Below are 72089 nucleotides of genomic sequence, written 5' to 3'. Positions count from 1 at the left end.
CACTTATATGAATTAAAGTGATTAAGAAAGGCACATGGGAACATCCATAGCTTTAGCAAAAAACATCTGAAGTGAGTGTCCATCATACCCATTTATACTTTCATTTCCCTATTTAGATCTTTTTTTAAAAAAGAACATCAGTTCAACGAGTAAAGACATTAATGCCTCCTGGTTTTTAACGTTGGTGTGTTTATGTGGTGGTGGGGGGGTTCTTTACTTGGTCCTCAGCACATGCTTTCCCCATACAGATGTAATTAAAGCCACTCTTTTCTACAGTTTCATGAGCGATTGGCTTAAGCTGTCATGCTAAAATGTCTATTGCAAGAAATAACGGTCAAAGAAGTGCCCTAAGTCATCTGCAGAACCCAGTAGAAACAGCTCCGCAATGACTATGAGCAGTCAACATGTCTCTGGGAAACCTGCATCTACCATCTACAGCCTCAAGGGCTGAACGTAGCTTTGGCCATTTCATGCATTTCCCTGGCGTCAGTAGGAAGGTGTTTGGGAAAACTGCCAAGGTGCGGGGCTGTGATGTCTCTGAGCTACAAGGACACCTCACTTAGCCGGGGACCCTAAGTAACAGCGCTGCTGGGATCAAGCAATAGTCCCAATAAGTTTAACATGGGGAAGGGTTTGCACCAGAATGCTAATGCCTGCAGCAAGAAACCACAGCACTTACAAACTGCTTGTTTGCCACCTGCCCACGGCTCTGGCCTGCACAAGCGCACATCTTTCTTCGTGCCCAGAACTGCAGCACCGGTGGTATGTTTTTCCCCTCATGATGTGTGGAAGGATCTGCAATACAGTTAATTGTTGCCTAAGATCATGTTTGAACTGCTGTGAGATTTTGCAGCTCTGGGAAGTGACTCATTCGCTCCTAATGCCTCATGATAGTGACCGTTGTGGGCACTTAACACAACTGAACACCAGGAAAAGAAACATTAAACAAAGATGTCTTCAAAGTGGGTGTTCTGGCATAGAGGATTCCCCTGGGCTCTCTGCTGAGGGAGGGGACAGAGTCAGTGGGGAAACACGTGGGGCTTTCAACAGGTGGATTGACTCGAAGGTGTATTTGATTTGGGGGTGGGGTTAGTGCAGGAATCTGCCTCTTCCTGTGGCTCAGATCCGTTCCCTTTTGAGATTTGTTTTCCATTCAAGGCCCTAATCCTGCAAGCAAGCACAAATGTGCTCAACTGTGCGGTGATAGGGAGTCTCCCTGAGACCCACAGGACCGGGAAAGGTCTGCAGGTGTTTGCAGGATGGCCCCGGAGGTGCTGACGATCAGTCACTACTCATGCCCGCTATAAAACATGGATTATAAGGACACGGCCCAGATCAAGTCAAGGGCAGAGCGTACTCACGGTCCCAGGAGCAGGGCAGGAATCAGACAGTGGCTCTAAGAATCACAATTTGCTTCCTGACTTTTCCTCTGCCCACCCACCTGTGCAAGAAGTGGCTTCTCTCCCCACACTGGCTCCCGCGATGCAGGTGACCTGCACTGGTGAACTATGTTCACTTAGTCCTGCTGAGAATCTATTAATAACTTGTGTAACTTGATGGCCACAGTTGCAGATGCGCTGGGCTTCATAAAATCCTCCCTGCTGGTGTGCTACTACCCTGTGCTTTAAGCCTTCAGCAGCTGCCCGCTCGCTTCCATCCTCATTGCAGCTGGGGGGCGGCTTGCTTTGCTTTGGCTGACTTTTCGACGTTGAAAAGCCAGACTCGAGACGCGCCTCGTGCGGGAGCTTTTCTTGGAATGTTATGGGATGATAATAACAGACCAAAGGGGGAGTCACCGTGAGAAGCAGCTGCAATGTGAAAAGCTTCCATTAATCAGAGCCAAGATGTGCATTCCTGGCCCAGGCCAGAGCACCACGTCACCCCACCAAAGGTAGCATTAGCCGGCAGTGCCATCATTCGTACGTACCAATGGGGGTCGGACCCCCAGCTAGGTTAAAGCAGCACAATCAGCTGAGGATGTGGCCCCCTGGATTTCAATCATTAAAAGGATTAAGTTGCACTCCAAGCTCTGCCACTGGTCTGCTCTTCACTCTTGAGTGGGTCAGGAAAAGGCAGAGGAGCTGCATTCATTCCCTGGTGGGCCTCCGTCAGATGTTTGCTTTAGGCCGCATTTGGCTAAATCCCTCAGGCAGCGGCTAGTTTACTGTTAACTTCCTGTTTAACAATCAATCAATATAAAGAAAACAGAAAACCTCTGAGCAAAAATAAACTGGCACTGGCAAGAATTGTGCAATTCTTTAAACAACTCCCACCCCTTCCCCCCCAAACCCCTCTTGTTTTATGTCATGTTGTTGTCATCTGACCAGAAATCTGCTCTGTCCTTCTGCAGAGCTGAGGTCATCAAAGCTGCTACGAGCAGAGTGAGGATCAAAATTTGCTACATCACAATGGCACTGACTCTGCTAGGCTGCTTGGTCATGATCATCTCAGGCAAGCAAGTAAGTGTGTTTGTACTGACTGGTCAGCAAGCGCCCTGTTTGAACGGTGCAGGCAGGTACGCATTTTTCTTAATAAATACAAAGGTGTTTTGAGCAAATACACATTAAACAATATATTAGGGATGATGAGTTACTTACCACATGTTCCTGACTCTAATATGGTCTTGGTCATGTGACTCATTGGACAATGATTCTTTCTGATTGACTTTGCAATAACCCATCGCAATGCAACTTTAAACCCAGTTATTTCTCTGTGGCTCAGTATGGGCCGTCTCCAAGGAGAATGGACATCTCCTACTGACTTCAATGGGCTTTGGCTCAGGCCCTAAGTGAGACACTGTATCCATTTCTTTCAGGCCACTCAGCCCCTTCTTTTCCCAGTGCTGTGGGCTCTCACGCCCCACTGACCAGACCACACAAGCTCAGCTTGCCCCGGAGGAACTGTCATTTGCTGCGGCATCACTCAGTCGCTGCTTGATGTTGCCGCTGCCTTGCTGGTTGTGAGGCAGGCCATCCAGCACCTCGGTCTAATTACACACGCATCAGCTGTGTGCAGTGACTATTCCTTGCTGGGCTGGTGTGACCCTCCTGATGAGGGACAGCAAGGAAAAAACACTGCCTCCAAAAATGTCAGCTCAGCATAGGTGGGAACAGGTGGTCTCCTGGCAGGGATGGGAAACCTAGATGTGGAAACTGGTGGCCTGAAGCCTGTGAGTGAAATAAATTAAACAAACAGTGATGGATGGATGGGTACTGGAACCAAACAAAAACAACTCCAGAGGGTCTCTGCTTCTGGGTCTTTCAGTGATGAAAGCCCCCCCGGTTTGTCCTAGCTGTTCGCATGCCTTTGGAGCAAAGGCAATATGCTTTCTCTGCTAATCAGAGGCTGCAAATGCTGGCAATTAGGTGAAGCAAGGAAATCTAGCTTCAATAACTTCTTTCACTGTAAAAAATCAAAAGAACACTGGGGTGCCAAAGCCAGAGAAGCAAACAAGTGGGATATTTATTGTTGGGGAAATTTTATTGTGCAAATGAGTTTCACCGTTTATATTCAAAGGCTGCTAGAAGAGAGGACACGCTGCTGAGGATGAATACCGAAAAGAAGGCCATGTGGAGGGCTGAAGCAGAGACAGACCTGGAGGCAGCTGCAATGAAAGCTCAGTGATCAAGACGGCATTTATTTTAGCAGCAGGCGATAAGTGATTTATACATGTGGCCTATGCACCTCTGCTCCGCTAACTCTTTGGAGCTTCTTGTCACGGCAAAGATTTCCCGTAGAAAACTGTTTACTTATGAATTTTGAAACCCTACTGGAAATTCCAACAGACTCACTTAGAAGCCTTCTACTGATCTCTGAGCTTTTGCATAGGCCTCAGTTGGAGGGTCAGAAATCAGTAAATCGGCTTTTTTCCAAGCCGACGTTGGCCAGCTTGGAATTACCTGAAAAAGAGGACCAGGGTGGTTCAGCAGATTGGGTGTGAACCTGGGACTCTGGAGACCCGCATCAGCTCCTTGCTTTACCACTGCCTCCTTGCGTGACCTCGATCCGTCCCTGACTCTCTTTATGCCTTAGTGAAATGGGGGAAATGGCATTTGACTGCCTCACAGGGGTGTTGTGAGGATAAACACATCATTGATTGTGAGATGCTCAAATACTGTGGCTAGGGTGAGGACAGAAGCAGTATTCCTAGCCTGCAAGAATTTTTGAGGTTTCAAAAAAATTTTCCTATCCCAGATCAGGATGAAAAGTTGAAATCTCAAAAGGTTTTGCAAACAAAAACAAACAAAACCCACAATATTTGGGGGTCAAGCTAAGTATTTTTTATTTCAATTTTGACCTTTCCCCCCTGTTTTAGAAACCTTTTTTTCAGTCTAAATTTACTAAGATTTTGAAATGAAAAGTCACTGTGACTCAGAACTCTCAAAACGTTCTGGATGGAAGTTGCCGAAATGGGACAATCTGTCAGTTTCAGCTCTTCCTTCCAAAAAGCTTTTGAGTTGGGAGATTCGTAAACATCAACCATGTTTTAGCACAAAAATAGTTCAGTGAAAAATTCCTGACCAGGTCTAACTACATTAGTGGGGGCCATATACATTTCTTAGAAAATGTTCTGGCGTTTCTGGTACCACCCTTCTAAATACCAAGCCAGGCTCTCAGTCTTTGCAAGGACAAAAGCAGGTAGTGCTAAATCAGAGCAACCCAAACGTACCATATTCTAGCAACTTGCTTTAAGGGGGTGGTGGAAAGCTCGGTAAAAGCCTATCTGCTGGGGGGGATAATGGCTGAGCTGAATTTTAAAAATCACTTATGCACAAATCCTGTCTTCACCCCCATCCCAAAAAAGCCCCAACGTCTCCTCTCTGTGGGCACGCTCAGCTTTGATTGGCAGTAGAATGTGTGTACTTCCTTAGCAGCGGGGTGGGGAGCAGGCAAATTGTGGAACAGCCAAGCAGGGAGGTGTCCACGCTCCCTGTGGACCTGTTCTTCATGAGGGAGAATGTGGTGTAGCACCAAGCTTGGGTTGGGTTGGTCCATGGGAGCAGCTGGACCATGGCCAGTGGATGTAATCTCAGGGAAATATCAGCTCAAAGGTGCTGGGGCCAAAGAAGATGCATTCGCTATCAAGCAGGTCTGCTGGTGACCTTGGTGACTGGGTCCCTATGCAATGAGCTTTATCTCAGGATACCTGCCCTTAGGCAGAGCCGCACCACCATGGCAATGCGTTTTGCCTTGTTGCATTGCACTGTGGTTCTAGCCATAGCCTCACATGACCGTTCCTAACCGCTTATTTAGTTTTGATTGTAGTCAGAATTAATTGTTAATAAATTATTTGCTAAACTTGGATTTTCTGGTCACCATAGTTCATTAATTTGTAATAAAACAGCTGTCCAATTCCACCTAAAATAAATGCATCTTCTCACAGCTGCACTGAAAAAGCGTCACCAAAGCCTCTTGGCTGATGTCTAACAGCTGGGAGACTGTGCTAATGAAATATTGAAAGTTACATTTCCACAGAAGTGATTAAACTTTCAGACATGAAAATGCACCAGTTTGGATGTGTGGGGTAATGACCTCAAACACCCTGCATTATTCATGATCTTTTGGGCTTCAAGAGACTTGTACATTGCGTGAGGTGAACAAGGCTATTGGCGGGGAAAAATATACATCTATCTTATTCATAAAAAATGCAACCGGTGTATAACATAGTGAATGCACGGTACTAAACTCATGCCTAATGTAACATCATCAATGTCAATGGGGGTACCCCAGGGATGAGTTGGACTCCCCACTATAGTTAAGCTTATTACTCATATTGAATTCTTTGTATTCGAGTTATATCTAGAGGCTCCCAGTCAAACCTCAGGGCCTTGTTGTGCCAGCCACGGCAGACACATAACAGGAGTTCACAAGCCAGACAGCACCTGTTAAGAGATCCAGGCCCTAGAATGGAGTCCTACCAAACTCACATGGTCCCCAGGGTGTGGAGTGGAGTGGTGGGTGGTGGGGGCCAGGACCACCCAGAGCCACTGGGGTTTGGTAACGCCCAGCCCTGTAGGGAATCTGCCTGAAGCTGCATCAGCTTTTCCCTGTGTCTCCTCCATGCGGTGGAACCAACGCCATGGGCAGCAAGTGACAGATGCACATGGCAGTGCAGAGCCAATGGAGCTGGGCTGTGTAGAAGCCAGGGACGGGGCTGGGCAGGGGTATCAGAGCCAGTGCTGTGGCATAGAGCAGTGGAGTGGGTGGTTCTGGCCCCATAGGGATCTCGGAGCTTGAGGGGGGAGGGTCCCAGAGCTCAGCCTCCGGCTGGAGCCTGAAGGTCGACACAACCATTGTTAGCCCTGCGGTCTGAGCGCCTCGAGCCGGAGTCTGCTGACCCCGGCCAGCCACGGCCGTGTTGTGGGGCTTTTATCCCGTGCAGACGTACTCCCCTCGTTACAGGATTAGCGTCAGAGCTTCGGTGAAGGGAACCAGGCTGAGTTCCCTTCAGGCTTTCTCTTGGGAATGGTAACTGGCGCTGGCCTAAGCGGATTTGGCCCTCTGTACATTTGGCCACGGACAGGGACATTTGTGTATCTCCGTCTATACTCACAGATGGGCTGGTTTGCTATGTGAAGCTGATTCTTTGTGTGTAAGCTGAAGGCTTGAATTCTGCTTAATAAATTCACAGGAGGCGGAACATGCTGTCTTTCTACTGATGGCCAGATAATTGGCAAATCCTCTGTTGAAACAAGGTGTTCAGCATGCTCAGACTTCTACCCCATGGGCCAAGAGCACTAGTTGGCAGTTCAAACACTAACATTTATCAGAACTATAACTTTCCTGGTGCCTATTTTTTAACTGTTACGACTCCTAAGAGAAAAACAGAGGCAGTCTTAAATATACCTATAAGAACCAGCAAATGAATCAATTACTCCACCCACCAACAGCTCCTCATCTCTCTACCTGAGAAGCAAAATAGCCGGGGGGTTCTTGGGTAAGAGAGAATCTTAAATTCTCCTAAATAGATGAGGGCTCTGTTGGCTAATACATGAAGCTCCTGCATTACAAGTGTCAGTAAAGGAGAGACGAAGCAGTCTGGATTCCAATTCCTCGCACCCATTTTTAATAATAGAATTCTGAATATTCAAGCCTGGTTGCTTTTGGGTACTCGTCGATTATAAACAGAGCTGGGTGAAATTTTTCAGACCAATTTTTTTTTTTCGTGACACATGCAGATTCATCTTGCATCTGAAGAAGTGAGGTTCTTACCCACGAAAGCTTATGCTCCCAATACTTCTGTTAGTCTCAAAGGTGCCACAGGACCCTCTGTTGCTTTTTACAGATTCAGACTAACACGGCTACCCCTCTGATGCAGATTCAGTAACACACATATTGTGACTTCATGCCGGATTGGCCAAATCTGTTCACGTCAAAAAAGCAAAACAAAAACAAAAATTCCGAAAAAGTCAAAAGCTTTTGTTCTGACATTTTCAACAGAAATTGTCACTTGTTTGGGTTCAAAATGATTTTTCAATTAGAAATTTCCTTCAATTTCATTTAAAAAAAATCAAGCTTTGTTCTATCTGAAATTATTTTTTTCTTCAACTTCCAATTCACTGAAAAATTTTAAAAAATTAAATTTTGGTTTGACTCAAAACCAATTGTGTTTTCATTTTTTTGTGGAATTGCTAGTAAAATCCAAAAAGTCAGTTATTCGCATAGCTCTAATTATAATGAAATATACATGTGCATAGTCATCTACAAGGTCTGTTTACAGGAGGATTAATTTTTAATGTAAAACATTCTGCAAACAATCATGCTAACCAATGTCTGACTTGACCTCTACCCTGAACGAGAAATTGTTGGCCCAGTATAATGCAGTGTCCTTTGTAGGTCATTGTAGTGTAGTAATTACAGATGCCACTAGAGGATGGTATAGTGCTGACTGCTCAGATAATCTAGGATGGAAACTCTACATATTTAAATTGGTTTCTTTCTGCGTTTGTCAAGTTCTTTGAAATCCCCTGATGAAAAGTCTCTAATTAATGCAGTATCCTGCACGTATAACAAGCAAACTCCATCACATTTCAGGTTTTTCTGTCTATATTGTTTAAACATTATCCTCTAAACCCCTAGTCATTTTTAAAGGTGGTGTAGGAGTTGTTATTAGAGAGGAGTTATTATTATGTTTTTAAGCATTTACCATCTGTATCACCAGTCTCTCCCAGTGGAGAAGAGGAGGAGAAGGCTGGTCTTGTAGCTAAAGCAGAGGACTCTAGAGATCTTGGTTTTGTTACAGGCATTCTGTGGGCAAGTCCCTTAACTTTGCTGTACCTTTGTTTACCCCTCTATACAAGACAGCTAAGAATACTCCCTGCCTTGTGGGGTTTTGAGGCTTAATGCACTCCTATTTATAAATGTTTGGAGATCCTGGAGCGGAAAGCACAGTGGATATGCAAAATATAACGATAAATATTGAGGAGGATTTTCAAAAGTGCTTGGCATTGGGCTAATTCTATTCCCACTGACGTCAATAGTATAATTCCCATTGACACCAGAGTGAGCAGATTAGGCCAAGAACAAGCACTTTTGGAAATCCTAGTGCTGGGTTAATTTTAAAGGAATAAGGAGGCCCCAGAGCCAAAGATCTTAACCTGCCGCTGCCACTGTTAAACATGGGGCAGGGTTTTGAATACAGACACATCCGTTTGCTTAGTTCCATGGCAACAACTATCACTAAAATTCTTTATAAAGAAAAAGAAGGAAAATAGGAACTTGGAGAAGAAATCCCCCCCCCCCTCCCTTGACGGGCTCTAGATGGTTTTAAAGATGGCAATAACTGTCCTTTTAGGGGGGAAAGAGAAAAAGGTAGTTGAGAAAGGCTCAGGTGCTTTTAGGCAACCTTAAGCACCTAAATCCCTTTGTAAATCTGGCCCAAAGTCATTCCATCCTGCTACAGATCCAAGATAAGGAAATTAATTAAGGAACACTCTGTCATACTGTCTGGAGTAGCTCACCTCTGCGAGTGCCAACCCCAGACCAGACTGTCCAGAAGCAGGGCAGAGACCCCATACCGGCTGTGTGTGCTATAATTAGATTTCACCAACCCAGGAACAAAAGTGAATTCCTACAGCACTATACCAGCCTTATCATGGAGTCACTTTGGGCATTCCAGTCTATCTCCCACCCAGGCAAGCTGGACTTAGTGATAGACGGTCACTTAGACCAAAGATCACAACAACATTCAAGTTACTCCAGTCCCAAAGGCCCAGTCACTTACCCTCAATCAATTTGTTCCTTAGATTTCACACCAAAGACATCGCTTGTAGCCAATCCTACAGTAAACTACCTAAGGATTTATTAACGAAGAAAGAAATGAGAGAGTTATTACAAGGTTAAAGCCGGCAGGTATATATACACAGATGAGTTAGTCTGTGGTTCCAAAAGGTAACAGAGCTGTAGCAATCTGTCAGCTCTGAAGGTCTTTTTAGGGCTAACCCAGGTTGACCCTGGGATCTCTGCTTCTGTTTCATAGCTCTGGCTCTGTGAGACCCTAAACAGCAAAGATGAAAAAATTTCTGTTCTGCTATTTTTTCCCCTTTTTCCAGAATTCAAGCTGATGGGATGAGCCCTTTTGCATGTAGCCTCTTCGGGGATCTAAGGGGGCAATTAACAAAGTCTTCGTATTGTGATGTCCCACAATGGCCCATTTAGTTTTGATAGGCCTTCTTGATGGGCAGGAGAGGATCCCTCCTGACTGGGTTCACAGTTCCAGAGCAAATATTTGTTATGGTTACAAAGCAAAACCATAACTATTACCTTATAGCATTTGGTAGAGATATTATAAGTGAGATTAATGCATGCAGCAATTTACAAGCCTTTCATAAAGTCTAAACATTAAACACATTGTTATATGTCCAACCCCCATTCTAACCATACTCTCACACAAGTGAAACAGACTGGTTTCCAGCAATGAATTTGTCAGTGCTCAGCTGAAGCCTAAAGCCTTGGCAAGAGGTGGCACCTGGCCTGCCAGCATCACACACTCATTCAATGAACTGACGTAACTTTACTGCGATTTCATTTGATAAAATAGTCTAATGCCCATTGACTCTCAGTGTGGTCTGATTCAATGGGTGTCAGATCAGGGTTAGGCCATGCCCAGCTTGTGAGTGGGGATATTCACTGTGAAAGGGGCTCAAGGCCAGGCTAAAATGTTTTGTTTGCTTGTGCTTTGTGGGACCTGAACACCCAACACCTGAAGTTTAGTTGGTTTGGCCAACTCCACCTCTGGTCTGGGCCCTCTCATGGCTTGTCAACATGAATAATTAGCATGCAGCAAGCGGGGCTGTAAATCTACCTCATACGAGCCTGCCAGACATTGTCTGTCTGTGTGGACCCTGCTACTGCCCACCAACAGTTCCCCAGCATGCTTTGATCTACTCCTGTTCAAAGCAGGTAGAGCAAGCACACTGTGAAACGTATATGTGCGGCAATAGGGCCCCCACAAACCATTAGCACACGGCAGGCTAGTGCAAGGTAGATTGACACCCCCGTTAGCCATGAACTAAGTGTTTGTCTAGACAAGCCCTCAGAAAGAAGCCCATCTCCTCACGTAAAGACAAAGGCCTAAAGGGACATCGTAGGGCCAAATTCTGACTCGCCTCACATGTTGAGTAGCACCTCACTCAGTGAACTGTCACTTTGACCTGGATTCTAAGGCCCAGATCCTCACAGATTGGTAGGTGAGTAACTCCCACTGGTTTCATCTCCCTGGTCATTGCTTGTACAACACCTAGTAGAAGGGGGTCCTGGACAATGACCTGGTCTGCAGGGCAATACAAATAATAATAAAAGGTCTCACGCATGGAGTGACATTCTAGTCAGCGTAAGTACAGAATCTGGCCCAGCCTGATAGGAATAGAAGTACAGGATTTATAGCCACGGCTGTGGTATATGGCTCACTCATATAGACTAGGAGTAATTCTGAGACGTTATATATAACCAAATGAAGGCAGAAATGGCCCTATGAATTAGTCACATACTACATACAATCATTTCCAGAAGTGCATATTGCTGGTTCCACACTCCATGTTACACAAACATGTCTCACCTGGTGTGCTGTGAATTGCACTAATCGTTATCCATAACTCATAACTGTTGGCTATTTTATCATTGTCTAATAATTGTCCTGCAGCAAATCCTATAGCAGTGATTCTGAGGCCTGTCAAGCGGTCATTAACTCAGTGTGGTTGCAAAGGAAGTGAAACCATAGAATACTATTTAAAATTACATTAAGGCACTAGTACAAACCTTCAAAGCCAGGAAATTCAGGGTCTCTGTATAGTACTGCAGTTCACTCTATGTGTGCAGGAGTCCCCAGTCAGTAGGTAATTTTACGTCAAATGAACCTTAATAACAAAGCAAAACAGGCTGAGGTAAGAATGGCTTAAGTCCGATTCCTAAATGTAATTTGAAGTTACTGGTTAGCAATTCTCTTTCTTATGGTTGTGGAGAGGTTGCTAACCTGAAATCAAGAAACGCTTAGCAGGTTTAGAGTTGCCCAGCGAAACTACTACAGTGTATATTGTGCAAGAAGATGTAAGTCAGTATTAGTTATCACTCGAACAGCTCCTTTCTCGCCGGCAGTACTTAGTGATGAGGCTCTTTATTAAAAACGAGACATTTACTTACCTCTTCTTGCCTTTTTCTGAGTGTCTGAGTGAAATTCTGATCTTATCTAAAGTGCTGTCGGTGGAGTTCCTCTGGATTTACAGCAGGGTGAGTTATGTCAGACTCTGGCCCAGAGAGCACTGCAGCCCTCTCGTCATTAACCCGTGCTGGGCGAGGAATACAGCCACCACCATTGCGCAGGGCTTTGCAATCACCGAAAGGAAAAATAAAAATTAACCCAAAAGAACGCAGGTGACAAATGGAGCTCCCCAACTTGGAGAGACCTGCTATGTACAAATGGGCTTTGGGAGATCCGCCGTCGACTCTTCTTAGTCAGGGCCAAATCCCCAGCCCTGAGTAAACAGGCTTGGCATAGGGTGCAGATGGAATCATCCCCCATCATCCCCAAAGTTGCAGCCATCAGCAGTGCAATAATAACTGTGCCTCACCCACCCCGGGCCTGGTAAAGCCTCCTTAATTGTGGAGCGACAGGCCTTTTGCCCACCCACCCAATACTGGACCTCCTACTGTGAGTGGAGCACAGCCCTGGGCGAGGCAGGGTGGAGAGCTCCAAACCCGCTGCATGGGTTTCTCGCTGCACTGGGAAACTGCAGTGGTTTTATTGCCTTTCAGCCCCCCTGTGACTGTGGCAGGAGCAGGATTCCTCCCTGCAATGCACAGATGGGGAGGGGGGGGTGTACAGAAATGGAGCAAGCAGGGGTGGGACGGGGCAGGGCCTCAGCAAGGGTGTTTGATTTTGTGTGACTAATATATGGAGATATACCTATCTCATAGAGCTGGAAGGGACCCTGAAAGGTCATCAAGTCCAGCCCCCTGCCTTCACTATCAGGACCAAGTACTGATTTTGCCCCAGATCCCTAAGTGGCCCCCTCAAGGATTGAACTCACAACACTGGATTTAGCAGGCCAATGCTCAAACCACTGAGCTGTCCCTCCCTCCTACAACCCTATAATAACACAATATGAATAACATAACACTGTGTGCTTACATAGCACTTTTCAAAGCCCTTTCCAAGGCACAGAGAGGGGAAGTAACTTGCCCAAAATCACTCAAGAGCAGAGCGAGGCCTAGAACCTAAGTCTCCTGGTTCAGGGCTTTACCCACTAGACTAGCCTGCCTCAAGCTGCCTGGGATAAGGGGCAACATCTTGTTGTGGTACCCTCGGAAGAGCCTGGGAAGGAGACTGCAAATCAGGGAACCCCTAATTACCTCCCTCTCTGTTTCCTGCGGCTCAGGAGAGGGAGTGATCTGCATTGCCTCTACTGTCATGCTGGTGCAGGTATGCTGCTGGAGCACAGAGCTGCCTTTGCCCATTCCCCTCTCCCCAATACCCGGCTACGCAGAGGGTGACGTCATGGCTCTGTGGAGGCCGCTCCCCTTCCTGTGCTCTGAATGGTGGGATCAGTAGTTTACCTGGCCACAGACTGACCTATTGTAAGGGGCAAGATGAGATAAATGCATCATCCTCTCTGGTGGCACATCACTCAGTGGCTTTTACCCAGGTTCTGGATGGAGCAGGAGCTGCAGGCTATGACCTGCGAGATGGAGCCATTCTCCTCATAGCTGGCAAAAGCCGGTTGTGATGTTTTTTGAACCATATTGATGGAGATTGTTACTGCTTTTTGTCACAGGCAGGGATGGCTCTCTGAAAAAAAATTCTCCCCGTTCATTTTTGCCATGGTCCTGCTTTCCACCCAGAACAGAGGGATTCTGGGAGTGGTAGTTCCTAGGACTGATGGGAGTTGTAGGCTTGGCAGGAATGCATGCTGGGAAAATGGGCAGCAATATAAAGAGCTCCATTTTTCCTAGTACAAGAGAGAACAGGGAAGAGGTGAAGTGTATTGTGGTGTCTCTCTGTGGAGGTGATAAGAGCTGGAAGGAGTCCTCAGAGGTAGATGGAGAGAAAAGTAAGACATTCTGAATTTTAGCAACAAGAGGGTGTTGGATTATCTGGGGTGTTAGGCTAGAGAGTCAGCCACAGACTTCTCCTGGGAGAGGGAAGTTAAGTGGCTAACAGAGGGAATGCAGAGGCCTTAGGCAAAGAAAGAACAGAGGGTTGGGGGCATGAACTGAGTGCTAGCTTCCTGGTTGGGGGCTGGTGGCTGGGACCTCTTCTGAGAGAGGTTGGGCGGGGAAACCCCTTTCATCTCTCCTACATCAAAATGGAAGATGGTCCAGACCCTGGAGGGAAAGGAATGTAGAATGGCTTGCTGGAGCCATTGTTTGACTGGGGTTTTACACTGGAAGTAGAAGAGAGTTGGGATTGACCAGAGGCTAAATTACTGAACCAAATAAAGGGAAACTGAGGTGGTGGCTGCAGTCCCTGGTGGAGAAGCAAGCCCCACTGATTCAGCTGTCACCAGCCTTTGTGAGCAGGTAACTCTCTTTGCTATGAGTCTGACATGGGAACATATTGAGATCAGAAAGCTTATTGACAGTTACTAATGATATTATCATTTTAACTTAAATACTGGGGAGGGATAGCTCAGTGGTTTGAGCATTGGCCTGCTAAACCCAGGCTTATGAGTTCAATCCTTGAGGGGGCCATTTAAGGAACTGGGGTAAAAATCTGTCTGGGAATTGGTCCTGCTTGGAGCAGGGGGTTGGACTAGATACCTCCTGAGGTCCCTTCCAACTCTGGTATTCTATGATTCTGGTATGTGCCGGAGCCCAGCGTGGGGGAAAATCAGAGCAAAGGCAAAGGAAGGTGGGGAACAAGAGAGTGAAAGGAGGTAAGACAGAGATAAAGGCTCAGCTCTTCCCCCTGATTTCTCTTCTCTTTCATTCTGTCAGCTCTGCCTCACCAAGACCAACACCACTGGGGAACGCTTCTGCAAATCAAGCAAAGAATGTGAGCTGGGGGGGGAAATAAGTTTCCATACCCCGTCCTTACAAAGCCCATCCACGTGTAAATAGGAGGACAACTGATCATGAGGGTAAAACACTTCATGTTCTGCATAATCAAAGGTATACTCACATAGGTGCTGGGACTGGCGTTTGGGGGGGCTGCTGCACCCCCTGGCGTGAAGTGGTTTCTATCATGTGTAGGGTTTACAGTTTGGTTCAATGGCTCTCAGCGCCCCCCCTATACAAATTGTTCAAGCGTCCCTGGATACTCATTATATAAACAGTAATTAAACTACATATGTAACCAGAACAACAGGCGTACAAAAGCTAACTTACATGCACCCAAGCTGAGCTGACCTTGCTTTTCCAAGTTCAATCTTTGCATATCCTCCCTCTTGTTCTGGGCTGTTGTGTTTTTATTTGACAACCATAATGCTCCACTGGTATTTTTTTCTTTTTGCTTTTAATATGCTTCAGTGTACACCGTGGAACATAACAAATGCTTAATGTTAAGCACGAGTAGCCTCCTTGACTTCAGCAGGAATGCTGGCACTTGAAATCGCTTAGGTGAATCAGGGTCTTAATCAGCCTTTGTGTGCGGTAGGAGACCACCCAGAGGACTCATGTACAAAAAGCTGGCCTAGTCCCCCGAGCTCATGAGCCGCCTCGATAACCTCAATGGACATTGACGGTGCTCAACACTTTTCCGTACTGGACTGGACATTTGTAAGATTTTTTTTTTTGCTCTGTTTGCTGGGTCCTTTGTTTCTGCTGTGTGTGGTATGTGCTGGTTTGGTTGTTTCTCTTTGCAGTTTCATGGAGATAAAGGGCACATCCGAAAGTGTGGTGCAGAAGTGATGGTATCGTATAACTAATCTGCAGATTGTCAATCACATAGAGTAGTCTCAGGTCTCTGCTAACCACCATACTTGTAAGTTTTACTGACCTATTTGTGTTCCGTCTCATAGAGCACAATTGCTACAGGGAAACCTGCCTGGCTAATATAAAATGGTATTTTATTAAAACCACTGCATGGCTGTTTTTTAAAATCTGGCTTCATAGAACATAAAGCAGTTTTACTGCAGTTGTCCACTAGAAAAATACGGGTTTTGGGCAGGAGGTGGAGACAGTAGATAAAAGCCTCCTCTGGGAGACAAGCTATTGAGAAAAGCAAGTTTACTTGTGACCCATATTGGCTCTCAGCGCCAGTTGATGGGTTTTGCGTGTCCTGAGCTCACTCTAACAAGTGAGTAGTTGCGAGCATCTCAGGGCTTGTCTATACTCAAAATACTACAGCTGCACCACTGTAATGCGTCAGTAGCGACACTACTGACGGACGGGTCCTCCCATTGGGGTGGGTAACCCACCTCCCCGAGAGGTGGCAGCTAGGCTGATGGAAGAATTGTTCCATTGACCTAGCCCTGTCTACATGGGGTCTTAGGTCAGCTTAATGGTGCTGCTCAGGGGTGCGGATTTGTCACACCCCTGACCGACGTAGCTAAACCGATTTCGTTCTGTAGTGTAGAGCAGGCCTTAGAAACGGGAAGAGCATTGTGGGACTCCTGCTGATGTTAGTCAGAAAAGCCCAACTGCCTTCTCATCCCAAAGCTGCTCTGGTACCAGCTCACTCTGGGGTGCATGTCACCGCTCCTCATGGAAGCGTGCAGGGGGTGCTTGTGTGCCCGCACGGACATGTGAGGAGTCTAGCTGACTTGCACAAGGGCTGGGAATAACTGCAATACCTCCATTCGGGGAGCACAGGAGCTGTTCACGCTGTGTACCCCACAGATGTAAATCACCCCCATGGACAGAGACCAGCTGGCATCAATCCACATAGCTACACCGACTTCCATGGAACAATAATGCTACTTTGTACCTGCAGAGGATCTCGCGCTGGGCTGGGTAGCCTCCTTGCGGAAGAAGTGAATAAACAGCCCTACATATCACCCTTGTATTCCAAAGCTTTCTAGAAGCTTGATCCCTTAGAGTCTCAACTTACGTCTGCAACACTCACGGTATTTGGTGGCAAACACACGCTAGTCTCTTACAAAAGATCGGATTCTGCTTTCTCCTGCACCAGCCTCATTCTACTGACCTTTGATTCCCTCAGCTGTGAGAGAAGAACTAGGCTCCTCCTCTCTATTTCTCGCTTTCTATATTGCTAACTCACTGGCAGGATGACGCAATCTCTGGAAAGTTAACTTAGTCCAAACATTACCTCAGTGTCTATAATAACTTTAACAGACTGCAGGATGATTTTAACCCAGGGTGATGCTAAAGGCAGGTTTGCATAATGATTGATATAAAAGCTAAAACACCTCCTACATTGCAACCCGAATAGGAAAATTTATTCATGCTAGATTTTATATTAAAGTACTTGTAACAATGGAGAAATTCAGTGGTTTTTCAAAGGGTAATTTGCAGGTCCTACAACCATTGCCTACTGCAGAAAAAGCTCCCTCCAGACATTTCAGCAGAGCTAAAAAGCATATTTCTAAAGCTCTTGTATTGAGACCAGGGCATATTTTAGTGAGAGCTTGAAATTAGGGTCTTGTCAACTTTCTTCCCTTCCTTTGCCTCACCACGATACTTGTTTCTTAAGGTTTAAATCATTCAGGAATACTGGATTCTATTTTTTCCTATCTGCCAAAAAGCCTTTAAATGTAGATTTAACTTCATGAACACTAGTTTCCTAGCTTTTTATTAAGGCCGTGGCTGTGATGAGGGAAAACTCGAACCTGTCAGCTCTAAATGCAGGAAAACTCCTGATGCTGCGCTCTGGTTGCATAATAAAAAAGAATAAGAAATTTCACATCAACATATCCGTGAAAAGCCCCTGAAAGGGAGAGCAGGCCGCACAGTATATTGTTTATATACTGCTTCAGTAAAACTGTGAGAGCTGTCAGCTGGGGAGGCAGAAAATGGGGAGACAGGGCAGCCTACTCGATCTGCTCGTTCAGGATCCAGCCATTTGGCTCTGTTTACACCTCTCCTAATATTGTGTAGGAAATAACAATCCCTCTTCTTGCTTAGATTTACCCCCACTCCTGACTAATCTTGTTTCTCCTGTGAGTCACTAGTGACACCATGGTCCAGTAGCTCCCAAACTCTAATCCAGTGGGGGCGGGAGGGGGAATAACCACTTGGCAGAGCTGCGGCTGGTGTGAGATGGCTGGATGAGGAGAGGGTGGCGATTCCTCACAAGTTTTGTAGCCACCGGTGTAGGTGCTGGAGGGGGGGCTGCCGCACCCCCTGGCTTGAAGTGGTTTCCCTCATATGCAGGGTTTACAGGTTTTTTGTTCAATGGCTCTCAGCACCCGCACGGTACACATGGCTCCAGTGCCCCTGGCCACCAGATTCTGGTGCTGATCTTTGCTGGCTTGGACCCCTGGCTGCTGTAACATACGGGCAGCCCCCCCAGCCCACGGGGCCATCCCAGCAGCCATAGGGGGTGCCCTAGACATGCCCTCTTCCCCAGAACATGGGGTGGGGAGGGATGGAAGAGCTGCTACTGCTGCTCTCTACCACCTAAAGATTTCCACATTCAGGAAAGTCCTCCGGGGCAGCGTAAGCTGTTTAACTGCGGCCATGTGCCCCCTCGCAGAGCAAAGGCGCGATCTGTCCTAGGGTTTGTGCCGCTGCCCATGACCTCAGCATCTGAGCGCTTTCCGCATAACAGAGCAAGAGGGACGCTCCAGCGGGTTTCACGGCGTTTCTAGCACTTTCCCTTTTTGGAATCCGAATTCTGCTTGAGGGAGGGGCTGGGTTTTTGGCAAAGCGGGAGGGGCCTGGGATTAGAAGCGGGTGTTTCTTTTTTGAGAAAGCATTTCCACTATAAGTGACTTGCAATAGAATGTGTTTTGGGGTTTGTTTGTTTGGTTTCTCCCCCTCCCCCAATGTTTCCTAAAGGCCGTCAGGCTCTGGGCTGGCCCGATTTCCTTTGGAAGAATGTTCCACAGCAGGGTCTCCTGGACAGGGAATGGTTTGCGTCAGTGCTCAAAGGTTTCACCCAGGGCATTGTGATCTGCATTGTCCCAGAGAAGCGGCGCTATTGCAGTGGGTCAGAGGCCAAAATTTCAGCATTGCTGTAGCTGGGGCGTGACCCCCCAATTGCTTTGACCATTAGAACCAAGACCTTAATCTGGTCCTTGCCCAAGAGGAAGGGACAAAGTTTCCTAGCGAGCTGGAGGGGGAAAGAAAGCAGAAACCGATGCTACCTGCTCGCTGAGCGATGTGTCGAACAGGACCCCGATGCTTCACACAACTCTGAACGCCAGCTGCAATGCGTGCCTTTGATGGAAGGCAGAGACAATGTCTTGGCCAGCTCTTGGAAGTGTTTCTCCTTTCTAGCATCACTCTTTGGTCTTGCCTGGAGCTGGGTCAAGAATCTGGCCTGTAACAGCAGAAACCTGCCCAAATGTATTGCCCACTTAGCCTTCCTGAGGGTCATTAAGAAGAACTTTCGTTAAGCAGCTGGACAAATCCAAGCTCAGGCCTTGGATTGAGGCAGTCCCTGGCAGAACTGCACCTTGGTCCCTCTCAGAAGCAGCTATTTCCATCACCAGAAGCCCAGCATTTTACTAAAGTAAATCTCTAGTTGTTATGGTTACGAAGAGCACCTCACACATGAGAACAGAGAATTGCCAACGCAGAGATGGCTAGGTGAGTCGGCAGAGCGCTTGGAGCAGGAGCTCCGAGATGTGTGAATTGCCTTATTCACCTCAGTGAGGGGTTAACTCCAATGACTAGCGATGACAATATTGTTAACGATTTCATTCCTCATGTGACAGAGGAAGGGTCATCACCTGCGCCAGTCACTGTGTGCCAGGGCTCATCTCGGTGCCACAAGTAGGTGGCATTTGGGAGATTTCCCAGTCAAGAAACAGCCAAGGCCAAGGAGCCTGGCAGTCCCTGGGCGTATTGAAACCGCACCGAAGGGCAGTCGTGCAGCAGTACTGCTGTATTTTGAGTAACTGCACAATCTGTGGTGAACAGTGTGGTTTTGGTAGCTCTTGTGGGTGGAGCATGGATGATACCAACTTCCCCGCCCAAAATTGACCCCTAGGAAAACGTTAAATGAAGTCGAAGCTTCATGGATTTTTATTCTCTCCTCATTCATACCAACACAGCTCCACCCTCACTCCTGTGTTGCCTGCTGTACATGGGGAGTGGGCCCAACGGAGTTCTGGAACACACATGGTGATTTCCAGCAACATCCTGGACAAACCTTATTGAATCAAGTGACTTAAGAGTTCATTGTATAACATGCGAGTGTTTATTTTATTGTAGGAGGGTATGTAACCTCGCTAGCGGGAGACACGACCAGTGTGAATACTGGGAAGTGAGGCTATTTGAAATAGGGGGATACAGGTGCAGTTGCCGTGAACAGTGACAAGTTCCTCCACTGTAAAACTTGTGCAGTGAGATCAAAATCTGGCCCCATCTGTGAAATGTTCAGATGAAAGGTGAGTTCATTTTGTCCTCTAAAGCTCCATTTTCTTGGGTCTGGAACTTGGTTTGAAAAGTCCTTCTAGACTAGGACTCTGCCCACAAGTTATCAGCCAAGAGACACTTATTCCGGCCAATGTTTTCAGGTAGCAAGCACTTGGTTTCTCAACACTGCACTTTGCTGAGTGCCTCGCTCGACAATGGCATCTGCAGCTGTTCCAGGATATATGCTGTTGTCTCAAAGGCTCATATTTGCCAACTTTACACCTGTTGGATGAAACGCTGCAGCTCTTGTCACATGTTACCAAATACTTAATTGGTTCCATTTCATAGGCAGGTACAGGCTGATCCTTAGTGCGCTGATCTACTCTTCCTTTAACTCTTTTAACTACATAAAATTACATTTGTGGAAGCACCAGACTCACTACAACTCTTGTAGTGAGTTCAACAGCTTTGAATGTGCATAATCAGTGCAACATGGTTGACACCCCAGAAACCTTCAAAGTGCGTTTTCTAACTTCCTAGACCCCATCATCTTCCTGACACGTGATTGGATAAAGCAGAGCCTGGCCAGTTTAATATAAAGCAAAGTCAAGGTACACTGTATGGGCTCACAGGTGAGCAAGATCCCTACCTAAATGTAAACATGTCTTCGTGTGCACAGAGTTAAACATGTATGCCACATGGTTCCTGCATTCTGACCCTTTCCCCTTGATATTATTCCTGTTAGTCTCTTTGGCTAACAATAGAATGAATTATCTTTCCACTGCTCTAATCTCTTCACTGCAAGTTTTAGTTCTTTTTGCCATTATAGACTACCACGGCTGCTACTCTGAAATCTGTATATCCTGATTTCTTTCCCTATCTCCATTCCAGGCTGGGACTGCTAGAAAGGTGAAGATGGAGGGAAAAGTATGATGGATCACTTGATGATTCCCTGTTCTGTTCATTCCTTCTGGGGCACCTGGCATTGGCCATTGTCGGAAGACAGGATACTGGGCTAGATGGACCATTGGTCTGACCCAGTATGGCCGTTCTTATGTTATGTCCCAATACCCAAATTCTGCATTAAAATTTCTATACCAGGAATGAGTGGGTGTTTAACATTGAAAAATGTATAATGGCAGTAGGCTCTTAAGCACAAGGGAAGCAACCGTCTACCCAAAGACTTGGAGAAAGGCTGCTCACTTCTGTGTGACTCCCATTTGTCTACTGCGCCCTCCGTCCAGATGGGGACCCAGGAACTGCCCGACTGGATCAGTTTTTAGCCGTCCAGTATCCCGTGTCTGGCGGTGGCCGCCACCAGATCCTTGAGAGGAAGGTGCAAGGACCCTGCAGTAGGTGGAGGTGGGAAGAGTAGCATGGAACAAATATGGGGATACAATCGACAAGAGAAATAAAACAAAATAGAATTTGCATCTTCCCTCTTTCCCCACCACAAGTAAACCTTGGAGCATCAAAGCCAGATTCTTTAAACAGTTAAGCAAATGTTTGTTTATATGGTTGGAATGTTTCTTCCCAGTGTGGGGAAAGCTGAGTCAAATCATTCGTTCCTGCAATATTAGATACTCCTTAACCCCAGGAGCGGTCCGAAGAGAAGAAATAGAGCAGGGAGGGGGGCAATCCCCCAGCAGTAGGTCACTTAACTTGGTAAAGAAGAGAGGTGAGCTTTGCACAACTTTCAAATGGCTGACTGAAGGTCCAATTTATTTCTTGTCAGTCTCGCATGCTTCGGTAGTGAGGTGATATCTGCTCTGTGATCACTAATCAATGTCTTGTTAACAGCTGGCATTCCTTGTATGCCATTCGTGCAGTATGTGCTGGAGTATGTACTTCGCTGGCCTCCCAGCTTATCTTCCTTACGCTGTCTCTTGGCGCATTGTTTCACGTGCACTAGCTCTGTTCATTGAGCATCCCATTCGAGCAGAGTTTGTACTAGGCTAAGCAGCAGGGACAGCTCTCTTCTAAAACCCCTCCTTGGGGCTTCCCACCACTCCTGGCAGGCAATGTGGTGGGAATCGCCTTTTTCAATGGTCTCTCCCTTTAAATGCTTCCAGCCTGGTTGGCAGACACTGTGGCACCTTCATGGCATCTCCATTGCTGGAATGGTGCTGCAGAGAATCCCAAACTCACTCCCACGGGCTTCTGCTGGTTCAGGGCATTTCCTCAGGTACGAGGGCCAGCAGAATAGCCTCTCCATCCCTGCCATGGGGATGTGCCAGAGTGGGAGGGGCACAGGGGGGAGGGTTCTTGCCACTCTTGGATGGCAGAGTACCACGTAGGAGGCCAATCAAAGGCACTGTCAAACAGCCTCTCGGGTTGCTCTCAGTTGCATTAGGGGCCAGGCATGCTCTTGGCTGGACCCCAAATTCCAGCGTGCAGCCACCTTTGACCCTGTCCACCCCGTGGACGCCGTCTCCTGTGCCGTGCAGCCTGAGATGTGCCGCGCAGAGCTGGGGCACTGCCAGCTCCTAGAGACTTGAGTCACCCTCGGAGAGCTCTGGTCCCTGCAGACTCGCACAGACGCTGTCTGGAACCCACCGGCCCTCCTTGCAGGGCCGCGCCGCGAGTGAGGCCCAGCAAAGGAGCGCAGCGTGAGGCTCCACACACTTGGAGTGATGCCGGGTTCATCCCAGACCCATCAGCAGAATGGCAATCTCCGGAAGGGGGTAGGGCCTGGCCCCCTGAAGTGCTGGCATTCCTGGGGGCACCTCCCCCTCACATTCCTCCTATTGCCTCCAGCCGAATCTCTTGCAAAGTGACTTGAGTTCCTCTTGTCTCGAATGGGAACCAAAGGTTCTCGCACCCAGCAGGAAGGAATAAGCCGTGACACAAAGGAAAAACAATGGACAAATCCCGTATTGTGGAGACACCCCACCATGGCCAGCACACCTGGCAGCAGGCATCTCCTCCGCTTCCCCGGCTACTGCCGCTTGCATATCCTCCAGGCTGTGCACCGAGGTGCTCAGACACCTGGATGTGTGTGCTGCTGTGTTAAAGTGGGTGGGGGAGCTGACCGAACACGGAGTGATTCTGTCATGCGTGCCATTGATGCTAAGGAGAATAAAATCCTGCTCGTCTGTACGAAAAACAAACTAATGAATAATTGCCGTTGCTGCAGCAAAGCTCTCTGGGTGTTAGGAGACTTTTAAACTCTCCCCACCTCATTAGCAGTCTAGCCTGAAGAGAGAAATCCATTATGCATGTAGACTGACAAAGCGAGCAATGAAGTATCAAGTTTATTAGCCTCAGCCAGAGAATAGCGAGCTCAGCTTGTCAGGCTCGCCTCGGCTGGCCCAAAAAGCCCTGGCAAGGGCAGTGTGCTGGAAGGGCTCCCCACAGTTCCCCGTCCCTTGTTAGAACACCCCCACCGGCCTGCAGGGCTGGGTTCCTGGCACAGAGCTCATGCCCTTCCTGTGACTACTATTAAGCTGCTAGAGACAGCTCGTCCCCAGGGCTCCTGGGTAGCTAGGAGCCAACACTTGCTTGCCTACTGGAAGGCACATGGTTGCCCCAGGTGTTTTGGAGAGATTATACCCCCACATAGGTCTCTTCCCAGCTCCCCATCATGTGCTAGGAACTCAACACTCAGTATATTCAGCATCTTCAGGGACATGGTGCCCTTGTGGCTAGTGGGTGCAGCAGGATCGCTCGTCTGCCAAGCGGGCTAGGGGTTATGGGGAACACACATGTCTCTCCTCTCTGCAGCCTGTGCACCCCGGGACAGTGTCTCTTCTAGGCTTAGGGGGCACTTTGTTACAGTAGTGAAAGCACGTCACTGCCCTGCAGGTAGGTAAAGTACAGATCTGCCTAGGGCTTGTCTGTGGCTCTCCCCTGCATGGGGACATGAGCAGGGAGGGTGCAAGGACCTTCCACTTCCTTTCCTCCCCCATGTCAGGGCTGGCCACAGCCATGAGGGGAGTGGGTGCTGGCTCCCTGGAAGGGATGTAGCACCAGCGTGCTCCCCTGGGCATGTCAGCAGGGCCGGGAGGCCTTGTGCTTGCAGACTGCTCCCAGGGCGGGGGTGGATAAAAGCCAATAGCCAGGAGAATGCAACTCTCAGCAACCCGAGGGATCGATGTTCTAAACGGCTTCTTGGAAAACTGGTAACTGCCTGTGTGCCATATGTCAGAGGAGGAGAAGTTAATCGAGACAGCCAGAATGAACAGCGGTCACCCCTAAGTGCTGGGCAGGTTTGCCCCGTTGGATTAACGAGCACTGCTTCACCAGCACAGCACTGCCTGGGCGCTCCTCCAAAGCATGCAGGCAAAGGAAGATGTACCAGAGACTCCTGCAGGAATGCTGGGCCGCAGCCCAGCTCCAGGAGTGGCTCACAGAGCCTCTCGTGTGCAGCCGGCGTTTCATAGGGGTCACGGAGACCATCGTAAACTGCAATGGGGCTGTTTCAGCAGACAAAACTCAGCCTTCTTCAAAACCAAGAACAGGGAAAGTGAACCAGGGGAGAGGTGACTGGAGACAAGACTTGCTTGCCACAGATCAAAGTTTATGGAAAGTATTTTCAGGACTTCATTTATGTAACTTCTGGGGTTGCATTTGCTCTTGTCCCTGTTCCTTACAACTGATAGTTTTGGGGGGTGGGTAGGTGGGGGTCTGGTTATCCAGGCTGATGGTGTTAGCAAGTGCCCATTGATCTGGTGTTTGGAAATAGTGTTCCTTAGTCCTGGTCTACATTAGTATCAAACATTAGACTCTTAAACTATGTAGGTCCCTCTCCTGCTCTCAGATTTGTTTCATGCACCTCCACAAAAGCACCTATAGCTAGGGTTACCATATTCAAACATTTAAAAAAGAGGACACTCCATGGGGCCCTGCCCTCACCCCCCCGGCCTTGCTCCAACTCCGCCTCTTCCCCACCCCCATTCCAACCCCTTCCCCAAAGTCCCTGCCCCAACTCTGCCCCCTCCTCTGAGCACCCCACATTCTCCCTCCTCCCTCCCGCTTTGATCTTGGTTGGGGGTTGCTAAGTGCTTCCCTGCTCCCCACTCGCCCTGCAGCCTTGCACCCCCCGTCCCTGCAGCCTCTGCGCCCCCCGCCTGCCCTGCCCCTGCGCCCCCCTACCCCTGCAGCCTCTATGCCCCTGCCTGCCCTGCTCCTCCTCACCCTGCAGCCTCTGCATTTCCCCCCCCCCCCCCCCCGCCTGCCCCGCTCCCCCAGCAGCCTCTGCCTGGCGGGGGCTTCGGATGCTCAGCGGCGACCAGGGCAGCGCGGGTCCCTGCAGCCCCGGCACACGCCACACTCCTGCCCCGCGCCGCAGCCTTCTTCCTGCCACGCAGGGTGACGGGGCCGCAGGAAGGGTCCCCCAGTGGCTGGGGAGTCCCGGCCCGTGAGGGAAACCCGAGCTGCTGGCTGGGCCCGGCCTCCCCGTGGTCCTGCGGGCTTGGCTGGGGCGCGCGGTCCGCCCGGCCTCCGGGGGCAGCAGCCCCTCCGCCACCTTCTGTGGCCGGGCGGACCCTGACTTATGCTGCCTCCCTATTTCCCCGGACATGTCCGGTTTTTTGGCAGTTCCCCCCCGGACGGGGATTTGAGCACCAAAAAGCTGGACATGTCCGGGGAAATCCGGACGTATGGTAACCCTACAATAGCACATGTCTTGGTGCAAAGTCCTGCCATTAGAGATGGGCCTCAACTGGACCCCCACAGCCACAAACCTGGGGATGATCAGATCTGGACCTCAGACTGCGTCTGTACAGTGCCTAGCAGAACGGGGTCCTGGTCCCCCGCAGGAGCTCCCCGTGCTGCAGTAATACAAGTAATAAATGAAAGTTCTGTCTCTTGAGTCATCTCTGCAACTGAAGGTCTCTGAACACCCCCACCTGATACAAAGGCACTTAAGTCCTCATCCACTGCTATTTCAGAGACGTTAGTGGAATCAGGCTCCTACAGAGGCTATGAGCAAAACTGAGTACAAAATCCAAACACCCAGAAAAGAATGGTGGATCCAGGCCCATCTGGACATAAAACATCAGTCAATTTAGTGTAGAAGACATTTGTATCCCTTTTTTTTTTTTTTTTTTTTAATGTTGCTTCCCTCCCCCACCCCCCCAAAAAAGACCAGCTCATCTCCTAGATCTGAGAGTTTGGCCGTGGAACACTTAAAATAGCTGTGCAGAAATGTTTGTGAAGTTTCTCTTCCATCTGCTGGTAAAAAAATCTTTGTGCCGCACAGTGGCATGGCCATAATATTGGGCGCAGAAGAGAGCCTTGTGACATTGTGGGGTTTTTTGTCTTCTCCTTTGATTCGGAAAGCTTGCTACCAATGGTGTGGTTAAACAGATATTATGCAGCATAGTGATAACCAGTTTGAAGTCATTATACAAACAGTTTAATTTGATGTTGCTCTATAAATAAACTTAGATTATTTGCGTGCATATTTTGTTGAGAGAGAGAAAAGCTATAATTCCTAGCAACAACATAATTTTTGTTACTGTCATCATAACATCATTATGTCTGCCATTCAATGCTTAACTTCTCATTCATTTAAAAAATATAAAAACTTTATCACATACCCAGTAAAAACAAAATGAAAACAGGTTAGCGATCTATCTACCAGCTACTTTCTAGAGGAGCAGCTGAAAGACAATCAACTATAAAACATAGGGGATGTATATCTTACTATAAGACTGCAATTGACTTCCATGGGCTTTGGAGCAGATCCCTTTATCTTTGTAGATAATGGTAAGGCTTGTTACATTTGATTTGCATGTTTGTTTCTCTAGCTGGCTTTCTCTGGAAGTATCACTTGCTGAAAACATAGTTTCGTAGTTCAGTTAAGATGAAGTTTCCCTTTTAAAACAGATTTTTGTTCTAAGGCAATACTCAAACCTAAGAACCCATTACTGTAACTTGCAAAGCTCAAGGAGTCTCTTGGCTCCAGTTAAGATGTAGGGAGTGGGCTAAGAACTGCTGTCAGAGCGGGCAAGCAAAGAGAGAAAATGCTTCGCTGTGGAGGTCAGTCGAGGTTTTGTAGAGTAATGGAAATAACTCAATGGAGTTTTTACCGGTGGCAGATGGGAATGTTTTTGTTTGGTTAAAAATCATGTAACCTTTTTTTTATAAACTAGTGTCCATACTCCGGACAGCTCAAAACATAATGGTCGTGGTGCCTATAACTCAGCTCCGTGGCCTGTTTGACTGCTTGGTTCTCTGTTTCATGGCTAGCCCACAGAAGTAAAGGTTTAGTCGGGTGTTCAGAACGGGAGCTGCAGTGAGTGTGCATCCTTGTGACTGGTGGGGGGAGATGGATGAACAACCTCCATGCCCGTCACAGGAAGTTCTGACCCTTTCTCTTGGTCCAGACCGGATGTTTCTTGCTCAGGTGTGGGCTGTCTAATATATATATATATATATATATATATATATATATATATATATATATATATATATATATATATATATATATGCACAGCTGGTCTCTGGATCTGGCCCTTCAGGCCTAGTCTGAATCTACAAGCATGCTGTGGCTGTCAGCTAGTAGCAATATACTCTTGTTGAGCTCCTCCATTTACGTCTCCTGTTCACTGGATGAACACCACCACAGCCACCACTTTAGCAATTGACCCATGTCCTATCCGCAGAAGGCATTTCTGCTAAGTGAGTGGAGGGAAAGCTACACTGAAGCTCTTCTCATCTGGAAGTCACCTCATGCACAGAAATTGGATCGCTGATGTCACCGTGTTTTGAAAAGAAAGGAACACTCCGCTTTCTCTGACTGTGTTTGCTTACTTTGAGCTCCTTTTGAATGAAACATTTAAGGCTCACAGCGGGGGCTGCAGTTTGGAACTGGGCACGCTGCTTGTAGTGCTGGTATCTATTCCAGGAGAGCTGCGATACTTTCATTATTTATTACTCCATAAAACCGCGCTTGAACTTAGCAAGAGATTGCATCTAGCTGCAAAAATAAATATCCCATTTTGCAAAGAAGGCAAAGACACATCTGCCAATTTTGTGCTGCCACTTTCTGGAGTGATGGCCTCAACAAAGCAAGCTGTTGTATCTCTCTAGAGGAAACACTTCCACAGTGGGCAAGCCTTGATTAATCAAGTTCTCTTTCTTAAAAGATGCCTATGGTTGAAATAATAAGCAGAGGAATATTCGTTATCTTGTAATTTAGCAACTGTTCTTCGTGCTGCATCTGATAACGCCAACCATTTTGCATGCAGCACTCTTTTGACTTTAGTTTTCCCTTTTGTTTTAGCCACAACTATTAAAGGACAAATCAGTCTTTTCACTTGGCCAAAACATCCATTGACTGACTTGTGTTGCAACAACTGATAACTGTCTCCATTTACACTTTCTTAAATCGGCATGATCACAAGTCCCAATGCAGAATAAATCCATAGAGAGCACAAGGAATTGAACAGGGATCTCAAAAAATCCACTCCATCAATGGGAGTTTTACCTGAGTAAAGGCTGCAAGACAGGGCCTGAAATAACTAGTAAATGAACTAGGAATTTGCTCAGTGTTTACAAACACTGTGAAATTACTAAGAATTAATCCAAATGCAAACGTGTGTTCTAGCCAATTCAGCACTGGTGCTGGAAAAAAACATTACTTCTCATTACAAGGCATGTGTGACTTCCACAGGGGAAGAGATACCATGCCCAATTTACTGGTACGTAGAGGTCTAGACTTGCAGAAACGATCACTATAAGGCAGCAGGTAGCGTTCTGACAAGGGCCTGACACATCCCATTAGAGTCCATCGGGTAGAATGTGTATGACATTGATTAAACTAGAACTTCCAAAGAATAACACGCCAGAATGTTGTCAACCATTTTCCCCCCTGAATCAAAAGGGCAGCCTCCCAAACTGAAACAATTACATTGTCCCTGTGCTTCTATGAACACATCTGGATACAGAATCTTTAAACAAGTGCCCCTTGATGGACTTGTAAAGAGCTCCTTAGGATTAAGGATGGCACATGAGAGGAGAAACAGGAAGCATTTATTGTACGTCAGGGCTAAATTGGTTCCAAGTCTGGAATAAAGTAATGAGCACAATATGAAAACACAATCTTAGTCCGGTGCTTATGATCTCCTAACCTCAGGGACATGAAGAATTGTGGGAAACTGTCAGCCATCCACATCAACCCAGGAATCAATCAGTGACCCATAATGCCCGAGAGGTGTCCAGATTGACTCTGCATTTGAGAAAATGGACAATTGATGAGTGAGTTGTAAATCACATTTTCTTGGTTGATTGGATACCCGGCGAAATGCTTCTTAAGTGAACACCACAGGGACTGACAAACCATGGCTGGTTGCTTAATAGAGGTGGACTTCAAGGACTGGTGGAGCAAAATTATACTTAATGTCCTCAGAGATACTTTGAGAAGGAATCCCAATATGCGTGGCCTCTTGTACAGATTTCATTGAACTAGCGAGATCAGGCACTTTTTGCAGCAGGAACACAGAGGGGGAAACGATCCTAAATCCTTAACAGGTGCAGAACACAGTCCAGCCAGCTGTTGCACCTTTCTTGACCTTCACTGCAGCAGCTCTTCATCTGTCAGGTGTTCTGTCTGTTGCTCGTTGGAACCTACTTTGTTGGTACTTCTCTTCCATCCCTTCTGAGCTGCTTCTCGTAGGTCGTTTTTCCATTGGATTGTGATGTTAGAATTTGCTCTCCTTTTGGCTCACGCAACAATTCCCCCTCTGGCCATCTGCCATTCACTGTCCTACCCACAGCAGTAAGTGCGCCTTAGGGTTATTTTGATACATGGCAGTTCTTGTAAGTGCAATGATAAGGCAAATAGAAACAGACCTTTTAAGGGGAAGGGGGTCGTTCTCTTGTTCCACCCTGTTAGCTAGTGCGGAACCCTGCAAGGAGATACCATCTGCCTCTTGGTGACCTGCTGGCTATTGTCTCATTAACCCCGTGCGTGATGTCAGGGCCGTGGACTGGCTTTTCAGGCAGTCTTGGAGGGTGCTGTCTCTGCAAGGAAACCCATGGGGGTGAAGCGTAGGCAGAGGTGTTAATACCAACCTCGGAAGGGGGTGTGCACACTATAAAGAGTAACTAAGATCAAAGGGGACTTGCAAGGTTTCTTTGGGTCCTGTTACTTAGCTGAGGGAAATCAATAAGGACTTCTTCAGAATTTTAATGACAACAAGATGGGAAAAGGTCCAGCAGTGGTGCTGTGACCTTACTGAAAACTTCTGGTACTCCAGAGTGCTGATATTTGGTAAAACTTTGTATTTGGTTTCTACATCCTTTTTATCACCCAGGGACATAGCATTATTCTCTTCATGGCTACTAGAAATGTCAGGATTGCTCCAATTTTTGTTCTAATTCCATTTATGGTCTTTGGAGTATTTTGTCAGCCATTTCATACATGTATGTATTTAAACACGGATCAGTCTTCTGTGAGGCAACTCGGATGGAATCCTTTAAGCATGAATTTCTCCTCCTAGAAGCTTGCTGACCTGTCAGTCAGTGACAGGTTCCCGTTGTGCACCAGCTCAAAGTACCTTTCTTGCTTCCTGCTTCGAATGCCTTCGTCAGTTTCCATGATGCTCTTTACTCCAGTCAGATTCAGATACCTTTTGACATCTGGGTGTGATTACTTATAATATTTAAATGCATCTTTCAGTCCTTTAAAATGTATCCCTTTGCAAAGACTGTAATATAAGCCAAGTTTTCTCTCTTGCGCTTTAAGGAAACTCTGTCTTAGGATCACAAACTCAGCTGACAGCGTGGGACTTTCTCTTCAGAGAGTCACATCTGTTTGGAGCTGCCATCGCTGGACTTTTTTCTTGTCAAGCCAAAGTAAGGTCCCTAAACTCTAGTCAGGGTCAGCTCAGACTCTGTTCATTGAGATTTGTTGGCTGTTGAAGCCTGAGCCCCAATAGAAACAATGGGCCAAATCTACTCCAGGTGTAACCAGAAATCACCAGAATTAAGCTGTGCACCAGGGTGGAATTACCCAATGTCCCGTTAAAACTGATCAGCAAAATCATAACCAGCAAGCTAATGAAAGTGGAAGAGGAGACTCAGTGGTCATGTCTAACAGCAGCAAAATTTCCCATTTTAATGAAAGGAATCAAATTTCTCTGTGTGTGAATGAATGAATGAACATGAAACCTTTCATTAAGTTTCCAATTGGTGTATTTAGTTCTTGGGGTTTTTTTCTTTTCCGTATGTACCACGCAAATGGTGTACATTGTGTCCGGGAAGAGGAAGAAAGCCTTTTGAAACATTAGCACTCGACAAGGGACATTGTTATCCTAGTCTCTGAAGTCCGTGGAAACACTTTTGAGTTAGTTTTTTAAAGACTCCTTTCCTTCTGAAATAATTCTTCTGGGATCCATTCTGATGCAGCAAGAAGCCAGTCCAATTCCGAGCATCTTTTTCCCCTGCTCTTATAAAAACACAGAACCATTCCAGGCTGAATTCTGCCTGCTCTGACTCCCCTCAGCTTCATGACTTGACTGGAGCCACAGGGGGTGCAAAGCAGTGTCACTCCCTCCAAGGGACTGCAGTGTTCTTTCTTTTCAGAGGGGTTTCCTTCATCCAAGAGTAACATTTTGCTCAGCAAACTAATTATTTTGGCTAAACTGGCTAGACTGTGATGGGGATAGCTATCCAGCTGGTGCTTCAGGGAAGGTTCCTGGTAAAGGGACATTAGTTTTTATAGATGCTAAGCTTTTACTTCATAATTTTAGCTACATTAGGATAGTCCTGGATGTGAAGAGCTAATTGAAACTATCTGTCTTGTTTTGCTTAGGCGGACATTGGCTCTGATTTTTGTTCTTTTCCAAGAGCTGAACATGATTAAAAGGTTTCTCTTGTCTTCTATTTTGCTTAGTATTTACACTCGGTGTCTCATTGTTTATCTGATTGCTCCAGATATTGACTTGTCTTCTTGGAAGTGGTTTCTCCTTGATTAGCTTCAGCTACCGTGTGGGGGGCAGGTTCACTTCACTGTCTCCTATCACAACAGAATTACTACGCTTGGTAAATGCATCCTCTCTCAGAATGACTACAAAGGTTCCTATCAAGTTTTTCCTGCAGTGGTTACTTAGCAACAGTATCACCCTCTCATGTCGCCAAGGTGATCTAGCTAACTTGCTGCTGCTGGAAGGCGATCACTTTAGCAGCATCGAGAAGGTTAAAAGAAGATAACAAACATGCAAATTACCCACGTCAGCAGCATTAGTCCATTGCACAAATTCTGCACCCAAATCTGAGTGAGGATTTACAACCCTCATCACCTACCTCCCATGTGGGAACGGCTGGTGCCAGGAGACATGAGAAACCCACAACTATGGAAAGGCGAGTAGAGGGGTAAAGAGAGCAAAGCCAGGGAAAACTGAATTGTGCTGGTCTCCTGGACTCCCTTTGGGTTTGTCTTGACCAGGATAAAAGGTGTTCTAATGAATACCTTCTAACTATCTTCTGTGGACAAAGTGATGTATGCTTTAAGATATGGTAAACGAGTCACGCTCAGACCTAGGCGTGAGCCTAAACGTCATCTTGACCAGCTTAATATGTGTCAAAGTCCACACTGCTTCCCAAGCTGCACTACTGAGAGCCAGTGCATCTCATGGTTAGAGCAAAGGATTAGGTGTTAGGAGAACCTACTTCTCCTATTCCTGACTCTCCCACTGATCTGCCAGTGACTTTGAGCAAATCTCTCCCTGTCTGCTTCCCCAGGGATGAACTGTTGCTCACAAAGCACTCTGCACTTTAAATCTTCCTTCCCCACGAGGATCTTGGAGCAACAGCAAGGTTGGGGTTTTTACTATGTAAATACAGCTGGTGGCCTTAGTCCAGTGTTCAGTGTATTGCACAAACTTCCTCCATAGTAACTGACACCAATGGACATGCTTGCTGGCAATTTCAACACAGGGATTGAATGAACTTCTCACCTTTAGAGATGGCCTCCGGGTCAGCATGGCCTGTTCTATAGGGTAAATAAAGGACTTCATTCTCCAGGGTTGTACCCTGGGACCTTCCAGGAGCACCGTAGACTCTCTAGAAACTAACTCAAGACCTCTGTGATACGGTTCTTGATAATCTTGAATCGTTCTCCTTTTATTTCTGTCCCAGTGGGGACTATCATTGGTGAGAATCTCCCAGCATTCCCACGAATAAGAGATTTACCATTGCACCATTTATCTGGGCCACAGATCTCCCAGTCCAAGTTCCTCACTGTGGCATTCCTGATCAGGATTCCCTGATGCTGCTTTGTTTGTTCTCATGTCTGTCTCTGTTTCTCTTTGACTGGCTCATGGTCAATAAGGTGGCTGACTCATCCTCCTCTGTCTTGTAGTGGGGCATGGACCAGTGTTAAAAGGCTGCACATCTGTGTCCCTTTGTTCTCCTCCAGGATTTAATGCTCCCTGGTTTCTTAGCTCCAGGATGGAACTGAGAGAGAGAGACACCATGGAATAGCCAATATCTCAGTGGTTAGGTCTCTGTGATATACCCACACCTTGAACACTGCATGTTGTTCTTGTTGCCCCATCTCAAAATAGATCTCTTAGAAATGGAAAAAGTACAGAGAAGGGCAACAAAAATGATTAGGGGAATGGAACAGTTTCCATATGAAGAGAGATTAAAAAGACTGGGACTTTTCAGCTTGGAAAAGGGATGATTTGGGGGCGGGGAGGGGGAGAGAGATGACCGAGGTCTATAAAATCATGAATGGGGTGAAGAAAGTGAATAGGGAAGTGTGTTATCTACACCTTCATGTAACGCAAGAACCAGGAGCCACTCAATTAAATTAATAGGCAGCAGGTTTAAAACTAATATAAGGAAGTACTTCTGCACACAACGCACAGTCAGCCTGTGGAACTCATTGCCAGGGGATGTTGTGAAGGTCCAAAAGTACAAATGGATTCAAAACAAGAATTTGATAAGTTCCTGGAAGACCTGACCATCCATGGCTATTAGTCAAGATGGTCAGAGATGTAACCCCACGCTCTGGGTGTCCCTAAACCTTTGACTGCCAGAAGCTTGGAGTGGACAACAGGGGATGGATCACTCGGTAGTTGTCCTGTTCTGTCCATTCCCTCTGAAGCATCTGGCACCAGCCACTGCTAGAAGACAGGATACTGAGCTAGAGGGACCATTGGTCTGACTCAGTCTGGCGATTTGTATGTTCTGTCTAACTTGGAGCAGGTGCTTGAATCTGGGTCTTCCATATCCCAAACCTAATCCCTAACCACTGGGCTACTGGCTATGCTAGCCAGGTCATGATCTCATTTTTTCACAAGTCTTTGATGAAAGGTCTTGTTTTTTTGGTTTTCATGGAAATGAAAACAAATTCCCCAAATATCAGGTTACAAGGAACAGAATTTTTGTTTTCTGGCCAGTCCAGTCTTCCCTGTCCAATTGATGCACTGTCTGGTGTCCGTCTTTGTCGATTTTGGTTTAGTAGATACCATTTTTAGTTTTATTCATACGCTTTTTTTGGATTCTTTTATAATAAAGCTGATTCTGTGCCAGCCATGGAATGACGGATTATTTTCAATTCCATGTGGAATGGGACTGAACAAATGATCAATGGGCCCTGAGATGGCCCCTCTCTCCTGCTCTTAAGAATTGATAAAACAGAAATTATTCCTGAGCCATCCTTCTGTTGCTGATTGATCCACTTTCCAACGAGGCATACCATCAAAAATTCTCTTGGGAATGTTGCTATGGCTCTATTAAATGTACCCGCTAATGCTTCTACAGTAAGTGAGTGATATAGATGGCATTTCATATGGCTATGGATTTATTTTACAATGGCCATTAGTGCCTGACATGCAAGTTCTACTGGCCTTGTACTGAAATATCATTTTGTTCTCTAACTTTCCCTGCTAGATACAGGGCAATCTCTCTCCACGCAGTCAATAGGCCTAATGAAAATATGACCGCTCTATGTTAGCCAACTGAAAGGGCCTAATCTTGCACTGAGAGAGCCACTAATATGGCCCCATGAGCCCATGCAGTGCCTTATTAAAGGCAAAAAGAACAGGAGTACTTGTGGCACCTTAGAGACTAACAAATTTATTAGAGCATAAGCTTTCGTGGACTACAGCCCACTTCTGTAGGCTGAGGGGACATGATATGCATCCGAAGAAGTGGGCTGTAGTCCACGAAAGCTTATGCTCTAATAAATTTGTTAGTCTCTAAGGTGCCACAAGTACTCCTGTTCTTTTTACGGATACAGACTAACACGGCTTCTACTCTGAAACCTCTATTAAAGGCAGTGCGATTTCATGCAGACATGGGGCTCTGAATTAGTGAGTCACAATGTAGGATCTAAACCAGGTGCTAAGTGTCTGCAAACTCAGGCCTTAAGCTGGCAAACCTGGAGCTCCAGAACACTGCGGGAGGGAAAGAGCTTTACAATTGTTTAAAACCAGGGTTGCGTTAACAGGGTATGAAATGGGCTTACCCTGCTTTTTTCACACCCTTCTTGCCACTCTGCTCCTCGACCCTTTTTCTCTGAAAGGCTGCTCATCAAAATAATGTATCACAATCTGCCTGTTTCCCTCCTCGCTCTAGGGACTTGTGTATGCCATATAACATAAAAAGAATTCGAGTGGCGTGTCCATGTTTAATGTAAACCTTCCGGGCATGCTGCAGAGCTCCACACACGCACAGCCCCTGGCAATCGACGTTCAGGTGGAGGAGAAGTGATGGAGGGGGAGGGTCACTGAGTTTTCCAGTAGCCTGGTTTGCTGGCGATGAGTGAAATGGGGTTGCTGCACCCTCCCTCATGCTTGGGGTATGTATTTTGTACACAGCCCTCATGAGGCACTGCGCATCCTTTCCAAACAGAAGCTCTTTCGGATTTTCCTTTCCGTTTTTGTGAAAGGCTGAAACATTCCCTGGGAACGTTTCTTTCACACTTCTTGGAAAACCAACTTTCCCCTGCAACAGCTGTGCTAGAGAGGTGTTTTTTTTCCCCGCCAGCTCCAATGTAATAGGCAGTTGGGTTGGGGGCTGGGCAGCTGGTTAACTCTCTCACTGCTGGCTTGTTCTCGCTGTGTCTGGTGAATCCCTGCTGTGTCTCTGGGGCAGGGACAGAGTGAGGCCTCATCCCTGACTGCTGACTCCTGAAGTGAAGTGACTCCTCCATATTGATCCTGGAGAATTACAGATGAATCGTACTAATGGGATAGGTGGGGTAGGTCTGGTAGCTGCAAGTGGTCTGTGAATGATGGTACCTTAGAACCTGCATGGTCCCTCTGTACAGCATGTGTATTCGTACTAGAATACATGATATAGGATTAAACGAGAACCAGGAAAGTCTGGGACCTCCTATGGTTTGGTTTGCTGGATCTTTGCTCTCCATCAGCTGAGGATCTGGCCTTTAGTATTTAGGATGTTTGCTGTAAAGTTCAAACTGGTCTAGTCATATTTGATGGGTATCAGCAAAAACCCTGTAAATCTAGCAGAGCAGGGTTCAGAGTGGAAATACTGCAATGTGAAACATTAAGTTACATGCATATTGTGACAGACCCAGACCAGTGGGGTACAGGAGTCTGGTAGAGGGCAAATATACTGGATGAGTAGTTTTCTGTTCCCTGAGTGACCAGAGCAGGGGCTGCACTAGAGTAATCAGGAACCTGCTAGAACCAGTTAAGGCAGGCAGGCTAACTAGGACACCTGGAGCCAATTAAGAAGAAGCTGCTAGAATCAATTAAGGCAGGCTAATCAGGGCACCTGGGTTTTAAAAGGAGCTCACTTCAGTTTGTGGTGTGAGTGTGAGGAGCTGGGAGCAAGAGGTGCAAGGAGCTGAGAGTGAGAGGGTGTGCGGCTGGAGGACTGAGGAGCACAAGCGTTATCAGACACCAGGAGGAAGGTCCTGTGGTGAGAATAAGGAAGGTGTTTGGAGGAGGCCATGGGGAAGTAGCCCAGGGAGTTGTAGCTGTCATGCAGCTGTTACAGGAGGCACTATAGACAGCTGCAGTCTACAGGGCCCTGGGCTGGAACCCGGAGTAGAGGGCGGGCCCAGGTTCCCCCCAAACTTCCCAATTGACCTGGACTGTGGGTTCTTCCAGAGGGGAAGGTCTCTGGGCTATTCCCCAACCCACATGGTGAATCTCTGAGGCAATAAAATCCGCCAAAAAGCGCAGGACCCACCAAGATAGAGGAGGAACTTTGTCACAGTAACTATTGCAAAATAACTTCAATTCACTCAGCAGGTGGGGAAGGTGTAAGGAAGTTGGCAAAACCATGCAAAGCATCGGAACTGCCCTAGAAACCGTCCTTAGGTTTCTCTTCTGAGCCTGACGTTCATGTCCCTTTTATTTTTGAATATATTACGTAATGCTAGATGTGTGCCTATATTACATGTAGGCTATGCAAATTAAGATCCTTCACACACCACCTGTACCCTAATATAGCTTACGACATTTTGGATCATCAGATTAATACCATTTTGGCTAGTTCACTTCATGATCTTTTCACGTCTAATATAGAGATTCATTTCTCATTGGATTACTGGACAACTCTTCAATTATGTTAAAATAAGAACAGAAGAATGGCCGTACTGGGTCAGGCCGTACTTGGGGAGGAGGGATAGCTCAGTGGTTTGAGCATTTGGCCTGCTAAACCCAGGGTTGTGAGTTCAATCCTTGAGGGGGCCACTTGGGGATCTGGGGCAAAATCAGTACTTGGTTCTGCTAGTGAAGGCAGGGGGCTGTACTCGATGACCTTTCAAGGTCCCTTCCAGTTCTAGGAGATGGGATATCTCCATTCATTTCATTTCATTTCAGACCAAAGGTCCATCTAGCCCACTATCCTGTCTATTGACAGTAGCCAATGCCAGGTGCCTGAGAGGGAGTGAACCTAACAGGCAATGATCAAGTGATCTCTCTCCTGCCATCCATCTCCACCCTCTGACAAACAGAGGCTAGGGACACCATTCCCTACCCAATATGGGTAAAGGCTTCTCCAAAGGAACTGTTGCCAATACAGTCTGCACAAAGCTCTGCTCTGGACTATTGTCTTGATGATCAAATTCCAAACAGTACTTTGCATATCCACACTTACCCCTCACACGCACAGTTTCTTGCCTTGTTTAATTCTCAGATGATCTGGGTTTTTCCTGGTTTTGGAGTCTGTATTTGTCAAGTACAATTCAAGCACACAGGCCAAAGGAATTCTACTTAGAAGTAGCTTTGCTTGTTTCTGCACTAACAACTAGTAGTTTCACTTCAGAAGCTCACAAACATTTTATATAGGTTTGATCCACATGGCTTCACACCCCATAGGTTTCTCTTTCAAAGAACTCAAAGCCAAGCTCTGTCAAGGGCACTGAATTTCACCTGACAAAGACTCAGAAGAAGAGAAACTGTCTGCTCTGCCTTCGTGCAAAACCATCAAGAATGAGGATGACCTTATGATTAGTGCTAGACTGTGACTTGAGATCTGGGTTCAGATCCCAGTCTGCCACAGACTCGGTCACTTGGGCAAATCACTTAATCTCGGTGTGTCTGTTCCCTCTAGGTGAAATGATCTTTAGTTCTTCGGGACGGGGACAGTCTGACCAATGTTTTCTACAGTGCCTAGGTCAGTGGGGCTCAGATACCAGCTGGGGCATCGAAATGCTACTTTCATACAGACAAAATAATATAAACTGGGCCCAGATTTGCTCAGATATTAACCAGACTTAGGATACTTAGTCTGTGTCATTTCTGGGCGCCATCAGGTGCTATCACAGATGTCCTTCAAAGCTCTGTTTTTTAACTAGGTGTCCAGGCAGCTGGATCTTGGAGAAATGTGGGTTGTGATACAGCTCTTCTCTGAAGCTGAGCACATCAGAACTGAAGTTTAGTCTCTGACAGAAACTTTCTAGGTGAGAGCACTTCTGCCTGCCAGCAAAGAAAGCTAAAATATTAAGTGCTGCCAGATGTGTTACCATCTGACTCTCAGATCTGTGATGAAACTCCTCTCCAGGTGAGTTTCATGTGGTCTGGGGTTTCGCTGTGAACACATCATCCAGCTCTAAAAGTAGGAAAGAAACATGGTTTCTCTTGAGGTTGGAATCTTTTCTGAGCAATACAAAGGTATTTGTGGGCCAGCTCTGAGGTGATCAGCACTTCTGACAAGCAAGCTTCTCACTTAGCTGCTGCGGGGGCCTGGGGAAGAAGGGCAGATTTTCTAAAGCTCTGGTGGGGCTTAGGAGTACGAATCCAGCTGGCTTTTAGTGAGTGATGCTCCTAATTCTTTCAGACGCTTTCAAAACTCTTCCCCTAAACCTGGATTTAGGAGCTGAACTTTAAGTATCTGCAAATCCTGGCATAATACACAACTCTACGGACCTGCTGTGCTGAGGGGTGACCAGCACAAAGTGGTCACCTTCGTTTCTTGGTTTGCCTTCCCCACTGGGAGTCTGCAGCTCCATCCTGCTTGGAGTTGCTGGGGCTTTCCTGACAGTTTCCAAACCCAGGTGCCCCATGCAGACAGTCTGGTTGTCCTGGCTATCTGCTTTGTCACCACCATTAGGGAGGTGGGGAGAAGGAGGGGGGCTCATAGTGGCCTTGGGTGGCCAGAGGAAGAGAGGGTCCCGTTGCCACCACTCTCGGCACACTTCCCACTGCTGAGGCTGGCCCGGGGTGTCTGGAAGAGGTGCAGGCTGCTGAAAATGTTCCTGCATCTTGGGAGCTGGAGCCATCTCTCTCCTGCCCATGACTCAGGGAGGATAAAGTTATCCCCGTGTTCCAGCTGGAAGCTCGGGGTGGTTTTGGCCTGGATATGCCACTAAGCTTCATTTTCTCTTGAAGTCAGATTAAGACACAGCTTTTGATAGGTCACCCAAAAGTGAACCCTCCTGGTTTTCCCCTCGAATGTTCTCTGCTGACAGTTACTCTGACATCTTCAGAACATTGGGAGCATTGTCTGTTGACAGGAAGTGACATGTCAACACTGCATTGCAGCGGAGGGAAATGGGAAGAATCTCTTGAAGATGATCCGTCATTTTAAAATCAGCCTGTCAATTTGTTCATGTCCTCATCATCCCTTTCCCGAATCCTGCCACTTGCTTTTACGGCAGCGTCTATCCCTGATTGACCAGGACAAATTCTTTAGAAGCAATTAATTTCCCCCTCATTTATGCAGCTGGACTGTTCTGCAGCATCTGCATTGGAGGTCACAGAGCGATTTCAGACAGGTAGCGGGTTCCCAGAGAGAGGCGAGGTAGATTGCTGCACTCCCTGTCGAACACGTACATTCTCTGTCCCAAGCCAGCTTGCCCCAGCTCCTTGTTAATTAGAAACCTCGAGGGACCAGGAAAAGGGGAATCAGCGGGCGCATTTTTTCCTCCAACTCAGGGCCCATTCTCTGTACTTCCTCCTGTCCTTGTGGCTCTCTCCTTCTGGCCGTCTATTAGAAATAGATTGAAAAAGAAAATCCTGCAAATATCCTGCTTATTTGGTATGATGCCAAATTTGGGTGCTTTTGTCCTTCCTACGAGTACCATGCCCAGAAATCCGTATTCGTGGTGACAACATCAGACTCTGAGGATTGGCCCAAGATGACTGGCTAGATTATTCAAATGAGCAACCCCTCCTCCGTGCACGCACACACGCACACCCCATATGGTGCAGTGCCTCTTTCACAGTGAACAAAGCGCCGGCCTGGTAACATGTCTGCACAGCTCGGCATGTGCCCAGCTCACTGCCCAAGGGGCAGATTCTGGATTATGACCATCTGGCTGCATGTAGGAGGAGATTGTAACATTTGCACAGTGGACGGTCTGCAGAGACCGGTAACTGCCCACATGGAGTGACTCAAGTATTGACTGTTTAAAATAAATTATTACTGTTCTTCCCATTAGCATGAAATCTCATCACTTCTGTTGATACCAGTAGGGTGGCTGGCAAGCCCTTGATTATTTTTAGTAAACTTGTGTTCCTTATATAGAACATAAGAACGGCCACACTGGGTCAGACCAAAGGTCCATCTAGCCCAGTATCCTGTCTTCCGACAGTGGCCAGTGCCAGGTGCCCCAGAGGGAATGAACAGAACAGGGAATCATCAAGTGATCCATCCCCTGTCGCCCATTCCCAGCTTCTGGCAAACAGAGACTAGGGACACCATCCCTGCCCAGCCTGGCTAATAGCTATCGATGACCCTATCCTCCATGAACTTATCTAGTTCTTTTTTGAACCCTGTTATAGTCTTGGCCTTCACAACATCCTCTGGCAAAGAGTTTCCTAGGTTGACTGTGCCTTCTGTGAAGAAATACTTCCTTTTGTTTGTTTTAAACCTGCTGCCTATTAATTTCATACCCAACTCTTTTTTTTTCTCTTCCCTGACACTAAAAATGGAAGCTGAGTGGGTTCTTTTTGGTTATTGAATAGGAAGAATGTAATTAACCAGTCTGTCATAACTATATCAGGACTTTACATTAGCTGTAATGACCCCAATCTATCCGTGTAATAAGCAGCCATTTTATCAGCTAGACAGATGCCTTTTGAGTTGCTCCCTACAAAAGTGCTGTGTTTGCTGAAATAAGTTTCAGTAGTTGTGATTTATTTTTTACATAAGGGAGTTTTTATTTATATAGTGAAAATTTATGACCCTAATTATGCAACTACTCATCAATAACACCACACTTGCTTGCAGTTTCTTAATTTTTTCTTTGGTTCTGATCTCCTTTTGCGTTCTGTAGCTGCACAAATAGTTTATTCAGTGCAATGTCATCACTCCTAAATTATAATATTAAAGATACCTTTAAATGTGTCACCACAAAGATAAATGTCCTCTAATTAGAAGATACTGGAGCTGCTTGGTCTTTCTTCTTGGTAGAGGCTGTCTGGAATTGAAGTGAGAGCCAAACAATAGGAATTGGAAGGATTCATTAAGCTTTATGCTTCACTTCGGTCCAGATAAAACTTTATTGTGTAACTTGCCTGAAGCTCTTGTGTAAGCATCTTTCTTAGCTGCTATTGCTTTAAAAACTAACTCTTTAAACTTAAGAGCTTAAGAGTTTGTCTTCTCCACTCAAGGCCATGTTCATAAAAGTGCTTAATACCAGGGTGTCTGTCCCAGGAATTCAATGGCCCACCCCATCCTACCTCCATCTGTATTGGATGCTGGACAACACTTGGAAAGAAATACAATTAAATATAGTGAAACAACAATACTGAAAATCTGCTGAGTGTCTGGGAACCTGCCCATAGATTGTTGTGCAGAGAACTTGACCACTTGCGATGGCAGCGTCCTAGGCAAGGAGTATGTTCTGTGGGACTCAAAGGAGGGATCCATTGTAAGTGAATGTCTCCTCTCTTTAATTACGGATTCCCTTCTAGTTTCAGGAGTTGGAATATGTACTTTTGCAGAGTTAATCTACAAAAGAGAATAAAATGTAAAAATGATGGCTTGTTTTCCTCATCAGTCCTACCTTCGTATAAGTAGGGTCGCACATTTGGTATTTAACATGCTAGGATGCCGAATTCCATAGTTAGCAGGAGAATCATGAGTATCATTGACTCATCAGAAATTGTGGCTTCTATGAAAGAGAGAAATGTTTTTCAAACAGCTCCAATTGTAAGATTCTTCTTGTGAGATTTACCACCCGGTGAACTGAAAGAACGTCCATTTGCCCCATCAAACAAACCAAAACAATAATGTCTCTGCTGTTGTTCACCACAGAATATTGTCTGTGGGACTAGTGCCTGGCTCAGTATAGTGCAAGATGTAACTGAAGATGCAGAGGGTAAAAGTGACAGCCTTCCACATCTACAGCATACAGAAATATCCCCGCCCCGTCAATGCCCACATCACACTTGCAATGCTTATTTGCATGTTACCCAGAATGCTCTTTGAGCCGCTTTACAGCCATGCAATTGTCTGAGCTCTGGGAACAATAGCAGGATCTGGGCTGGGCTTGTAGGACCTTAACATTGAATAGAAAATGACTCACTTACCATACAGCTGATAAGGTGAAGAAATAGTGTGTCTGGTTTCTTAAATTCTGAGTATTCAAGCCCTGTCAGCCTTACTGCTGTCACTGTGCATATATAAAGGGACTGTAAATGCTTCTGACACTTGTCGACAGCGATTTCCACATATATTGGCAGATACTAAGCCGCGGTGTGAACAGCATCATGCGTCCTATGAGCAGCACAGCCAGCACCCAGAACATTTCTTCTGGTTGCACTGCCCCTTATTCTGTAGTTCTGAGAATCCTGTGGTGCTATTAACTTAAAAGGCATCAATAGTCAACTCAAACATCCATTGACTGTACATCAGAGAAGCTAAGGCGGGAAAAGACCTAATCTAATCTGTCCTCCAGCTGGAGAGAGTACATGTATTGGCACCTATAATGACCTGACTTTTTTTTTTTTTTTATTGATGTTGAGTATTCTCATCTTCAGTGGGAGTGGCAGACAGTTGGCACCTCTGAAAATTAGTTATTTCTATTTAGGTGCAGAGTCATTTTGATGTTACAATGTAGGCTGAAGGCAGATTTTGGAGGGCCCAGAAGGTGGCGTTTGGGGCTAAAGAAATCAATCCATTGCTTTGCACAACCACCCCAACTTAATTAAAAGCAAATTAAGGAGTGTTCCTGTTTCCCACTGGCTAAGCAAGACATGACATGACATCCTGCTTACCAGAAATAAGTGAAAACTTTTAAAAACCTATTGCTACTGTATTCCCCTTCCACTGGTAGGTTGGTATGAAAAGAATATGTGGGACAGATTAAGCTAAGTATATAACTGCATAAAGACACAATTCTTTCTATCCTTTTAAAAATGGAAATCAATCAATAAAAATCCAATACACCGGTGTTTTCCAAACTTGGGACGCCGCAGGAAGTGGCGTGGGCCAAGGGAGGTACTGGCTGCCGCTTCCCGCAGCCCCCATTGGCCTGCAGCGGCGAACCGCGGCCCGTGGGAGCCGCGATCGGCCGAACCTGCGGACGCGGCAGGTAAACAAACCGGCCCGACCCACCAGGGGCTTTCCCTGAACAAGCAGCGGCCCTAGTTTGGGAAACACTGCAATATTACATTAATCATTACATGATTTTTTTCCCCCTCAATGTTTATAAATTTGTATCAATTCCCCTTGCCCATCCCTGATCCATGCTCTTGGCATCAGGTAAAAATTGCCTTTTCTGAAAGCTGCACAGCAGCTGTATTTCTGTTCTGCAAACTGGCTTAAATACAGTGACAAGCAAGCATCGCAAAGACCAGCAAAAACGAGACACCTGGTAGAGGTGATCTTTACAGCGGAGACACCATCATTATACAGGAAATCTAGGGAAAGCTTTAAAGTAGTTGCTGGAAGCAAGAGGCTCACTATTTTAGACTAGCCTAATACAGGTTCTGTTGTAATATCTCGGAGTAATTGACTACAGTATTGGCCTGTCTTTCAATTCCCATCGGAGCAAACTGCTTTTGTGTTGTCCGAAGTAAAGCAAACATAAGACACACACATAATTTGAAACATCTCGGTTGGTTTGTTTGTTTGTTGGTAAATTGATTTTTACCCAGACAGCAGCTGCTTAAACACAAAATGGAAGCAGATGCAGGCACCTAAGGATGATCTTGAAAGTTACACAGGAAGTCCAAAGGATGAAGGGAAAACCCTCATTAGCTGTCCCTGCAGTCAGCCATGTGAATTTCTGCTGTGAGCAACTAAGTGCAAAGAAGTCTCCCTGATGTGCATTACAGGTTTGCAAAGATTTGTAGACTCATTAGTCAGATTAACATGCAGGAGTAAAAGATTACAAAGGGAAATGAGAGTTAGAGATGAGAAATTTATTTGATGGATGCAGCCAAATAAGTTTAGGCTTCTATGAAGTAGGACACCAGTATAGCTGAGTGAATAATTCAATGAATTCCCTCTTAAGGATATCCAGGAACCAGGGGTGCTGGAATAATTTGCATAGTGGGGGTGCTGAGAACTATTGAAACCAACTGTAAACACTGTCTATGATGGAAATCACTTCAAGCCAGTGGGTGAAGCTGTACCTCCCACATCCCAGCACCTGTGCCAGGAACTTCCATGATTCTTTTAAAATTTATCCATTGCTGACAATTAGTTGCTGAATATTTTTTCCAGATTTTTTTATAATGTTATGGCTCATTTGAAATCCAGGCTGTGTTGCGTAGCTGTGATTAGGTAGGTAAGTTATGCAGTATTTTCCAGTCACTGGCTGGATGAACGCTACTCTTGTAAGCAAACTCTGATGCGTGAGCGCTCCAGGGAAGCACATTGACTCACGCATGCATTCTGAAAATTCACCTTCTGCAAATGTGTTGTGCTTGTAAAATACAGTCACACGAAAAGAAGGCAAATGCGAAAGGGGCATAAATGTCTCAGAAGTGAATTTGCTGTGAAATTCAAGTTCATGCAAGTGGAAAGCTCTCTACGCCTTGCCTAGCTCTGATCACCAAACCTATTCCCCAGGTCCTGACACAATATGCAGACAAAACAAAATAGTCAAGCACTGTACTTGGCGGCTGCTTAACTTGCTCCTCTCGCCAGCCACTTCCACAGCTCTGCGGGGTCAAGCCCACCTGCGGGCCGTCTACGGGGTTCTGGGAAGCAAGTTGAGCGGTGTGACTTGCACCTCCTGCAGACCAGGGAGAATGCTGTCCCCTACCTGCGAGTGTCTGCGCCCCAGCTGCAGGCGCACAAGCAGGGACAGGCCTGGCCAGTCCTCCAGCATGCCTGGTTGTGTCCCCTTTGGAGCAAGGAATGCCACTTGGAACACTGCCCAGCCAAAATAGCGTAAGGCTTGCTTTAAGCCCAGTGAAGCTGATGGGAATCTTCCCACTGATTTCAGTGGGCTTTGGATCAGGCCCCTAGGGCCCAAAATGAACCCTGGGCCTGGATTGTCTCTGCCCCCTTCATGGCCATGGGGGAGAGACACAGCCCTCCCCCGCCCCAATTTAGCTCTTAAAGAATTGGATCGTGCATTTACACAAGGCAGAACGAGGGAACAAGGTCTTCCTGGCGCCCTGTGCAGCTGACCCAGAACTTGCTCCGTGCTGTGCCTAAAGTCACCACCCAACCCTAAGGAATTAACAAAATCTTTGTTAAAGCGAATAGGCGGCTTCGCGCAGCCTCCCAAGCTGGTCTCCTCTGTAAACATAAAAAGAACAGGAGTACTTGTGGCACCTGAGAGACTAACAAATTTGTTAGTCTCTCAGGTGCCACAAGTACTCCTGTTCTTTTTGCGGATACAGACTAACACGGCTGCTACTCTGAAATCTGTAAACGTAGGTCGACAAGTTACATTTTTAACAAGAGTGCTTCAAAGCAGTTCAGAAAAGTGCCTTTGACATGAGCACAGTCTCTGCTATTATTTAATTCTGCCTTTTTGGTCTCCGGAGCGACGCCATGGGCCAGATCTTGCTTTGCGCCTCATTACTTTAGAACATTGCAGCAATGAGCCAAAATAATGGGTGTGATGCTCCGTTGAGATGATGGCTGAGATCCATGAAGATACAGAAAGATGTGATGCCTCAGAAAGAGAAATTGAAATACCCTTTTTACACGGCATTTTTCCTAGAGGGATTTTAAAAAGTTATGTCAAAACCGGCTAAGGGCTGAGAGAGGCAGAAAAGGAGTGAAAATGTTACAGAAAGCCCAGAGACCAAATGTGTGGAGTGGCTCTCTGAAATGTGTCAATTATTTCAGGCCTAATTGCCCTTTCTGGGAGGAAGTCTTTTGCTGGTCTTCAAGTCCCCCACCCTTAGATAAACAAGATATTTGCCCTAGATGGTTTATCTCTGGTCCAAATCATTAAAATAATCAACGTAGTGAACAAAGCAAAATGAAAAGCAAATTGAACAAATCATTTTTTTAAAGTTAGGTTTCATGGCTTCCTCCATCTTTTATTCCCCCCCCCCTCCCTCCAAGACACAGGAGCGTCTCCTGAGAGTAAGAACAAGAACCATTCCGGCTCTGTATGGACTCCGGGTTGCTTCTGCTCCTATGTAACTAGGTAAAAGGAAACCCTAGTGAGCCTTGCCTGTTGTATCTCTTTTGGTTCTTACTTGTTTCACCTTTTTCAGAACACCAGTTTTTTCTGTCACTTATTTCTTTAAAAAATCTGTATTTTGTTTCTCTTCTGGATAAAGAACAGATATTTTCCCCCCCTTAGGTTCTGTTTCATAACTGACTGCTGTTAACAGCATCTCCGCCTAGCTTTGTAGGATTTTTCTCAAAGTGACAGGAAGAAAAGCTAAACTGTATCCTACATGTCTTCTGTGAAACTCTCTTCTCACTGGTGCATTTAACATATTTTTGTCCCTTCAGAACTAATCCAGGCTCTTTCAAAACCTTATCTGATTATCAGTTCATACCCTGTAACTGGTATGATTTCTAACTTCCCTCTTCTATAATTCCCACAAAATAGTTGATTAACTTCTGACATATTCTGCATAATATTATCCCATGCCTGGTTACATAGTCTCAGAATTTCTTTAGTAAGCCCTGTTGCCTTGACAAAATTAATGTTCTAGTGATGTTGCATTCTGATGATAAACCTTCTTTTAAAGAAAAACCCTCAACACTGAGCATACATTTCCATCAGGCTAACACTGATCTTCCATGTATTAATATGAATGAGTAGGATTAGCATGAGAAACTTTGTAGTGGCTATAAGCTCTGGAAGTCTTGCCAGAGTTAGTGTTAAAAGTTCACCTCAGTTTGCTCATCCTTGAAGTATTTATTAAGCTACAATCAAGGATGCCAGCACAATACCTGAGTGCAAACATGAAATGTACTTAAAAAAATTGGAGATATCATTGACGCAGGCGATTTGGAAGCCAGCAGGAATTTCTGAACTTGGGCTTCCTTTTTTTCCCTGTAAAATATATTCCTGACACCTTTCTTACTTACCTCAGGGTAACAAACGTGTTGTCTTGTGGTTCAAGATGACCCCTAAAATCATACACAAGTCTAATTAATCTATACTTTGTTAAATTAATAAGTTAATTGAAGAGACTGGACCTCCATAACCTCTTTGTACGAGGGGGCAATGCAAAGGAGGGCAAGAATTGCCTTTTTTGGGGTGTGTTTGGACAGAGCCATGTACAACGGGGCCTGCATCGCAATAGTGCGCGGCCATAATAAAAATGTTACTAACCTTTTCCAGGCCGTGGCTCCATGTTAAAACCATTTCAAGATGCCATTCCCATGGTCTTAGGACAGGCCTGCCCCATCTCTCTGGCAGGTCATAATCATAAAGGTCCCTTCTGGCCTTTAAAGTTGATGAATGAAACAGAGGATGTCTCTGCCAACTTTCGAAGGCACTGGCCCTGTCTGTGATTCCTGAGTTCAGAACCTAGTTTACTGCCATACCGGGGTGTCATGAATAGGGGGAAGGGTAGCAATCTTTATGTATCCTTGGCAACTGTACTAGATTGCCTTACCTGTAAGGGGTTAAGCAGTTCAAATAACCTAGTTGGCACCTGACCAGAAGGACCAATGAGAAAAGAAGATACTTTCAAATCAGTGGGGGAAGGACTTGTTTGTTGTTCTGTGGGTTGTTCCCTCTCCGAATGGAGGAAGAAGCCAAGGAGGTGCAACATCTCCTGAAAACATACCTGAGATGATCCATCTAAGATTACAAAAATTGTAAGTAAGGCAAGGAAATGCGTTAGGTTATCTTTTGTTTTAGCTTGTGAATATTCTCTATGCTAAGAGGTAGTTTTATTCCTATTTTTGTAACTGTGAAGCTGAGCCGAGAGGGGAATCCTCTGTGTTTTAAATTTTTTTATTACCCTGTAAAGTTACCTTCCATTCTGATTTTACAGGTGTGAGTCTTTTACTTTTTCCTTTATAAATAAAGTTCTTCTTTTAAGAACCTGATTGATTTCAGTGTCCTGGAGACAAAGGGTCTGCTCTGTGCTCACTTTGCTAAGGCAACTGGTTGGTAGTTTATTCTCAAGCCTCCCCAGGAAAGAGAGTGAAGGGACTTGGGGGGAATATTTTGGGGGAATAGGGATTCCAAGTGACCCTTCCCTGAATATTTTGTGTAAATCACTTAGTGGTGGCAGCAATATCAGACTAAGGAATTAGTGCCTTAGAGGAGTTTTAACCTACGCTGGTAAAATATAAACTTAGCAGGTCTTTCATGCAGGTCCCCACATCTGTACCCCAGAGTTCGGGGCGGGGGGGGAACCCTGACATGGGGTGAAGTAGCAGGAAAATGTTACACAAATACTGTATGTATAATTGCAAACTATGAAAGAAAGACCCAAATCAAAATAACTGAGCTAAACGTATCTGAACTGCGGGGAACCATCAGACCTAGGTGTGGATCTGCAATTTGACAGGCCGCCTTCTCTCTCTGATGGGTTGTCTTTAAACCTTGGATCTTAACGACTCAATTTGTGCAAATTCAGACCTAGAACCACTATTGGCAGCCTGGGCCTATTGGTACAAATCACAAATACATAGGGGCCCAGTTCTCCTGATTTACGCCAGCGTCAGTGAGAGAAGTAACTCCATTAAAGTCAGTGCAATTATGGCTGAGTGAAATAAGCGTCAGCAAGGGTAGACTCAGACCTATGTGTTGCAAAAATTGGGCCTCTTACCAACTGCCAAACATTTTTCTGTCCCAAGAAGCAATCAGAGTGACTCTGGTGTCTCCGTAACTCACTGCAGCACTATCTAGTGAGCCATAGGAGACTTGCAGATTAGTTCCCCCTCTCTACGTGGCTTGGAAATGTGACTTTAAACACAAGGGCTTTCCTGGGTCAGCTTTCTTTCACAGCCAGCATGGCCAGGGACAACTGTTACAGCATTTCTATCGGATGGAAACATCAAGGAGGTTTCTCGAAATTGCACTGGTGAAGAGTGGGTTTTTTTCTTGACAACATCCTCCTCTACAATTCTTAGCAGCTGTGGATTCCACTCTAAGGCATTTTAATTGCAAACCCTCTGCTGCACTGAACATTTCTCTTCAGCCCATGACAAGAAAACCCATCACCAGGAGCACCATGTGTTGGGAGTGAATGCAATGTTACTGACAGCTCATAAACAAAACCAGGTTTGCTAATGCAGTCTGCTCACTTCCTAATACACTGAAATGTATTTACTGGGCTGTAGAAAGGACTCCCTGTCCTAAAATGCATTAGTTAGTAGGTATGGCCCCTGAATGTAGGTGGGGTTGGAGCAGATAAAAAGACAAGTTTTCGAATTTATTTGGTTGCTGGAACCCATCTTCCTGTGATCAGTGCCTATTCTTTGTGTACATGCTTTACATTTTGTTATCACATATAGATCAAAGTATTGTGTAGTGAGACCAGCCATAAATATTCGCTAACATTATTAAACAGACTAACTCCCATCATTCTACAGAGTTAGTCTGTGTGCTGAACAGAAAAATGAAGAGGATAAATCTCTTTTTGCCATTTGTTTCCTAGGGCAGGCACAGTGGCTAAGTAGGACATGGATTTTGTTTTCATTACCATGCATCACAGACTCCATTGACAGGAAGCGCACATGTCCCGAAGGGGCTGTGAAGAGAGAATTCAAAGCTTGGTGGAGCTGCAGCTGAGAAGAGATTGATGCTGGGGAAGTGTTTGCCCTCTGCTGCATTCAGTGCCCTTATCTCTGCTTAAGTGAATGCTTAGCCAGGTCTGGGTCAGCATTATCTTCCTCTCTTCACCCCCCTTCCCTCCACTGTACGGAAACCTACTGCACCCTGAGGGTCATCCTTGAGAAGGCTGCATCTAGCAGCATTGCCTACCATGGAGCCAGAGAAGAGACACAGGTCCTCCATGTGACTGAACCTTGCTTCTGGTGGCTTTCCTGGTATCTGCAGACTTAGGAGCAATGCACCCGCTGGTCATTCTGCAAGGAGCTGACATAATTCCCCACCGTCCCTCAGGTCCTGCAGGATCTGGGGTAAATTCTGCAAGGCTTTGTCAGATTTCCACGCACAGTGGACAATTGGAACAACTTTCCAAGGGTCCTGGTGAACTCTTCATCTGGGGCAATTTTAAAATCAAGAGCAGAGGTTTTTCTCAAAGTTCTGGGCTCATTCCACCTCGAATGAATTCAGGGAAGTTGCAGGGTGTGTATGTTCTGCAGGAGGTCAGACTAGATGAGCATAGTGGTCTCTTTTGGCCCCGAATCGGTGAATTTGCCCAAGCTCACCTGGGGCATTGGAAGCAGTCAGAGCCCTGTTCCCTGAGTCCCAGTTCTGAGGTTTTTTTATCTGTAAGCACAGTTTTCAGCCCTACTTCTAGCCATTGTCCTCAACTTGCCTCTTAGCAGCTGTAATACCCAATACCTCATTGGTTTTCTAGCTGAGCACTATCTGAATTGTCTGGATATAGATTTCATCTTCATTTCACCACTCTCTGCCCTTCTCATAAAGTTGCCTATCCCTCACATAAACTAACTAAGAAGGTCATGAACATATATCTTTTGATTGGATTTTCAAGTCATTCCAGGGTATACTGAACATGCTTTTCATGTAACAGCAAGCACCCCATGCCTCAGAGACCATGCTAACCTTGCCTTAAATTAACAAACTACAGTATCACAACCATGTCCTTTTGACTTTTCACACGATTTTGGAGAGTCTCAGACAAGGGAATAGACTCCTCTCCACAGGCTGCGGCCAGAGGCTTAAGCTACTAGAAAATCCTATTTTCAGTACGAAACATGCTAAAGAGAAAATGCAGACACTATGGAATCTTCCTAAGAACCACCTGAGCTATATCGCATCAGACGCAATCTCCCATCTTGGTGGGAGGAGGTGACACGGCCTGCCAATAATTGCAGACCAAGCAGGCATAGCCAGCTCATTCAAATACTGAGACTAGTTAGAGCAAGGAGTGATTCACAGAGACAGGGGACAGGATCACTTTCCTCTTTGTCTGGCAAATAGTTGTCAGGGTTTAAGGCCGGCGCCGATCACCAGATCCCTTAGTCTGACCTCCTGTGCACCACAGGCCACCCACACCACCTACCTCACTAAACCCAACAACTGAAATTAGACCAAAGTAGCACTGCCCACAGGAGACTACATTGTTATGGGCCACAGGCAGAGAATAAGAGGGACCAAGGTTCACCAGAGCCTGGGGCTCCCCAAAATGGCTGGTAAATTATTAAGTGAAAGGTACACAGATATTCCTGGCAAATGACCCACACCTCATGCTGCAGAGGAAAGTGGAACCTCCCCCCTTCCCCCATAATGAGATTACTTGTTTGGTTGATGAAGGTAATAGTATTGATGTAATATACTTAGACTTCTGTAAGGTGTTTGACTTGGTACCTCATGACATTTTGATTAAGAAAACTAGAGCAATATAAAATTAACATGGTACTCATTAAATGTATTAAAAACTGGCTAACTGATTGGTCTCAAAATGTAATTGTAAATGGGGAATTGTCATTGAGCAGATGCATTCATCGTGGGGTTCTTAGCCCTATGCTATTTATCATTTTTAAATCAATGACCTGGAAGAAAACATAAAGTTTATAGATGACATAAGAATAGGCAGAGTGATAACTAATTAAGAGGACAGGTCATGGACTCAGAATGATCTGGATTGCTTGGTAAACGGTGCACGCAAACAATATGCATTTTAACACTGGTAAATGTATATATACAGGAACAAAGACTGTAGGCCATACTTAAGGATGAGGGACTTGATCCTAGGAAGCAGTGACTCTGAAAAAGGTTTGGGCATCGTGGAGAATCAACTGAACATATGTGGCCAATGTGACACTCTGGCCAAAAGAGCTAATGTGATCCCTATGGTGCATAAACGGGGGAATCTCGAGTAGGAGTACAGAGGTTGTTCTAGTCTGTATTTGGCACGGGCGTGACCACTGCTGGAATACTGTGTTCAGTTCTGGTGCCCACGTTTCAAGAAGGATGTTGATAAATTGGAGAGAGTTCAGAGAAGAGCCCCGAGAATGATTAAAGGATTAGAAAACATGCCTCATGGAGATTGTGCTCTTTCAGCCTAACAAAGAAAAGGTTAAGAGGTGACTTGTTTATGTTTCTATGGGAAAAAAATATTTAACGGTGGCCTCTTCAATTGAGCAGAGAAAGGTGTAACACAATCCAACATCTAGAAGTTGGAGCTAGACAAATTCAGAGTGGAAATAAGGTGTGAATTTTTGCCAGTGGGGGTAATTAACCATTGGAACAATTTACCAAGCCACCCAGTTTTGTGAGATCCTTTTGTAGTTCTTCGCAATCTGCCTGGGATTTAACTATCTTGAGTAGTTTTCTATCATCTGCAAATTTTGCCACCTCACTGTTTACCCCTTTTTCCAGATCATTTATGAATATGTTGAACAGCATTTGGCCCAGTACAGACCCCTGGGGGACATCACTGTTTACCTCTCTCCATTCTGAAAACTGACCATTTTTTCCTACCCTTTGTTTCCTGTCTTTTAATCAGTTACTGATCCATTAGAGAACCTTCCCTTTTATCCCATGACAGCTTACTTTGCTTAAGAGCCTTTGGTGAGGGACCTCGTCAAAGGCTTTCTGAAAATCTGAGTACACTATATCCACTGGATCCCCCTTGTCCACATGCTTGTTGACCCCTCAAAGAATTCTAGTAGATTGGTGAGGCATGATTTCCCTTTACAAAAAACATGTTGACTCTTCCTCAACAAATTATGTTCATCTGTATGTTCATCAATTTTGTTCTTTATTATAGTTTCAACTAGTTTGCCCAGTACTGAAGTCAGGCTTACCAGCTTGAAATTGCTGGGGTCGCCTCTGGAGCCCTTTTAAAATATTGGCGTTACATTAGCTATTCTCCAGTCATTTGGTACAGAAGCTGATTTAAATGATAGGTTACAGACGACAGTTAGTAGTCCTGCAATTTCACATGTGAGTTCCTTCAGAACTCTTGGGTGATACCATCTGGTCCTGGTGACTTATTTCTGTTCAGTTTATCAATTTGTTCCAAAACCTCCTCTAATGGCACTCCTCAATCTGTGACAGTTCCTCAGATTTGTCACCTAAAAAGAAGGGCTCAGGTTTGGGAATCTCCCTCACATCCTCAGTCATGAAGACCGATGCAAAGAATTCATTTAATTTCTCTGCAATGTTCTTATCGTCCTTGAATGCCCCTCCCCTGTCGACATTTGGTCAGCTTCCTGGTGGAGGAGGAGGAGCGTATTAGTGACTTCATGTGCAGGGTCTTCAGCTTTTGCCTGTGGTGGAGACCAAATCCATGCGGGCTCGACCCATACCCCGTGCACCTGGGTTTGCAGGACAGGGGAGAGGCTATCCAGGGGAGAGGAAAGACCCGTGGATCTATCGGCCTCAAGTGTCACCCCTGGGGATCCCTTGCACTATGTTTGTCTTACCCTGGCTTGCTCAGGAGCAGGGCCGGCTCTAGGATTTTTGCCGCCCCAAGCAAAAACAATTTTGCCCCCCCCCCCCGTTTTTTTCTTACCCCACCCCCGGCCCTGCCTCAACTCTGCCCCTTCCCCAAATCCCCAGCCCTGCCTCCCCCCCCAGGCTCTCAAGCTAGGGAGGAAGGGAGAGAAGCAGCGCACGCACCACGGCCACTCGGAGTCTCCCCCTCCCTCCCTCCCAGGCTCTCAAACCTGGGAGGGAGGGTGAACAGCGGCGCGCAAATCAGCTGTTTCACGCACCACGGCCGCTTAGGATCTCCCCCTCCCTCCCAGGTTTGAGAGCCCAGGAGGGAGGGCGAGCAGCGGTGCACGAGTGGCAGCAGCGGAGGTGAGCTAGGGCAGCCGGGGCACATTTTTAGGGGTGGCATGGCCGGCGCCAGAATGCCGCCCCTAAAAATGTGCCACCCCAAGCACCAGCTTGTTTTGCTGGTGCCTAGAGCCGGCCCTCTTAGGAGGGGCTGTTAATGCTAATGAGTATTGCCAGGAAAGCCTCCAAGTACAAACTGCACTAGGCCTTCAGGATTTGGCCATATGATTAGTGTGAGTGTCATTCAAACTCAACAATGAGTTTCATAAAAGCTTGAATGTAGTTCCACCTTTTTCCAGTGTCAGAACAGCTCTAATTCTGCGTTCCCATTCAAGGGAAGTGTGTTGCCTGCGTGTGCGTAGAATTTGTATCAAGAAAATAACACTTACACTTTATTGAAACAGCACGGTACGAATCCAGGAAATGCTACAATGCAGCAAGGGGCAGAGGGGAATGCCATCCTAGGAAAGAGTGGAAGATGATAATGAGACCGTGTTATTTCCTGGCTCTGAAGCCTTGCTGAAGAAGCAGGGTAGGCAGAGTGCAAAGCTAGCGTAACTAGGTGAAAAAGAGAATCTCACTCTTCTGGGCTCCTCAGGAAATAGCCAGCCATGTGTAGTGATGGTGAGAGATGGAGAACTCAGTCTGCTTTGCAACAATTGCTGACGCCGACCAAATGGAACTTTCTTCTGGACTTAATTTTCACCTACTCAGATCTCAGTAAATACATTTGAAGTTAGGATGGCAAACTTTTTAAGCAGGGAACTTACAAATAACAAATGATGAATAATGAATAGCAAATACCTAATGCACAACTGGTATGAATTTTCAGGTAAATAATCATGAATCTTAGCTCCATGACCACTTCTTTGTACGCTTGGAATACTCAAGAACATCTGATGATACGCTCCCAGAAATAGCAACAAATCAAACTAACCGTTTTTATAGCACAAATTATTGGACCAGCTCAAAGAGCAGAAGTTGCATCAGATATTCTAGAATAATGAAATAGGATGAAGTGAAAGAGTGCAGGGATCTCATACCATAATGTCGGTAGAACAAGAAACACAGCACAGGCAATCGATATCAGACGATTCCAAGAACGTCTCTCTGTGTGAGGCTCTGAAACCTAAAATGTCTGAGTCAGAGTGAAGTGATGGAAACAGCGAGCAGCATGGCTGACAACTCTTTTGGTTCAGAATCTCACCAGGGTGAATCATCACTGAGTTCTGCAGTCCAATTGAAGTTCTCACCCCTTTTGCATCTACAGATTATACCCAGGCAGTGTACTGCCGTGGTATTGCATGTTTCTAGGCCATGCCATGTGAGATCAGAGAGATCTCCGTCAATCACCACCCTTACTCCACAGCTAATGTCCACTCAACAGTTTCATTGGTTGTATGAGGGAAGCTTTCACAAGTCTACAAAACCATCCCCACAACCAGCACACACTAACTTCAAACAAACACACCTCAAACACACCTAGCCCCTTGCGGGTGCGTATACCTTTGCACAAATCAACACAAATCTCCCAGCACAACCCTTCGGAGACACAAATCAACACGACTAGCACGCACAATAACCCAAACGTCCCTTTGAAGTCAGTGTGAAGTCATGGAAACAGCTACAAGCGTGGTTGAGAGCTTTTTTTGTTCAGAATATCACCAGGTTCAATCATCACTGGGATTTGAGGTCTTTTACCTCCCAATTTTTAAGTTCTCAGCCCCTTTCAGCATTTTTATACACACATGACTTTATGAATTACATCCATGTGACAGGCAGGCTTTCAGCTACTAGTAACCGTATGATTTTCTAATGTCCTTAGCAAGGCTCGGTTTTTTTTTTCCTGCATTCCCCCATAGTTAAGGTTGTCTTTGCTTTTTCATTTAAAGCAGCGATCCAGTGTCTTTGTCTCTGCTACAGACTTTCTGAAGGTTGCTTGATCATTGCTCACAGATAAAATCCTGTACATTTAGGGAAGATACACTCTATCCTTTATACAAGGCAGACACCTATCCCAGACCTCAGAGTTGCAATCCAAGCCCTTAACCATAAGAAAAAGGCTAGAGAAGAGAGCTCTGGAATCTTGAGTTGATTTTGAGGAGGGAATTACACTTTCAGCTATTCATTAAGTAAATTGCTACATTGTGTATCATTTGAAGTTGCTGCACACATAACATACCCTACCCAAAACACAATGCAGCTCTGACCCGGTTGGCCTGCAGGCACTACCGCAATATAAATGCTAAAATAACAAACTCCAAAGCAAGGAAATGAAAAGTGAAGACATCTAACATTAGACCCTCTACTCCTCTGCCCTGAGAGACACATCTCACCCCCAGCATAGCCCCTTCCCCCCCCACCCTCCCCGCACTGACATTGCATCACAGAACTGAACTCCGCCCCAGCAGGGATGCTGGCTTTTCAGCATCCACTTCCCCGGTTATGGAGGAGTGTGGCTACCCAGAACTGTTCAGAAGGGCCAGCAGATAGGGAGCTCTTGTCTATTTGTGGGGGATGAAAGGGAACGAGGCAAAGAAAGACTGGGGCAGAGTTGGGGAGTCATGGCACCACATGAGATGGGAGGCGGTCTCTAAGTTAGGCTGAGCCCAGATTGTCTTGATGACTAACCTAGGTTAAAATATGCTCCTTAAACTTCAGCTGTAAATCAACTGGTGACTAATAAAGATCAGAAAAGATAGGATGGGAGGAGGAGGAGGTTGCTTTTTGTACCATTGTACATTTGTCAATTACACAGTTTGGTAAGTCCTGATTCTTGGGACCTTATGGTGAATTAATCTATAAAAAGAACTTTCATATACAACTATGGGGCCCCAGGCTGGTCCCAGTGTAGAGACTGGCAAAACTGCCCAGGACTTCCTGAGAGCTGCACTGAGCTGGTGGTTTGGCCACTGTTTTCTGAGGATACTTTAGGTCTGGTCTACACATTAGCATTTTGCCTGCATAGCTATGTCCGTTAGGAGTGTGAAAAAAATCTTACCCCTGACTGACATAGCTCTGCTGACAAAAACCCCAGTGTAGACACTAGCAAAAAAGGTAATACATGCTGGTAGTGTAACACCATAGTTCCACAGGGCTTTGTCTGATTTCAGCACATGTTCTAACATGTTTGCAGTGTTGGTCCCAGGATAAGAGAGAGACAAGGTAGGTGAGGTAATATGTTTTATTGGATCAGTTTCTGTTGGTGGAAGGTACAACCTTTCAAGCTACACAGAGCTCTTCTTCAGGGCTCGGGAAGGAAGCAGGCTGTCTGAGCTAAATCCAAGTTGGGACACGTTGTTCAGTAGAAGAGGTAACGTGTTGGAGGCGGTCACTTGAAATGAAGTGGGCAAAGGGTAGGAGGCAGTGTGGTGTGTGACAAATTATTGTAATGAGCCATAAAACTGGGGTCATAGTATCATAGAATATTGGAGTTGGAAGAGACCTCAGGAGATCATCTAGTCCTAATTCCCTGCTCAAAGCAGGACCAGCACCAACTAAATCATCCCAGCCAGGGCTTTGTCAAGCCAGGCCTTAAAAACATCTAAGGATGGAGATTCCACCACCTCCCAAGGTAACCCATTCCAGTGCTTCACCACCCTCCTAGTGAAATAGTGTTTCCTAATATCCAACCTAAGCCTCCCCCGCTGCAACTTGAGACCATTGGTCCTTGTTCTGTCATCTGCCACCACTGAGAACAGCCGAGCTCCATCCTCTTTGGAACCCCCCTTCAGGTAGTTGAAGGCTGCTATCAAATCCCCCCTCACTCTTCTCTTCTGCAGACTAAATAACCCCAGTTCCCTCAGCCTCTCCTCGTAAGTCATGTGCCCCAGCCCCTTAATCATTTTTGTTGCCCTTCGCTGGACTCTCTCCAATTTGTCCACATCTCTTCTGTAGTGGGGGGACCAAAACTGGACACAGTACTCCAGGTGTGGCCTCACCAGTGCAGAATAGAGGGGAATAATCACTTCCCTTCATCTGCTGGCAATGCTCCTACTAATACAGCCCAATATGCCATTGGCCTTCTTGGCAACAAGGACACACTGTTGACTCATATCCAGCTTCTCGTCCACTGTAGTCCCCAGGTCCTTTTCTGCAGAGAAACAGGGTTCCTGTTAAATCCATGGCTTTTGGTGTCTAGCAGAGTTATGAGCAGAGCTCCCAGGGCTCACCTGTGCAAGTTTCCTTTGGGAACAGGTATTGAAAGATCAGATATGGAGTGATCCCCTGGGCAAACACTTTTCACAAAACAATCCCTCCATATCTGATCTTTCAGTACTTGTCCTCAAAGGAAACCTGCACAATATTTTAGAAATTCCCTAATTAACTAATAAAAATAACCTAACCAATTACTGTGTAGTGACTGCATTTTGTGAGGAGCTCAATAATCTCCCATGACAGCATCTATACATGACCTGATCGTCACAAAAATGGTAATGCCCCATATCAAGGAATGGCCACCTGCCTCATGAAAATAAAATCTAAAGTGCTGAAAGGTAATGAGCAAACAGTGGTTATGTGGTGAATTAGATTGCTACTAAAAAGATTTTCACATAAGGTTTGCTGAGACAGAGAGGAAATGTTTGTTTAGCTTCTTTGATCTGCAAGTGCTGAGTTGTTTTGGAATGGGAATAGCCAATTCTAGTTACTTAGAATTTCAAAAAGCATTTGCTCTGAAAAGGTATTAGAGAGAAATTCTTAGCGGTTCAAAGGGTTTAGATAACACATCATATGCAGTGGGAGACGCCACCGTTGTTCTCTAAAATATTAGACAGTGCTAACGTGATCAGGGAATTTTAAAACAGGCATTGAAATGTAAGTTATTTGTTCTATCACTTATCACTTACCATGAAGCCTGTTTGATCTGATTGTCTCCCCACTGTGAGCTCATTTATCTAATTAAGATATTGACCAGTCGTACAGAATATTTTAATATTCATGAGCTTAATTAGATGTGCATAGAGAAGCATCTGGCAGAGAGATGTGTGCCTGTTGTTCTGGGTCTCTTTTTGTATTGTTTGGAGGAGAAAGCCATACAAGATACCGGAAAACAATCTAAATGCTGTCACACTGTTGGTTTAGCAATACAATTAGATATAACCTGAAAGGATTCCAGTTCATATCTGTACTTGATATGTGAGTTAGGAAGTCAGTACAGAGGTTAGATTAGGGGTTTCTTTTATTACTTTTTAAATACAAGCTCTAACCATAAGAAATTCCCATTGATTTTAACAGGTGTTTGTTTGTCTCTCCCTCTCCCCTCCATCCCCCACCCACATAAGGAGAGGAGGTCTTGGCTCAACCTGCCATTATTTTATGGCTGTATTGTCCTAGCTCAGAAAATACCCAGTCAGTTCAGTGCCCACATTGTGGTGTGTGTTGTTAAGAAATGCAGGATGAGATGGGTGTTCTTGCTGAATCAGTCTGTGAAGACACTCGGGATTCTCTTTGCAAAGGTCTGGTTAGTTTGAGGTATATGTTCTTACAGGAGATCTTGAAGGCACTCACAACATTATTTTTGAGACAAGGAGTGATATATGACTAGACTTGCAAAAATAATACACTTCAGAGGCTTCCACCATGCAAATGTGGAGTGCAGCGTGGACAAGGGCAAGGTCAAAGCCAATAAGTAGAGTGGGTTGAAATCGTTAACTTTTTTTTTCTCAATAAGAAACTTTTCAGGAAAAATTGTCAATATGATCAATAATTCTCCTCTCTTTTTGCAAATTGTCTAATTTTTAAAATCAAAATTTGTATAAAATTTTATCAAACTTGTTTCCAAAATCACTACTGAAACTTTTCATTTAACAAAAGACTGGTTTTCAGTAAGAAAACAGGGTTTTACGGTTAAATGAAAAGTTTTGATATGATTTGCATAGAATTTTGATTAGAAACATCAATACGAGAATTGGGGAAATGTAAAATGGGTTCATACAGAACACTGCAAGATGGAACGATTTGAGATTTTGATGTTTCTCATGAATTCATTTTGCCTTGTTTTTGATCAACGTTGTAGGCAGGGCAGGGAGAGTAAAGGAGACCACCACAGCCTGAATGAAGGGGAGTGCTCAGACATGATGTCATCACTCAATCAGCATCTTCAGATGACATTCATTGCTGGCACACACTGAGCTGTTGATTTTGTGCTTGCTCTTTCCTCAGTCAAAATTTAAACAAAACCACAAAGAAGCTAAAAGCACAATGCAGCAGTTGTCTGTTTGCATTCCTTTGTCTCGATCTCCGAAATTGTGACTGTTGTATTAATTTAAATGTCTTACTCATCACATTTGTTAATTTGTTTTTGGTATTTGTCCTGAAATATCAATAAAGAATATATTTTTTACAACATTGGCATATAAACACAGCTGGCTGAATTTTTTTGGCTGAAAACTTTTTCTACTGAAAAAATTGAGTGTTCTTGAAAATGAAATTTAATTTTTGCTGATGTTTCTCAATTATTTTTATTGGAAAATTCCAGTATGAAATGAAACAAACATTTTAATTTCATTTTCAATTGAAATTTTAATTTCTTTGTTTTTTCCTCCTCCTTTTTTGCCCCTGAATATATTATAACGAATGACAGGTAGGACTCCCACCACTGCTTTTTCCTTTCTCTTTTTTCCTTTCCCCACTTTAACTTTTTAAATCTTCTTGGTTTGGAAAAGCAACAGAGTGGCAAAAGGAAAAATGAAATTTTGTATATCTACCACTTGGTAACTTTTCCAAAGTTGAAGAAAATTTGACTTGATTTTTTAAAAATGGTCTCCCTTTTAAAAATCAAGATTGGATTTTCAATGTAATTCTGTTTTCAGCAACACAAAAGGACACAATGATGCCTAGTGCTATGAGAAAATGGTTTATTTGCTCAAGATAATGTGGAGCACTGTGATTTGGATAAAAGCAATACGTGCATGTTATATAATGGCAGAGCATTGCATGTGACTTTGCACAGAATAAATAGCCATTTAAAGTTGGGATGGCAAAACATCATAATAATAGATCTATTTCCTCTACTGAAAGATAATAAATGTAGCAGATTTCCAGATGGTATATTCTGTTAAAATCTATCTCCTTTCCATGGCTAACAGTGTGCTAAGTACTTTCCACTGTTCTATGTATCTGGACATCATGTCTTCACTAACATTTCATGAGTCTAATTTACCTTTGTTTCTTCGGGAGCTCTAATCAAATTAATGTTAGTGTGGTACACGTGCTGTTTGATGATACCACTGATATAAAAGAAAAGGCACTTTTGAATACTAGTGCATTTATTTTATTTTATTGAAAGTAAGCGGGGCGCGGGAGGGATGTTATGAAAAACAGTTTCAATGTCCATAAATCCCCATTTGTAATGTACTACTTTGGGGAAGGAATTAATGCTGTAGATTTCCTACCTTCAGCATTTGGAGAGCTTATGAATACGTAAGAGGGAATTAAGTAAGGAAATGATACCTTTATGAACATATGCAAAGGCTTTTCTAATAGCCACTTAAAATAAAATGATCATTTGGCTGATTCACTCCTTAATATACCCAGGCCAGAAACAAAATTATTTCTGAGTTAATGACCTCACTGTAGGGTAAAAGCTCAGTGCCAGTTCTCCACTGGCCTGCTACTTGCTGGGCAGTAGTGAATTGGCACTAAGGAGATAAGATACTAATCCTTGTGCAAAGTGGATGGCAAACACTGCCACCTCAGAAGGGTTGCACTTTGCACAGCTGTGAATGTCTCCAGCAGGTGTAAGGCAATGTAGAGCCCGACCCTCCATCTTTCTCCCTAGAGGGGGGCTGCTACCGTGCCTCAGTGGGTCACAACTGAGGATATCAAATTCAGGACAAACTATTGGGAAATAGGATAGAAACACCCCAAACTGGTGCTTATTGTCCCATAAGATATACCAGACCTGCAACAAAAGTAAACTTCTGTTTCACTACACTGGCTAACAAGAAGTCAGAAAAGCAGTCTCCTTAGATATCCCAGTCCTCGTATCACCACCAAAAACACTAGACTTAAAGATGAGTGGTTATTTAAAACCAATTTCACCAACCAAAGGGTTCTTCTGATCCCAAACCCAGGCCAATAATCTTATACAATAATCACGCTGTTGCCAATCCTTTAATATCTAATATCTAAAGGTAGAAAGAGAAAGACAGTTAGAGTTGGTTAAAGGAATCAAATACATACAATAATTGCAAGGTTCTTGGATCAGGCTTAAAGCAGTGATGGCGTAAACTGCTAACTGGTTAAGTCTCTGGTTGCTCCCAAATAATTAGAAGGTCCTCAGTCCCTTGGTTAGAATGCTCCCATTAGTATAAGTTTATAGTCCAGAGATTAGAGCAGGAAAAAGGCTGTGGCCTTTTATAGCTTCTGCCCTGTGGAGGGAAATTCAGTGTCTCAGTTTGTGGAAAATTACAGGCACAAGATGGAGTTTGGAGTCACATGAGCAAGTCACATGTCCATGCCTGCTTTGATGAGTCGTAGCAGAGGCCATTGCCCGTACTCTAGTTTAAAAGTTCACATGAAAGTCCATTAGGTGTGTATAGGCTTCTTCCATGGTCATTGTGGGGAGCGGGGGGGAGGAGCATCCCTGAAGGACCTCCAATTTTCCTCCTGGGAGGGGTGGGAATCAGACAGTATACCAGCCTCCTGGCCACAGGACACTGGGACCCTCCCTAGAAAATCTCTTGTCGCCTTGCAGGTTGATGGGGCCAGGGATTTGGGGGGAAATCTTGGACTTGCTTGCAATAGGCCTCTGACCTGAGAAGACTCTTCTGCCAGCTGGGATCTAGTGACTGAGGAGAAACGACCCACCCCTGAGGAGGCGTTTCAGCTGGTGTGGAGGGAGGCTGAGGCCCCACCAAGCCACACAGACCCAGAGCCGCTTCTCCTCATTCAGCAGGTCTCTATGGGTTGGGAGCCATCGTGCTGGAGTTCCCATTCTGTGATTTTCCTCACAGAGCTGGCTTCATGTGACTGACTCCACCATGCTGGGCTAGGGACAGCAAACGGAGAGAAATAGCTCGGTAAGTGGTCCCATTCCAGGCAAGGAGGTTCCTCACTTTTTGGTTTCTCTTATAGGATGGAGGCCAAAGCCCTCTACTGTCCAGCTGTACTAAACTATGACACGGGGTTTTTTTTAACAAGGACTTCACTATATGTACATTGGAGGGCTGATATCTGGAAATTAATTGTGCCTGCAGCTACTTGTCGGTGGGCTGATAAAAATTCCTTTTTACTCTGCAAGGCCCGTCAGTATTCAGAAACCATCCAGCACACCATCTGTTCAGGGTTTGTGGCCATCTGCAAGTTCCTTCCCTGTGACAGGGATATCTGCAAGCTCTGCAGCTTCAGAATATTTAACAAGATTGAAATATTTCAAAGCCAACTACTAGTGAGAATTCAGATAATGATTCTGGCATAAAATGAGTGCATGTTACTAAATAAAATGAGGTAACATATTTGCAATTGTTTTCCTTCTGTTAGTCTTGTAGCTGCTAAATTAACTGTCCCAATTCTTGAAACGTGATCATTTCATTTTCTTCCTTAGCTCATGTTAGGGATATGTCCTTAACGTTTTAGATTGTCTTTGAAGGCTTTTTTTCTTAATTTATTACCTAGCTCCCAAAAAGTCTTAATTTGTAACTTTCCTACTGTGAAATCACCAGGTCTATATTACTGAAGTGGTTGTAACTTCAGGATTTCCCTTATCCATGAGGCAATATGCTATTAGAAAATTGCTTTACTGTAAAATGTTCTCAGGAAATTCATTGGGCCCATTTCTACTTCAGTGGGCTCTAGTCCTTATCTTGCTTTCACAACTGTAAGTCGTGAGTGACTGCATTAAATATTCACTGCAAATGACTTGATCAATGTTATCTAATCTTCTGTTAGGCAGATTTGCAGGTTCCTAACATTACTATCTGTTGCTGCTCTCTGCTTGTATTAACTGTTTCTTGAAGAAACCATGCACTACAGCTTCATAGCATGGTTGGGATACTGTGTATTTAAACAGTGTTGTCAGACCATTGTTTTCACCTTTCATCTCATCAAGCAGGAGAACACAGATCATTTTATGTTCTGTAATCTGTTGTTGATAGTTGAGATAATATTTTGGCTCCAGAAATGAGTTAGCAGCAATTCTATTTTTCTGCTAAATGTGGTGAGCAGAGCTGGTGTTTCATTGAATGCCCTCTTGCAAGAAGGCCAATAAGCTGTTAAGGGGAAATGTTTGAGAGATGCTACTAAAAGTGCCAGGCTTCCGCCTATTGCTTATTGACAAGTTCTAAAATGAAATGATTTTCTCTCAAGCTTGAAGGTCAGTGCAGCCACCGTTCGATACATGTTTTAGCATTGAATACGGGATCGTTTCAGATTAAATGCTAAGAGTTTAGGTGAGAAATTAGAAGTTTTACATAGCTTAAATTTCAACAAACAAATAAATAAATAAAAGAAGCAAATTTTGCCTAATAAGGTCCAGAATAAAACTGCAGAATCCAGTTCTGCCATCCTTACTCATATTGAGTAGCACCTCACTCTGAGTTCTCCCACTGATATTCTACCGATTAAAAAGTTGTTATAGTGATGCGGAGAGGAAACCTCTATCTCACTAATGCTCTTGGTATTTATTTATTTAAAATAATTACACACAATGCAGTGTAAAGCAAAGTGGATTCAGAATGAGAAGTCTCCCTTGGTGCGTACTCAATCTATAAACTCAGATGCCTTTTTATTTTTAATATTTCTAATGCCATCTGGAGGTTACTCTAACCCCAAAAAATAAAAAGCAACAGAGGGTCCTGTGGCACCTTTAAGACTAACAGAAGTATTGGTACGATGGCACACTAGAGAAGCAGCTACAACAGGATGGGCCCTTAGGTTCAATTATCATGCCTGGTGTAATGTCATAACTCATTTCCTTGTAGAAATATAAATTCATAATGTAGTACAACAGGCATAAATGTTTTCAGCATTTGACGAAGAGGATTAAAATGTGATTGGAACAGAACTGTAGTTGGGATGGCCTTTTAGGAAATATACCTACACAAGGCCCCCTGATTAAGAAAGCAGCCAGCTACAGGGCATTGATGAGTTCATTGCATCGTAACTCCGGGAGATGTTTTTCTCTGACTCAGCAAGCTATACAAATATCCCCCATGAGTTTGAATTCACGCTTCGTGTGGTAGCAGTGAATTCCATTAGTGCAATAGGAAACTTGCTGTTGCAATATGGAAAGACGGAGCAGGCTATTTCTCTTTGCTTTATTTATTATACTTATCTATACATATTGTGATGCTGGCAGAACAAGTGCCAGTTCAGGCCAGGGCCCCAGGCCTCACTGAACACTGACAAATGCATGGCTAGAAACCAGTCTGGCTCACCTGTGTGTTAGTATTTGTTAAAATAGGGATTTGATTTATAAAAATGTGTTTAGAGATTAGACTTTATGAAATGCTTGAGAGTTGCTGCCTGCATTAATCTCACTTACGATATCTGTATCCCACGTCATGCGGTAATATTTAAGTGTTTGCTCAGGAATTATAAAAGTATTTGCTCTGAAACCCAGTCAGGAGAGCAGCATTACCAAGTGGGAAATCCTAGTTTACCACAAGAGGGGTCATCTCCTTTCCAACAAAAGAAGGCCCTAGACACTGGACAACCGTTGTGGAACATCAGTCGACAAAAGACTTTGTTGATTGTTCCCAACCCCCCCCCCTCTGCCCCCGAAAAGGAGACGTGTACAAGCACCCGTCCCATCAGCTTGAACTCTGGGAGGAAGGGAATAAAAATCCTTGTCAAGAAGTTCTCTCTGTGCTGCTTGAACTCTGAGGGGTGAAGATTTCTAAGCAAGAGTTCCCCGGTGCTTGGCCTGGGTTTGCCCTATAGGCCATACAGAGCTTGCAGATCACAGCAACTTCTATTACCTTCTGGAACCCAAGACTGTAACTCATTTGTGGGTATGTTTGCCTGCTTTACCCTGTACATAATTCTCATTTCTTTTCTTAGTTAATAAATCTCTAGTTAGTTTATTACAGGATTGGCTGCACGCGTTCTCTTTAGTGTGAGATCCGAGGTTCAGTTGACCTGGGGTAAGTGACCGGCCCTTTGGGACTGGCAGTAACCTAAATGTTGTTGTGATTTTGGCGTAAGGGACGCTCTCTCACAAAGGCAGGGTAAGGCTGTCATACACAAACCTTTCACACAGACACTTCCTTCCCAGTGGGATGCCCTCGTTTTGTGCTATGGACTGTTCTTTGCTTGGTGATTTATGGTCGGTACAATAACTGCCTCTGTCTATTCCTGGCTCTAAAAAAAATGTGTAAAATGTCATGCGTAAAAAAAGTTCCCTCCTTCTCTATTGTAGTCAGAAACAGTGTCGTGTGGCTGTGCTTTAGCATAGGTGTTGCAACTGGCAGCTGATGGCTAGGAGGTTGTAGATAATATATGGTCTTCAAAATGATGCAACATTATAGACCCGGAAAATACGCAGCCAAAGAACAAGGTTATTCTGAAGTGTTTTAGGAATGTGGATCCTTGATGAAGAGGCATGTGTTATTACAGGTGCTGCTGCTGGTTGGTAGCTGTGAATGATGTATTTTTAGGGTGACATTTCATATTATTATATTATAATGGAGATATCCTATCTCCTAGAACTGGAAGGGACCTTGAAAGGTCATTGAGTCCAGCCCCCTGCCTTCACTAGCAGGACCAAATACTGATTTTGCCCCAGATCCCTAAGTGGCCCCCTCAAGGATTGAGCTCACAACCCTGGGTTTAGCAGGCCAATGTTCAAACCACTGAGCTATCCCTCCCCCCGGTGGATTTCATGTCAGGTTTCTCAAGGCCATTTACTCTCTAAAGGCTAAATCCTGCAAAAGGATCCCGGTAGGCACAGGGTCCTTCAGAGATGTGGACCAAATGCAGCCCTGGTGTAAAGGAGCCAATTGAGGTAACCATTCACTGCTTCCATTCTCACCAGCTCTGAGCTCGTGCCCATCCTGTGCTGCGGAATGCACTGACCGGTATTTTCTCCACCAAAGCTGTATTTGACAATGCTCTCAACCATCCGGAATAAACGGGCTCTCCATTTTCTCAGGAATATGCATTCTCCTACTAACAGACAAGTGTCACATTCCAGGGCACAATCCAGACTAGTGCAAGGCTCTGTCACCACCTGCCTTGCAACCCTGGGTGCCTCACACTGCTTTGCTGCTGTAGCTACTCCCGGTCCCCTCGCAAACAGCCTGTATTGTTGCAGCCCGGGTCCAGCACACTCCAGTCACATTCTGGCTTCCACCAGCCTTGGTTATCACTCACAGGGTGACCCCAACACACTCCCAGTCCTGGATTTCCCCCAAAAATGTATGTTCTGCACTATCCATCCCTCTCCTGTACAGTCCAGATCTTAGAGGTATGTAGCCCCTCTCAGGGGTCAGTGCACAATAGTTTGCTGCTTTAATTGGAGTTACCAAACAGTTCAGTTTAAACACAACACAGGATTCATTTTGATTAAAGAATAAAACAAGTTTATTTAACTACAAAGAGATTTTAAGTGAGTACAAGTAAAAGGCATTAAAGTCAGAAATGGCTACACGAGAAATAAAGATAACATGGTTTCTAGTAGCTAAAACTTAAACTAGACTTGGTTCAAGGTCAAATCCTTATATATTCCTAGCTACATTTCTGACCAAATTCTCAGGTCAAGATGCCTCCCCTCTCCCACCAAGTCAAAGGGTTGGTTCCTTTGTTTTCTTAGGTGAAAGAAAGAAGGAGAAATAGAAAGACAGAATACCTGGGGTGTCCTTTGCTGCTTGTTTTTATAGCCCTGTCCCTTTTGAAATGCATTTTCTTGAGGGTTCCCCCTAGATAAAGTTTCTTTCCACTATGAGGACAAAGACATGGAGGCTCGAGGTGAAAGAGGTTCCAGGTGGTTGGGTGTTAAAATGCAAATTGATCTGTTTCTGCCCCTCTTTGCCAAAAATGGCCACTTACCAGCTGATTGCCAATCAACTTTGACACATGGCATGGGGCGTTAGCTTGTCTTTTGTATTTGAGAAACAGGTTTTCCCCCTCCCCAGGGGAGGTCTGGTAAACACATTTCAGTCATAATTTCAGCTTATGTTCCTAAGTTTACATAGACTGTTGCTACACACATTTCACCATGATATTATTGACCAGTGAGTTATTAGTTTTCAAATGATCCCTCAGAAGGCATATTTGGTACACAGAGTGTAGGTTGTGAATACAGGGGTGCATTTGGTCACAAGGCAGTACCCCGTTCTTGCTGTTCACTGGAAGATTTCATTAGTCTCCAGCACACAGACTATTGGAGAGGAGCAGATCTTTGGCTGGTGTACTGTGGAAAACCTTTGTACGTGTTACCTCCAGTATGTTAGTGACTTAGGGCAAGACTGATTTGCAGTAAGAAGGATTGTTGTCATTTACATGCCTTGCTCATTGCATTTGAACGTGTTTGTTTTCGGTATTTTTCCTGAAAAGTTAATTAAGAAAATGAAGCAAATTAAAGGCCAAAGGCTGCCCCTCCCCCCCGCCGCCCCTTGCAAAGCCCCGGGAAACAAGCTATGCACAGCAGATACACAAGAGGGAAAAGATCAGGAATTCTATCCCCCCCACCACCACCGCCCTTTGCCAATCCGCCTTGTACCGACTTGGGTCCGAGCATCTGTGCAGTTGATCCATTGAAATTATAATAGCTCATGGACTGAAGTGGCCCCTGGGTTCCTTGTGCAACCCTTATGGCAGCCTATAGGTCCCTTTGCTCCAACATCTTCTTGTCATGCCCCAAACCTCCCTCAAAGCCACCGTGGAGAGACTCAACATGAAACAGAGTCCCATGGAGTGCAGAAGTGTCTGCTGTCTCCCTGCCCGGCCTCCCCATGTGCAGCACCTACCTCATGGCAGAACCACAGCAGTTGTGCTGCATTTAGGTTCTCGCCCATCACACGGTGGGGGAGGGGAGGTGGGCAGCATTTGGGCCAGAGGCGTCATGGCTGAGAAAGCATGAGAAGGTATTTGACCTTCTAAATCACTGATCATATAATGCCAGTGAACATCTGCATTCCTCCTACCACCAATGTGTTTAACATGCATAATTTAAAACTTTGTATTCTGCTGTAGCTAATTAAAGGCTAAGTGCACTTAGTGTGTAAGATGGTTTTATTTGAGTTGTACATGACACATTTCCTGCCTGGGGTGCCCTCTTCATAGAAATGCAAATTACCAATGCACAGGGATCAGGAGGAAAATCCAAGGATCTGCATAAATATCAAATAATTTCACTCTAAGTCACTAGACTAGGTCTGGATGAAATTCCCAGGGGGGAGATTTTGATTTCCTTTATTCCTTAATACTGATGGTGTCATGAAGGGGCCAGACTTCCAAGAGCTTTGCACTCCTTACTGAGCCAGATTTTCAAAGGAGGTCAGCTGCCTTTTTAGTACCCAAATAAGGCCTAGATTCTCCAAAGAGCTCAGCTCCCAGCAGTTCCCACTGTGACCCTGATGGCCAGGTTTTTAAGAGAGGTTGATGCTCAGTGTGCCGACTCAGCTCTCTTCAAAGTCTGGACACTTCTTAAGATGCCTGAAAAGCGGCTGAGCTCTTAGAAAATCTTAGCCCAATGATAGGTGCTGATCACATTTTAAAACGTGTCCCTAAAAGTTTCACAAAATTACAAATGAAGCTAAAATGCAGCATGTGGGAATCAGCATCAGCCAGAACCCAGTGCAGTGCCCTGCTCTTGTAGCATGCAGAAGAGCGAGCCGTTTGAATGGCTGCAATTGTTCAAAGGTTCTGTTGCATTCCAGCATGACTGGAACCAGCCTACTGAGGAGAATAGAAAGGAACATAAACTCTGGAAGTCAAGTGTAAAAGTCTTTTCAGAAAGGCCAAAAAAGAATTTCAGGAGTAACTAGCAAAAGACTCAAAACCTAACAACAACAAAAGTAAGTACAGCAGAAGCAGGAAGCCTGCCAAATAGTCAGTGGGGCCACTGGCTAATCGAGGTGCTCAAGGAGCACTTAAGGAAGCTAAGGACATTGTGGAGAAGCTAAATGAATTCTTTGCATCGATCTTCACTGCAGAAGCGTGAGGGAGATTCCCACACCTGAGCCATTCTTTTTGGGTGACAAATCTGAGGAAATGTTCCATATTGAGGTGTCAATTAAGGAGGTTTTGGAACAAACTGATAAATTAAATGGCAATAAGTCACCAGATGGTATTCTCCCAAGGGTTATGAAGGAACTCAAATATGAAATTGCAGAAATACTAACTGGTTTGTAACCTATTGCTTAAATTAGCCTCTGTACAAGATGACAGGAGGATAGCTAATGTAATGCTGATTTTTAAAAAAGGCTCCAGAAGTGATCCTGGCAATTATAGGCTGGTAAGTCTAACTTCAGTACCAGGCAAATTGTATAGTAAAGAACAGAATTATCAGATGTATAGATGAATACAATATGTTGGGGAAGAATCAACAAGGCTTTTGTAAAAGGAAATCATGCCTCACCAATCTATTAGAATTCTTTAAGGGTATCAACAAGCATGTGGATAAGGGTGATCCAGTGGATATAGTGTACTTGGACTTTCAGAAAATCTTTTCCAAGTTCCCACATTAAAGGCTCTTAAGCAAAGTAAGTTGTCATGGGATAAGAGGGAAGGTCCTCTCATGGACAGGTAACTGGTTAAAAGATAGGAACAAAGGGTAGGAATAAGTGGTCAATTTTCAGAATGGAGAGAGGTAAATAGCATGGTCCCCCAAGAATCTATACTGGGACCAGTGCTGTTCAACATATTCATAAATGATCTGGAAAAAGGGGTAAACTGTGAGGTGGCAAAGTTTGCAGATGATACTAAACTGCTCAAGATAGTTAAGTTTAAAGCCATCTGCGAAAAGTTACAAAGGGATCTGAGAGTTGGTTCTTGAGTCTTTAGATCACACTCTGGTCACATCATCTGCAAACATGAGGGCTAGAAACTTACTTTTTTAACTGAAAACCGAGATCCCCACATTCTAGGGGGGTGGGCATGATGCCACTCTCGTTACCATTGAGACTAGCTTATGGTTTAACAGCTGATTTTTCTAAGTGCTCCAATATCCACATGTTTAAACAGATTTTCTTGAAAATTGTTCTGGCTCATCCAGGACAGTGTTAGTGATCAAATTTGAGGTCACTCAAGCGAGCGATTCCTGAGATACAGTCCTCCTAAAAAAATCACATGGCTTCAACATTTAAGAGTTCTTATAACTTTCTGTGCACATACTTCGGGCTCAAACTATGGCTCTGATCCTCCCCAAACTGATTTTATGTGGCTTCTTGGGATTGATCTCAGCTATGACTGGCCCCCGCTATCCCTCGGGGGAAGCAGTATTTTTAAAATACTGAGGGGGATATGATAGACTATAAAATCATGACTGATGTGGAGAAAATAAACAAGGAAGTGTTATTTACCCCTTCACATAACACTAGAACCAGGGGGCACCCAATGAAATTAATAGGTAGCA

General features: G+C 45.2%; 1 protein-coding gene and 1 long non-coding RNA gene across 2 annotated transcripts in view; both read left to right on the top strand.

The window, feature by feature from the left end:
* Positions 1 to 5304, top strand: part of LOC101930942 (protein FAM162B-like) — a 9439-nt gene extending 4135 nt beyond the window's left edge. The window contains exons 3-4 of the mRNA XM_008178971.4: positions 2351 to 2459; positions 3517 to 5304. Of these exons, the coding sequence (XP_008177193.3) occupies positions 2351 to 2459; positions 3517 to 3624 (217 nt within the window). The 3' untranslated portion in view covers positions 3625 to 5304. The remainder of the gene's footprint in view (positions 1 to 2350; positions 2460 to 3516) is intronic.
* Positions 5305 to 13450: 8146 nt separating this feature from the next.
* LOC135973606 (uncharacterized) lies at positions 13451 to 60912 on the top strand. The gene is made up of 3 exons (XR_010590515.1): positions 13451 to 13544; positions 14431 to 14604; positions 60588 to 60912. It is a non-coding gene; the product is annotated as an uncharacterized LOC135973606 (long non-coding RNA).
* Positions 60913 to 72089: the final 11177 nt, after the last annotated feature.

Source organism: Chrysemys picta, chromosome 9 (genome assembly GCF_011386835.1).
Source record: "Chrysemys picta bellii isolate R12L10 chromosome 9, ASM1138683v2, whole genome shotgun sequence".
In the NCBI taxonomy this organism is placed as follows: domain Eukaryota; kingdom Metazoa; phylum Chordata; order Testudines; family Emydidae; genus Chrysemys; species Chrysemys picta.
This window is presented reverse-complemented; position numbering and strand designations above follow the sequence as displayed.